We start from the raw sequence: 71842 nt of genomic DNA, 5'->3' as shown, positions 1-71842 counted from the left end.
GTTACAGAAAAAGGAAAAAAATGTTATTTAAAATCTTGTACATTACATCAAACAACTTTCTTACATTTAAAATAGCATAAATAACATAAACAGCCCAAACGGCAGGATGCAGGGTTCCCAAATTTCCTTCATGAAATTTTTGTCCTGCATATATCTGGTAATAAAGTTGCAGGATCAACTGAATGGGAATGCAGACCAATAAAGCAAATCCAATGAATCTTATACATCGAATGATACTCTGAAAAAAATTAAAACACTAACAAGGTAAATTTTCTGAACTGTTAATTATGGTATATAATAGTATAAATGATTTGCACAGCATTTTTCCCCATATAAAAACAAAAAATTTGTTTCTTCAGGTATACTGCATATTAAAAGACAGTCGGGCAATCAGAAATCAAAACTAGCGATAAAACAAGAAGCATAAACTCACAAATAGGATTAATCAAACACCGCAGCCTATAGCCTGTCTGAGGCTTTTGAGCTATAAAGCAACAACTGAATTCAGCACTGAGGATTCGTTGTCACGCCCTCACAGAATCAACATCATTGATCAATGAGCACTGCTTTTTACGTTTTGTTTGCATTTTGCAACGACATCAAGTTGCGAACTGCAATGTTGTAAATAAAAAAAAATAAAACTTACTGATTCTACCGCCGTAAGCCACAAAATACTCAGAACTATCATGAATCCAGGAATAGCGATGCTCTTGTACATAAGTGGAATAATGTTGTAGGAAACTGCGGAAATTAAAGCAAGTCTTGATTTTGCAATGAATTAAATTTGTCAATGACTTTGTCATGAACATTGAATTTCCACCCAACATTTTCTATTTCTGTTTGAACTACATGTACTTTAAAAGGTCGTCAATATTACTGCATTCAAAAAAATTTTTCACTAAATTAAATTTGTGTTTGTAAGGTGTAAGTGTAAACCTTTCATAGCTCCCACAACGTATTTTATGAAGTTTTAATGCTCAATTTGTTTAGCATTGAAATGTTAAATTTAAATATAATGAGAATTTTCAAAACATTGCTCTTTATTTTTAACTTTAACAATTCAAAAGCTAAATAATTTTTAAAGCATAACTTAAACAGTTTACCAAGCAAACAAACTCTCCAAATACTTGATAAAATGCGATACTAACTTACTATATCCCAAACTGCACATGCAATCAGAAGAGAAATATATATCAACATCTTTCGTCAAATATGAGCAATCACGATCCGTATAATTTACCACTTGGACTTGAAACAAAAAGAAAATGTTGTAATCAATATAGGCCACAGCACATTGCAATATTAACTGACCTAAGCTCAGGGTTGGAAGTTGTTAGTCAAAAAGCAATGACTCTTCGCTATCGATACTTAAAAAAAGCAATGAATAACAATTACTAAAAATTTACGGCCAAAATACAAGCTCAAAAACAAGCAACCCGCAAATTAAAAAAAAATACGAAAACTCGAAAAAAAAAAACAAGCCCAAACTTGCGGGAAACCGCAAGGTTGGCAACACTGTTAACGACTCTCACTGGGATGGTTTTTCTGAACTGTGTTGCTGCAAAATTTTCTTTAATCCTTTAAAGTTTAAAAACCGGAATGGGACTAGGGCGGATAGTAATCCGAAAACTAAATCACGTAAATTCATTTTGACGACGAAGTAAGTGAACAACAAAAAATGATTCAGCAGTTCTCCTAAATGTCGATTAGTGAAAAACGAATATTGATTTCGTTGCTTGCATAAAAAAGCAGTGAATAACGCGCATTCGATATTTACTTTTAAAAGGAATGGGTATAAGCATTCGATATTGAGAAAGCGACGAATAATGCTATCGAATAGTGACAACTAGTCGTTACTTCCAACCCTGCCTAAGCTTTCTTCGCTATGGTCTACGTAGCAACGTTTAACAACAGCGAAAGTTTTTTGCAATTAGGCTACACTTTTCTGCTTCATATCATGTTCAGGATGTGACCATATTGGGAACGTATCTCAACTGATGCAAATAAAAACACGATCTCTAACATTTTTTTAAGTCTTATAGCTTGACATCTAATCGAATCAAGTAACCATGGACTCACTGTGCTCGTAAATCTATCTTTCTTCCGACAAAAAAACACACTTACACACTAAAATCTTGTGAAAGACTAGCATAAGCTATTTGCCAATGTTGTCGATTTCAGTTATGATGTTAACCAAACACTGTGGTTTATCAACATTTTTATCTAGATTTTTGTTTGGGAATTGTAACAGGAAACGGAAAAGTAGACCACCTAATCTTCATGTCCAACTTAAAGAGTGCTTTTAATTCAGTGTTTGCATCCTCTTTTTTACGGAGTAACGAACGCATTACCCTTCGAGCGACGAATATATACAATAATAGAAGCCATGTAATAACACTGCATATTCAAGAATTGCTTTTTTTAACTTTTTATAAACTTTAGGCAGCCTATGCTTACTTGTTCTGGCTTCGCAGATGCACGTGCTCAAGGCATTGGAGTCTGTGCTTTTAGTTTTGCACTCTTTCAGCAACGGCAGTGAAAGGTCTAAATTCAAAAATGATAAAAAATAGAAATATGAGATCAGAATAGTTCACATTGGTCCCGTTTTAGTAGCACAACAACAACGATTATTAAGTTTAATGATGAGTACTCAAAAGTTTGGGGTGTTTATTAGGATTATCGTTTTTATCACCAATAATGTAATGAAAAAAAGAGCATTTGTAACATGATAACTAGGATCCGTTTAATTAGAGTTCAAATATCCTCTGACGCCATTTTATTACTTTCTGCACTCTGATATGACGCCAAACTGCCCAAACATAGCTTATGCCTCCAATTTTTAGAATGCAATAGCCTATGGTAATAATTCTCTCCCCTCCCACCAAAACGGTTGTACGATAATTAATTAGTCTATTCAAACACCTCCTACGCACAATAAAGTTATCTTTATGTTTTTAGTACGTCACAAAACGCACTAATAAAAACAGAGAGAGACTGTTCACCAGGCATTTGGTAATAAAATTAATTTGCGTTCTTCTGGTGACTATGCTAGTTATCTAAGCTAGTTATCATCTTTAACATCACGAGGAAACCTAGTAAATAGTCACCAGAAGAACGCAAATTAATTTTAAAACGCACTAATATTGGTTTCGATTTCTCCGGGGTGTATTAAAAATTATTGCAGGACGAAATAGCCGATCTGAATAGTCAGAGTTATAAACCAAGGCCGCACACTCTGCAGCACTGTAAACAAGTTACTAAAAGAAAAACATCAACACTGTGCATATCATAATACATAGAGACTAGAGTTATGTCATACAGTAGTAGTAGGCCACATACAGTAGGCTATGTTCCTTCAGTCCAAAAAACAAGAAATTGTTGGGTGCTTAGTCTGCTTACCAAGCCATCTCTATCAAAGCAGTTACAATTGGTTACACAAGAATTTCGAATACCGGTCAACCATGCCGCCTGCTTCGGCAAAATTCTGTTCTCAAAGAAAACTCGTTCACCAACGAATCTGCATTTTTCAGAAAACATGAAAAACAAGCCAAGGACAGGCCTTTTCGACTTTGGGTCAGCAATGCAAGGTGGCATTTTGCTTACTTGTCTTCTTGTCAAATGGGTTATGCTAATGCTATCGTTTTCTTCAGCGAAACCAATTTGACGTGTGATCCGTAGCCTATGTAGGCAAATTTGTAGCCTACTGATAACTTGACCTAGTATATGTTACACTTCAACCTGTCGAGCTATGTTTTGGTTTCTTTGCAATTTATAAATGTTCAGCCAAAATCACCAAAAAAAACTTTCGTACCCGAATATTCTTCATTCCAACTTGGCATCTGCAATTAAGTAACAACTGTTTTATAATTTTCAAGTAACTCATTCGTTACAATAAAACGGAATGTACGAAAGTTTGATTGTACGATTTAGTTTCGTAAGCAGTAGCTAGAGTAGCGTTGACAGGGTGTTCACGGATAAGTTTGAGCCGGTCCGAGATTACTTTTGATGCCCAGGAAGTTTTCTGGGAACAAGAACTAAAAACGTCACATATGCTTTGGAGTTAAATCATAATGTTTTATTTAATGATGTCTTGTTTCAAGGGCCCCTCATTGATACCGTCCCAAATTACTCTCTCAACAACCAAGAGTAGACCACCCATGATTATAGTGCACTTTAGCTAATAGTTTCTGAGCTAATATTAAATACTTTAGTATAGGCTGTGCAAGGCTGTGTCAATGTACAGTAAATCATATTTTCTCTACAGCAGGGGTCACCAACTGGCGGCCCGCATGCGCCCGCCACTCCGTTATGTGTGGCCCGCGGAAGGTATCAACGTACAAATATAACCAAAAATACTTTACTTGAGGAGTTAAAAAACATGAAGGCAAAAAAGACTTTCCGGGAAGCATATTTTCGCTTTGTAGGCCTATACGATTCCACCGACCGACCAATCAGATTGTAGTTCTAGGTGGGGGTCGCTTAAAGTTATTCCAATGCGATGTCCAGCCACACTGTGAGCATAGGTTTGCTTATTTTAAGTTTGTAAATGTCATGTAAAGTTGTAAACACAAGTTTGCGATTCACCGTTATTGCGTTTCACGAGCAGTGCTCCCTTTATGCAAGTTTTTGTTGGCAAAATAGGTCGGCGTGCCAACTCAATTTATAGTAAATTGGCAAAATATTATATATAAATTTAAAGACTTTTTCTAGTTGTAGGCCTATTATGAAAATATATAGCTTAGTAGGCCTACTGCAAAATATTGTTAATCAACAATTCTTGCCATGCTGATAAGCACCGCAAGTGACAGTTGTTCAATAATCAAAGAAAGACGGTTTATAGACTCTCACAAAAAGGATGAAATTCCAACTCATTGCTTTTTTAGAGGGAACACTGTTCATGAGTTACGATAGAAACATTTTTTTCGGTGATTTCCACAAGCGTTTGTTGCATGGTGCCTTGTTTCTTTCTCCCTGTTATTGGAGCCTATTTTCACTGATGTTTGCAGGTCACTATTGTTGCCTGTAATGCGATGTGTCAAACATTTCTTTGTTTACTGACACTGTTAATTGCAAGATATCTTTTGTAAAGCGAAATGACAACACCACTCTTGCTTGGCGATGAATATTCGGATGAAACCGCTCGCCTCGCTACAAGTGCGCAAAACAAGTGGCCTCGTTTATTAGGCATTGTTAAAGAAGTCAAAAGTGTTGTTAAAAGAGCTTGGCCTGGCAGTAGCGTTGTTCGACTAATTGTGTTGCTGCGGTATTCTAAGACAAATATTAACAACATGTAACGCTGGACACGAAATGCGTTCTTTTCTGGCATAAGAGTCAATTTTATTAGGCCTACCTAAGATTTTATTAGTGCGGCCCGCCACAGCTCCCCTTAGTGCTAAAGTGGTCCGCATGCAAAAAAGGTTGGTGACCCCTGCTCTACAGTATAAAACCACCAACGAAATTCAATTATTAGTGATGAACATTTGTAGCTTAAGTTTAATTATGCCAGAAAAATGCCGATCCTTTACATCCCAAAGTGTGGATGGGAAAAACTATATGCTGATTATAAATTAACTCAATGTGTGACACTTTTTTGTAAGAAATTCAGTCCATAAGTTATCAGTCGTTTTCCGCGGTAATCATGAAAGAGAATACAGCTACACGAACACTTGTGTTGACTTGTAACCTCAATAAAGTTGCTACCTGCTCACTCATCTGCTGTAGCCTATTAACTTACTGTGATTTCGCCAGATCCATCAAATGAGTTTGCTGTTGCACTGAATAAAAAGTTTCATGTCAGTTGTATATTTACCGACTAAGTTAGTTCAAAACGTTTTTCTGAAACATTAAGCACTGGAATTTAGCCTACAGTGATTAAACACGCAGATATCGGAAGTAGTTTTGCATCAGGCAACATAGAGAAATCAGTGTAGCCTAGGCCAGGGGTTTTCAAACTTTTTTGGACTACGGCACACCAAAGGATTTCGGAATCTAATAAGGCACATTGACTTACTACTCCAAAGTTTTTTTTTAAATATAGCTTTCATTAAGCCTATTTCTTGACTGAAGTTGCTAACTTACTTAAAACAAACTATTCATGATAGAGGTTACTTGAAGTTAGCTTTATTATAATTAACGTATGCCAGTAACATCGTTTAGTTGTGCTGCAATGTGAAAGGTATATAGCCTACTGTATAGGCCCTATACAGTACTTTTGTGCACAAATATGTTGTCTTGATTCGGGGCTTGACCAGTGTCATTGCAAAAATGCCTATTTCCATAAGTAAGCTGCGGTAAATGATAATGGAATAAAAATGGCTTGTCGAATATCAGAAAATTCTTTGAAGCATGGTCATTCTAAAACTATCAAAGTCCATTACATCGTGTCTCGCTATAAGGAGTTATCCATGATTTATTTGCTGCCAATTTCAACTGGTGACAAACAGCAGTTAGCCTACACGAAATTTTTTACTAAGCCTACGCAGTTTAATGGTGGGAGTGAGAAGTGGTCCGAAGAACAAGCGATTTACGCAGTTAATTGTCGGCAATTTATTGTAGCCTACTGTAACACAAAAGACAATATGCTCCCTTCTAAACTACATTAACACTTTGCAGCTTTGCTGTTACGCTTGTAACATTCAAATTACCCGGCTTTCACGGCGCACTTGCAAGCCTCTTGAGGTACGCCTACACCAGTGTGCCGCAGTTTGGGAACCTCTGGCCTAGGCCTTTGTGTCCGACATTAGAATTTTCAAGAAAACACACTAATGTGGCTTCTTTTCAACAGTAAATTCATAAGATAAAGTGTCGAATACATGACGATTGAAGAACATCATGACATTGATGAAGTTTTACCTTTTCAAAACAGAAATGTGATGATCCAAGCGTTCTTCGGCTCTTGCTAAAGCAAATACCAACATGCCGACGTACAGAGAATTAAATATCTGGATGATAATGCGTTGAAGGTTAAAACAATATTGTTTCGAAATTAACGCAGGCCGAAAAAAAAACATCAACCTACGAAATATTATGGCATTCAGAGGTTAAAGGCTGAAGGCAGCAAATGCAATTCGTAAGCTGAAGATTCCAATTAGTTGGACAGTTGGACACATCCACAGGCATAGGGAATTTGCAAAAGGAAACAGTGTGAAAAAATGGGCGATAAACACAACTTTCAAAATCAATGACTCTACAGTAGCCTAGCCTATAGCCTACGTCGGCTATATGAAATGACAGAGAGGTTTGGAAGGCTATCGTAACCAATGTTCATCAATCCCGGTACGCAATCCATTAATTCGTCATTACTGTTCAATACTGTAGGCTACATAATAATAGCCAACGTAAATACATTCTTATAAAGATCTGTGTAAACCTCTATGGTTTCTTAGTTTTCATGATTCGACACTTTGCAAAACAGTTTTTAAAGAATTGCGTCAGCAGTGACAAACTATGGGAGATAAATAGCTTATTTTGCCAGCACAATCCTGAAAAACGTTTGCTGGTCTTTGCAGGTGTGATTACTGGAAAACAGAACATTGAACAAAAAGGTAAAGTAGTTGAATTCTAAAAGTAGGGTGATGTTGAAACTTACAAAGTTAAACCAACCAATCATCGATGCTCCTGTTCTAATGGTGAAGCAGAAACAAAACGAACTTTCACATTTCATCCATGCAACTTTGAAAATGCTCCTGGCAGGTATTCTTGCTCCTCTTGAAAACGTCGACATTATTTTACAGTGTGCTTAGCAAATTAAATAAAAAAAATCTGTGAAAACAATAAACGCAGAAGAATTGCAACTTTTGGTTGACTTCGTGTTGAACGTAGCCCAGACAACAAAATTCATCATTTTAATATTGATTTAATGTTGAATCAATGTAAAAATGATAATTTTAAACAGAAAGGCGTCGATTCGACACCTCTCGAAACAACGTGACTGTATTTTAGCAAGACACTCAATGAAAAATGGGAGCATTTGACCATTTGCTTTCGCTGCTGTTGCATCTGTTAATTCCTGTATGATATGTTTCATAATGAGTGTAAAATGAAATGATTGTTATTTTCACAACGGAAGTCTAAACACGAAATACGTTGATTAGGTTACATTTTCATTTGAGTCTTTAGTCGAATTGGTCATTTGAAACCAACATGGTTTGCCTACCAACTGCGTGTAGTTCATACAGCGATGCGCTGACGCAAGCTGTCATCGTTATTGTCAAACTGCTTGGTCAGCTTTAGCAAACAGAAACTTTTTTCATGTAGATAGGTGGCAACATTGTACACTGTACAGTTCCAAAAACCAATTTCGATACACGCTTGGCAGATCTTGCGTAACTTTCCAGACAACAAATCAGTCGTTTTTCACATTGACTCAACGTCGTCTGTTGACAATGAATAAATGTTTTGAACATCTAATTTGTTGTCTGGGCTGCTCAAACGTGTTCTGATTTCGTCATTTATCGATTGGATAAACACAAGTTGTGGAGTTGCTCCTTACAATTCTAATTGACATAATACAAAGGTTTTGTTACTTTGATTTTTATTAGAAACTCAATAACTTTTTCAGTAACTCTTTTGTGAGGAAAGCCAAACTTAACATTGAAATTAAATGGTGATGAAATCTAAAGGACTATCGTTTAGCTTTCATTCAGAAGGTCCTAGAGAGGACTGGTGATTACTTGATTAAAGCAAGTGCTTAACCTTCAGCAGTAGCGTACTTAGCCTACGATATAAACTGAAGTAAAACCAAAGATTTCTGTGGTTTGTTCTACAGTAGGCTACAGTAGGCTACATTGTGTTAATAGCCTACCTACTAAGTTTCATGCCCACGTGAGTTGACGGAAGCTGCTGCACTAATTTCAAAACTTTCTCTATTTGATAACTTATGATTTGCCTGAACTCATAAAAAACAAACTATGCTTTGAAGTTACATACAAGATGGTTACAACAACACAAAATCAGTTCAACTTTCATACCTGTGTAATGTGTATACAGAATCGGAATTCTTATTACTGGTCAAAGCAGCGAATCGCACGAATCGCTAGCCACCAAAAACTGTTAAATACTTCTATCTCGTGATAAAAACGCCCGGGGCATCGTAATCACATCAGATGTGAAAATTCCTCATTGTGACCATGCAAAGGCTTTGTATTGATAGAAGTAGGCTATTAGAAAATTGCAAAAGGTACATCACCAGATTAAAACTGGACTACGGTACTACTGCTACTGCATCTGATTCTTAGAACAAGCATATTGGGCTTGCATATCCAATTTAAACGCAAACGCAGAAAGCTTGTATTAGAAGTTTTATGAAACTTAAAAAACAGGTTTTGTTCTTGTTTCAAACTTATTTTTTGTTACAAGACAGCTACGCTGGTAACGGGTATGGTCGCAATTATCCTACATTTTACTTGAAATTGACAAAAAATGCTTATATGCATTTGCAATGCTTAATTTAGCTTTTCACATGATTGGTGAAGCACTACCATTTCAGCTCATCGAATTATTAAAACTTTTGAGCCAGAAGTTTATTGCAATGCTTGACTTCATGACGTACTTTTATACCTGTCCGCCTATATGTTCAAGGCTTAGCCTCTGCAAGCATGATGATTCTGTAACCTGTAGTGTACAACCTCAATGTACAGTAGGCTATATGCTACACTCTAACCTCCACTACTAACTGCTATTTTGTTGTTCTCTTTCTGTAACTTTTTGAGTTGATGAGTCAAGCAGACAACTTTATGCTTGCGGTTGATTCTTGGTATATTGTATAGCTGACTCCTTTCTTTGAACCTCAGTAAGCTTCACTCAGGCGTGAAGTTCAAAGATCACATTCCAACTACCTCAGAACAACGTAATACATGCGGTTAGTACACACCGTGAAACAAATTTAGTTCTGATTTCAGTTTTTTAAAAAAATTGCCTGACAAGAATATAGCCTATTACGCTATCTTGCAAACAAAATTATGATGATTCTATACATGCGTTATGTTATCTGCTATATAACCATGCGGACTAATGTTTATATATGTTTAATTAGTGAAGATAGTTTACCCAAAAGCAGCAATAAACTTGACTTGTGGTATTTCATTATCTTTAAAACATCAAGGATATCATCAACGAACATCAAGGATATTCTACTGTATTTCCTAGCAGTGCTCTGAGGCTACATTTGGCTATATAAATTTCCCAAGTTTGATTTATTTTGATACATGGCTGATGTGCATCAAATAAACTGTTTTAAATAATGATGTTCGTTGGGTTTAGGTGCTACAGTGTCATCACTTATTTTTTTACAAGATTTAGTAAAGATTATAAGCTGGAAAACTGCTTTCAAATTATGTAGCCATGCTCATGGAAAGGCAAAGCAAAACGGTGCCTGCCGCGAGCTGTGATCAATTGCCCCAAGTTCTACGTCGGATTGGAGATAAAGCTTTTTTAACAGTGGGTTCTCCGTTGCTGAACTTTTTAAATGGGGCAAAAACTTGCCCATCTTTGACCAAAAACCCTGGTTTAATCGAAGTTTTGAATCGATGGCCTAATAAGTAAACTAATTTGGTCCATTGTAGATTTCACTTGCTTATCAAATTTATTAATCTTGTCCGCAAAAGTAAAAGACGTGTCACATAATGTTATATAATTATTTTAACATTGTCAAATTCGTCAGCGTGGGTTCTTAGATGGCCACACAGCATCACAGATGAATCCACACAACGCAGCGACGACTAAAGCTTGTGCATCACCTAACGCTTTGAATCATTCTGAAATATCGCCACTAACTCACTTTCGATTCTAGCTATTTTGTCTTTGGTAGCACGCACAAAATCATATTTTTCTGTTAAAAATTGCTTATTGTTTGTTGCCACGTAAAAACTGTTATGACGCTAAAGAGCCATTTCGCTGACACTCGTGTCGGTAATTTAGTGGTAAGACGCTGTATTATATCCGCCTCTGAATCGGTAGACGTGTGTTTGAAAGCCTGTCAGCAATCAAAATCCTGTTATGAAAACCCAAAAGTCCGTAGACTTCAGAAATTGCTTAAATTTTACTCCTGCTCGGCACTTAAATGTACTTGACAACACGTTTTTTCAGTTTTTTTGTAATACAATGAACGAAAAAGTTTATCTCCACTTTCAATATTTTTCATGTAGCAGCTAAAATTCAAAAATTTGTCTAAAGTGTCTCAACCTTTCCTATTTAAGCTGGTATAGCCTAATGCCTTATTAGGCATTATCTTTGAAACCATGAAAAAGAGTTTTTAAAGTCATGTAATTTTGCTTCATAAAGAGCTAAATGTGCTTGAGAGGTTGCTGATTTTTTAACTTGTTAAAATCTGCTATAGTTATATAGCCTTAATCAATCTGTATCCTTATGAGTCTTTCTCTTGGTTCATGGGCCAATCTGACAGATGTTTGAGGGGGTACAACTCCATGTTTTTCTTTCGATTTTTATTCGTTGACATATTCGTACCTCTAACATCTAATTTTATCCAATCTAATTTCTTGAGTGACTATGTCTCGTCAAAGACACTTAAAGGCATGCCAAAACAAGGGGATCAGCTGCTGACTCGAAGACTAATATGTCCCTTCGATAGTGCTTTCTGTCGTGTGTTGTATCGAATCTGTGATCGCAGTGTACCGTATGATGTTGCAATGGGACTAAAATAAAACATGATTATAATAATTACAATCATGTTTTACTATTATTTGTATTTTCGATCCATCTTGGTTGATTGTATTGTCCTATAGTCTAGTAACAAATTTTTGCCTTGTTTATGCATTTTTTATTTTCGACATAGCGTATTCCAATCATTTCTTGGCACGATTTTTCTAAAAAAAAAAACAACTTTCACTAATTGACAAAAAAATTACTCTTTGCCAGCGTTTGAATTTTAAAGTTAAGCTCGTTTCATTTGTTTGTCATGTTGATCAATTACGTCACCAAACAACTAACCAATCCGAAGAATTCAAAAACAAAAATTGAAGCCAAGTCAGTCTGAAAAATGAAAAACTAAAGCAATCAAAATCAACTTTAATTGGTTGGTTTTGAATCTTTATCTTCGGACTAACAAAGCCTTTTATAGGTTATTCCTGGTATTTTCCCATACTTGTAGAAACTTTTGAGTTTTAACGCAGGGCTTGTTACCGAGTTTGGCAGAGTGAAGTATCCGATTGTTGCTGAAATATTGTTGCCGGGAATCATTCTATTCACCAGTTGCTGCTGAATGGAGAGCAGTCCTGAATTGCGTTGCTCAAGCGCACACCCCAAGAGCCGAACAAGCATGTCGTGATCATGAATCCAGCGCTTAAACCACTGAGCTAATGGGGAGGACTTAAATGTTTTTCTTTCACTGAGTAGTAATGCTTTAGGCCCTATTTGGCATATCTTTGAAATCGCAAAAAGAAAGTTTTAAAAGTCATGTAATTTTCGCTTTGTGTGGAGCTCAATGTTCTTGAGAGGTTGCTGATTTTTCTGTTTCCACTTATAATTATGTGTGCTTGTGGTTTTCACAAGGAATGCTGGACAATGTGGGCATATTCAAAAGGCATGTTTAACACAATCTTTACATTTATTAGTAAAGTAAATTTTTAAACTATCAAATACAGGCTACTTAAAAAAACCTCAGGTACTCGATAAATTCAGGCGTCAAGAAATGGCAATTGATATAATTTGCTGTAGAAAACTTGTTGCCACTAAATTGCAAGGGTAGGCTGGGCAGAGTAGAAGTATGAAAGCTAAAAAAACTGATGTACAAAAAGCATGTAAAAGAGGCAAGAACTGCACGAGTTTAATATTCTGTAGAATGTTTGCCCAAATTCTACGTCAGAGAATGTCTTTCTCAGTGGCACCAAAAAGTGGATCGGATTAAAGAGGCGTCACTTGGGTATACACAGTATATTGTATTGGGGCCTCCAACAGGACAGAGAACACAAGCTAGGCCGATTGAACTGAACACGGTATTGAATTCTGTAAGTTTATTTTGCCAGAATTTTCAAGTGGTACAAGGTTACAAAGTCGTTTACCTAATTTAGTGCGCAGATATACTTCAATTTAAAGCAGAGTTGGCGTAGGAAACAGTTCAGTCGGCTCACCGAAGCCAGCAGTGCTTGAAGCGATAAATCCGTAGGCCACAAACAATAATCTGAATGAATGAAGTTGTGACATTCATATAACAAATGATTCTACTAGTGCATCTTATCTATATAGAATGCAAACTTTCAAGTAGCAAATGGTCAAGAAACATTTAATATAACCTTTCTCAATTTATGATTAAGAATTAACGGTTATAGGCAAATTGTTCGTCAAACAATTGTTCGTAAGCAATTGTTCGTAAAGCAATTGTTCGTAAACTGTTTTTCGTAAAATGAAATCCGTAAAACAATTCTTCGTAAAGCATTGCTTCGTATACATCAAATTTTAACTGCATGCATGAAAAAATGCTTTAGGAAGAATTGTTTTACGAAGAATTAATTTTACGAACAATTGTTTTACGAACAATTGCTTACGAACAATTGCTTTACGAACAATTTGTCGGACACCAGAATTAACATTAAACAGCTCACTTTAGTAATGCAGTTAATATAAACATACTAGAATCTTGTTTACTATACTTTAAAAAGCAAATAAACGTTCACTTCGCTGAACTATTACACTGATGTAGCAAGCACAAAGAAATTGTGTTATTTAAAGAACATGGTAAATGATAACTCCAAATGATATACTTAAGTTGAAACAAGCAAGCGGATAACAACCGTTTGCTAAAGGAGCTGGATCTACAGTAGGCTATGTATAGCTTTTATGAAGCAAGCAAAGCGTATTTGTGTTTCCCTATCATGCGTCAATCCGCTGTAGACCTAATTTCGAATCTGAAAACTGACAGAAATTCATTTAATAAGCATGTTTGTCTGGATAGAATAATAAACTGCAAAAAAATGCAATTATTTTTGTACAATCTGATGGAAAACCAGCTTTGTGGAGAGATTTAATTTTTGGTTAAATGCAAGCTTTATGTCAGTAAAGGCAACGTAATAATATGTTAACACAAAGACAGAGTTTGCCTTTTAGAGGTATTCTAAAGACAACAAACACCGATTTAGCTAGCTAGTAGCCTACTTGACACGACATAGCCTACTATACGGTTATAAAATTAACACGTTCGTATGAGAATAAATCACGAGATCAACAACTGGGTGAGAAAAATTCTGAAAGAAATAGCAAGTAGGCATGTGAGGAAGATATCTGATTAAGCTGCTGTTAGTAGACAAAAAAAAACAGTAGACAACTGTTCAGTTGATTAACTTGTGACCATCGCCACGAAAACAAAACAAGTCAACAAAGCAAAGGGTTAAGAAAACTTAGAAGCTACACAACGCGAAAGAAAAGAAAACGTGCTGGCAGAAAGACGGAAAGAAGACTTGGTGGTGGAAGAATGGTGTAGTAAAGAAAACCGTAAAAAAGCAACAGAGCCATAATAACACAAAAACGGAAAATTGACATTGTCAAGCACACATGATCTTTGTTCATAAAATGCAGAAAGGAAGCAATGAGACAAATTGCAAAGGCAATGAAGATGAAAAAGAGATAAAAGAAACACATAAAATTGAAGAAATAGGTGTAGAAGACAATGCTATACTATAGGTCTATATAGGCATATCATACAACACGTTTGGTTTTAACAGATTTAATGAGTGATTCTCAAACTGTTTGCACAGTGGCATTCTTAATTTTAAGGAATTATCATCACTGCACATTTTTTTAGCAAACAGTTAGGCCTACATAATGCCATATGGCATGAAAACTATAAAATTGCAAACTTAACCCTCTGTCTACCGAAAAAAAATGTATATGTATAAGTTTTACCGTTGGGGTCCATTGGACCCCAAATTTCCCAGTACTTGTTTTGGACAAAAAAAAAATCAGCTTTGATGATGAAATTAAAGCTCAATAGGAAAGGACGTAACACACTTAAAAAATCATAACTTATAAACCATGTAGAAAAACCAAAAATACTCGAAATTTAACAAACAAGTCATACAGTAGCCCATGCACAAACCAAACTGATAAGGAATTGGTCTATTCTTGAGCAATGGTCAAAGCATTGAGAGATTTGGCTTTTGGATTTGGATAAAAAACGCATATTAGGCCTGCATATTAGTTCACAAGAAATATTGTGAGTTTATATATTATTATCGCATTCATTGCAAATGAATTACGAATGTTCCTGGCAAACGTTGAGTTTGCAAGTAGTACAGAATTGTCTGCATTTTTAGCTTTGTATCTTTCCCAAAAATGGCATCTAGCCTTCTTTGATTTTGGCGTGTGATCTTCAACAGCTGTTTCTTTTATTTTGTTGCGGAGTTAGATTTATTGATGATATTGAAGTCAAAGCTGGTAATCCAGCAAGCTCTTTTCCTAGTTGGATCTAAAATTTTCTTCTCATTCATGCATGCAGGCTTCAATGCTGTGCTGCTATTTTGGCCTTACAATTGATGCCATATCACAAAAGCATTGACAGCAGTGACATCGATTATATTGTAAAATAGAGCTATCGGCCATCTTCTCGTCATTCTTTTGGAACTGTATTTCCTAAAAATTCTGTCAATAGTGTCGACTACTCTTTTAGTGCTGTTGTGATACAAGATTACTTCGAATGCAGCAGGCTTGGAGTCCGTTGGACCCCACGGTACAAAATGCTATTAGTTTTTTCTATGCTACCAAATTTTGTTTGAGATCAATAATTATTATATCGTCCTAAAGATCAAGCAAAGCTGTGAAAATTCAAGGTATATCAATATCGCATATGTCCTGAGAAATCGCAGAGCGAAATTTGTTTTGGGGTCCATTGAACCCCACGGTAGACAGAGGGTTAAGCAAAAGCGGTTTTTCAGGTTACCTCGCACTTCGTTTTGCTTGCTATGCATCACAGCTTCATTTAGGCTACTCTGTAAAATCCAATTATTTTTTGTGAAAATGAGAAAAGGTGATTCCCAATCAAGTTGTATTTTTTAAGTAAAAGTAAAACAGATGAAAAACATGAAAAAATACTTTTAAAACATGTCTTTTGAGCCAGTCGAAGCGCTTGATTGGTTTAATTAAAACCGTTTTAATGTGATGTCACATCACGAACAACTTTTAAAAAACACAAAAGAGGTTTTCAGGTTAGTTTAAATCAAGAAACCGATGTCATGTCAATATACAATTGTACATTGAGTAGTATCTTACTCAGGAATGAGGAAGTTAAGTTCTCAAAAATTTGCGTTGAATTGTTTCTGTTTTCTCTGAAATCGCACCTTTATCATCTTTACGAAAAATTGAAACTGACGACATAAAAGACATTGGTTTGTGTTTTGTATGTACCGTTTATTATTCTTCCAAAAACACCTTGTTTTATCACTGCGCATTTTGCAGTTTATCGCTGCACAAAATGGTTATCATTGCATCTTAGAATTAACTATGTCAGTGGAGTTTTAATGGATTCCTGGTTTTGCTATGGCTTATTTCATCCATTTTTGTGAGATCAAAAATCTAATCAGTGTTATTCGGCACCCAAGCACGCTAGTTAATATGTTACATTTCAAATTGTTTGTTTTGTGCTGTGAAACGTGTGACCGCAAACATGATACATGGTGTTTGTAGGTAGCTGCATTGTGAAGTTACCATGTAACTTAAGTATGGGAAAGCAGAAGGTAAATGAAAACAAAACTGCATGAGAAACACTTTGAAAAAAACAGAAAAAAAACAACAGTGATTAAAAGGTTGGATAACAATTCAGGTATTGCTTAACGTGTGTCTAGCATTGTTAGGGAATGTCGAGCATTTTGAGAGATCAATGTACGTTTTAGGCTGTGCCAGGTGTTGTTGAGTCATTGCATACGGTACTAATTTTACAGCTATCTTTAGCATTATCTGGTATTTATGAGACTATATCAAGCATTTTCATACAGGCCATTTCCAAAACGTACCGGACATCATGTAGTTTAGGCATAGGAGAGATGTGCTATCGATGGGACACCATTACCTATGGGACAGTTCATTATTTCTGAATATGTGTGAACATAAGAACAGAGATTTTTTGTCATGGAATCGAGATTAACATTAGATCAGTACCGCATGGTTTACTTACTGGTGTACTGTGTACTTAAGTGGTGAGATCAGTTAATTGTTCTTTTAGCTGTCAGAGTAGATTTGAATGGTTGACTGTTGTTAATCGTTTCTATACTCGTCGTCGTCGTGTGAGAGTGAGGGGCCGAAGGTCTATCCTTTTACCACCCCAGATTCACGATGTTCCCGGACTACACTGGAAGGCTACTAGAGAGCAGCCAGTCTTTGGTTTCATCATCTATGACAAGCAGACCTTCCACTCCGTTAGGTGGCTTGAAGATGGAGCAGTCATTGATGATGTGGTCTGCGGTCTGTTCCTCGGCACCATATTCACAGGAAGAGGAAGAGGCCATTCCCCATTGGTGCATGGTTGAGCGGAAAAGCCCGACACCCGTACGGAGACGGTTGAGGCGCACCCATGCCTGTCTTGGTAGTGTTAGACCGATGGGGCGTGTGTCGGCGTCGGGGATGAACGAATAGAGTCTGGTGGCGATTGACTTCCATTCAGAACTCCATTCATGGTCCGCCCAAGCAGAGATGTCTTGTGCATCAGCTTCGTTGATAAGAAGTTGAGCAGCTGGCACGAATGGGTGTCTTGATTTCATTCGACGGGGTGCTCATTTGAGAGAGCAGAGATCTTGTGGTGGAGAAGGTGGTTAGGCTCCAGTGCCCGTCGACCGAGGGACAGAGTGGCTTCGTCGCGACGAAGCTCAGCGGGTTGGATGCCAGCGAGAATGGGGAGATTGTCCAATGGTGTGGGACGCAAGCATCCGGTCACTGTGCGCAGGGCGCTGTTTATGGCAGTGTCGATGTTGTGGCAGTGAGCACTGCGACACCAAACAAGTGCACAGTACTCTGCTGAAGAGTTGACAGGGGCCAAGGCTGCTATACGCAAAGTGTCAGCCCTCGCCCCCTAGCTAGAACCTGCCAGGCGCTTGAGTAGCGCAGCGCGGATGTGAGTTTCTTGCCCAGTAACGCCAAATGGTGACGGTATGTGAGCGATCTGTCCAGTGTCACTCCAAGATATCTTGGTTCGGGGCAGAAGGACATAGATTTTCCGTTGTTCTGGACGTGTAGCTCACGATCAGCTTCCCGATTGTGAAGGTGGAAAGCTGCTGCCACAGTTTTGGTTTCGCTGAGTTTCAGTAACCTGGTCTGGAGATACGCTGAGAGAGTTTTCATGTCCTGGCTCAAGGTGTCTTCTTGATTTTCCCACGACTTTGTGGAATGGAGAATTGCCAGGTCGTCCGCATAAGCGTATTTTGCGGAGACCGTAGTTGGCAGGTCGTGGGTGTAGATGTTGAAAAGAAGTGGAGCCAGGACCGATCCCTGTGGGACGCCGTTTTTCAGGCGTCTCAGTCTGCTTCGCCGTGAGCTACCGGTGGTGAGGGTGAAGCTTCGGTTCCTGACAAGTTCCATGATCATGTGAACCATATGTCGGTCAGGAAGCAGGCGAAGCAGCTTGCAAGTAAGTGATTTTGCTTTTTGATGGTGAGAGTTCCGTTGCAAACGCGAAAGCAAATGAGATTTTGAGATTTTGAGATGAGATCATAAGAGATTTTGCGATGACAAAAAGGTGGAAGAGTGCTGGGCTAAAGGCTGTGCAATGCAGACCCGGATTTAGGGGGGGCGGAGGGTGCAGGTGCCCCAAGCCCCCCGACATTTGAAGGGCCCCCCTACGTGGAAAAAATGTGATTTTGTGTTATTTTTTCTTTCTTTCAGCTTTTGAAGTTTCTAAAAAAATGCTGTGCAGTACTGGATTAATGCTACTGTAGACGTAGAGGTGGGCTTTCGCGCCGCAGGCGCGAAAATATTTTGCACAGAAGCCCACCGATTTAAAAGTGCCCCGGGCCCCCCATCAGCTAAATCCGGCCATGGTGCAATGTAGAATGTTTTCTGAATCACAATTTGTGACTTTGTAATAACTGTTTATTTTTTGAAACAGGTCCAAAAATTCAAATACCTTGATATTATGGTGAATTGGGATGCAAGAGACGAAACAGAGCTCAACATAAGAACAGCCCAAGCAAAAGCAAGCTTCCAACAAATGAAACCAATTCTTTGCAATAAAAATATCTCTTTCAAAACAAGATCTAGAGTTTTAAAATGCTATATTTATCCTGTTTTTCATTACAACTCTGAAACCTGGAATATTTCAACAAAAATTGCAGAAAAGATTAATGCTTTTGAAATGTGGTGCTTCCGTGGAATGCAACGCATTTCATGGCTGGCAAAGAAAACAAATAAAGAAATTCTACACCAAGTGAACCAAACCAGAACTCTGTTAAAAAGTATGAAAACCAGACAATATAAATTTCTCGGCCATGTAATAAGAAAGCAAAAACTGGAGCATTTCTCTTTAACTAGTAAAATTTTTGGAAAGCGGGCACCTGGCAGACAAAGACAAACTCATCTGGAACAATTTAACGACAAAACAGAAACAATCATCCATGCAACATATAATAGGAACATTTGGTCTAATTATTCATCTGAGGCCGTCGACGCCTGGTTCAGGCAAGGCAATTGAAGAAGAAGATTGTATTACTGTATTACGTTATTTTTTGTTATAATGTATAGCCTAACGTTATGTTTGGTTAATTCTACTGTAAAGTAAAGGTCCCATACTTAGATACTGAGCTTTGGGGAATGAGAAGATTAGGTTCTCATTATTTCAGCCTTCGGCACTAAGGAGAGTAGGGTGGCCACTGGCCAGTTCCTTTCTCTCGACCGCCTTTACTTCAGCAACTATGCCCACCCAATTTATTACACCCTGGGTAGAGGTGAGCGGTGTTTTTTCAACAACCAGCTGGAGCCGGGAGTCGAACCAGGTTTGCATAATTGGAAAGCCAACGCCTTATCCGTTGCGCCATCCCACCGACTACTGTAACCTTGTATAATTGTATAGTTACCTAGTTTCTTCCATAATGGTGTTAAACGTTGTACATTGTACACAATACTTCTGTTATTTCACTTTTAATGTAGAATTTCATGCTAGCATACGCTGAGATGCCCACCGAGGCATAATATTATTAATGCTTGCATGGTCTTGGGCACATTTGCTACTTGAAAAGTTACTTGCTATGCTAGGATTCAGTTGAGCACTGCTGCTCTGTATCGAAAGCGATTACCAATAGGGGCCCCTATGAGCCTTAATCAGGCCTTGATCGTGGTGTTGTAAAGGTTGCACTGTCAGTGAACTTTTCATTTTACATTTTACACCTTGTAGCGGATGTAGCCTACTTTATATTGTTCTAAATGGCCCATTGTCTATTTATTGTGAATCATAGACCATTTGGTGAAATAATTAGGTTGATATGGTGTGATGGTGTGATGGTGTGATGCTCAACACACCTCAAAACGAGTAAATTTTTGGTAGGTAGCCTACTAAGTGATAAGATACGACTGTGAAAAACAGTGTTGTACGTTGACGCTGAGGCTAGCGCCGTCGGTTTATTTGTTAGTTGACGGAAGTGATAGCGCCGTCAACTATTTCGCCGATTTTAAGCGTCACGCGCTATGCGCCATTTTTCGTTTTCATGGAAAATCTCGTTTCACAATAATTACAATTAAATTTTGTTTGACGTTTTGACTTTCAGACTGATAGCAATGAACAATGTTTTTCTGTGGCAGCTGTTCCTCTATCTAATTATGCAGTTTCAAGTTTGTTTATCGTATCCTGGGTTAATCTGAGTCGAGAAAAGACGAAATCGTCTTTCGCAGCTTGAAACAGTCTCAAAAACCAAACTCGTAAGAAGTCGTAGCCTATACTTTCGTTTTGTAATACCCTGGCTAACATAGCGCTAGAAATTAGCGCTGACGCTGACGCCGTCAATTTATTTCATTGACGCGTACAACACTGGTGAAAAAAGCAATTTAGGGCTTTAAGGCAAAACTGACTGGATATTTTTTTAATCTTTGAATTTAGAAAAACTTAAAGAGTGGACCTAAATGTTTTTTGGAGTAAGAAATCTTTATGGTGAAGCGATGAACACAAAACTCGAAAAGTTGTCATTGCCAGATTTCTAGAAAATAAATAGCTTTTCTTTGATTGACCATTCTATGTCCCAAATTTCACTCAATTTCCTGACTGGGATAGGCCCAGTAAAGCTTCAAACTTTAATTTATACTCTTCTGGCACTGTAAACTTATTTTTTGCTCAATAAAAAATTGCAAAAGATCAAGCTAAGTCTTTTTCATTTTCAGATCAAAACTGGAATTTAATGTTTTGACTAGTTGTTGTTATTGGATAACTACTACATCTTAAATTACGTCTGCAATAGTGATGGAAAAGATACTTCCCACATATACTCCAATTACAACCAACAGGGGTAAATTGTTGAACTTGCCTTGGTTATGCTCACAGAAGCAATTCGATGATTGGATAAATTTTGAATTATGTGAAAATGATGTTATCATTGCAACTTATCCAAAAAGCGGCACCACGTGGATGATGAACATTATATACCTTATAACGCACAAGGGAGTGGCCTCCGAAGTAACTTTGGAACAACATTTTCTTTTCGGTGAAACTGCTCATGCAGAAAATTTGTCACAACATCAAACAAGTCCGTTTAATTTTTTTCAAACTCATGTTTCATGGGAGTTTCTTCCTTTTAACAAAAAATGCAAATACGTTTGTATTTTAAGAAACCCTAAAGATGTTTGTACTTCTTTTTACCATCACACACGAAACTTCCCAAGTTATAATTTCAAAGACGGAAGTTTCAATGACTTCTTTCAATTCTTTGTTAAAGGAAAAACTGACTTTGGAAGTTACTTTGATCACGTCAATCATGCCTTAGAACATAAAGATGCCAACAATGTTTTGCTGTTGTTGTATGAAAATGTGAAGGTCAGTTTGTTTTTTTCATATTTGGATGAACTAAATCACCAAGCTGCAACGTTTACGTTTAACATATTATTGATTTATGGCAGAGGTTCCCAACCTTTTTTACACCATGGCCCCCTTTGAAAATTTTGAAAAATCAATGGCCCCCCTATTTTTTTCAACCTTTTGAAAAAATTAAGAAATGTCATTTCAATTAAAAAACTTGTTTATACAGCAACCGGAAAAGACAATTTCATGAAGATTTGGGAAAAATGTAGGCTACTAGTATTTTTATTAAATTTTAATTTATTTATTTTGTTACAGAGTGTTGGATGGACTTAGAGATGATAAATTAAAATAATTATTATATTATTTTTCAAATTTTTCCATGGCCCCTTTGAAAAAGGTTCATCGCCCACTAGTGAGGTTAACTCCTGTAAAGCATAACATAAAATATGAGACCTGAATTGTAAAACTACTTAAGTCACATTTGGTGGAAATCGAGTTATCTCTAAAAGTATAAATTGTATGATGGTCAATGCCTGCCCCGTGCAAAATGTGATTTAAAAAGCGGCTTAATTTTGCTATAACACTCACTATTGTTTGCATAATAATAAAAGATTATACAACGTTGTAAGAACTTTAACTTGCTGGATTTCAAAAGTTGTATCTTGAGCTTAAGTAGTTCTTGAACTCATGTTTTCAATTGGGCCTACAATTAAGAAATTTAATCCGTTTATGAAAATAAGATTATTCTACATTTAAACTGTAACCTGCAAACTAGGCTACTGTGTTGATTACGTTTGAAGTAAACTAGCTGCGCGCTTGCTTTAAAGATGACGTCCGCCCCATTAGCCCAGTGGCGTCCGGCTCAAGACTACGCGGCGCTTGTTCGGGTCGGAGTGTGCGCTTGAGCAACGCATTTCAGAACTGCTCTCCATTCAGCGGCACCTAGTGAATGGAAATATTTCCCGGCAACAACACTTCAACAATTGGAAAACTTCACTCTGCCAATCTCAGTAACCGGCCTTGCGTCAAAAGCCCCCTTAAGTATGGGAAACTACCAAGAATAACCTATCAAATTTTGTTAGTCTGAGAATAAAGATTCAAAACCATATCATGAGGAGCCAGTGGCATGCTTGACTTATTTGAATGGGATTGACAATTGAGTAACAGAAACTTTAACTTGACATATAAACTTTGCCTTGAACAATTTTTACTTATTAAACCGCAAAACGTTATCTACTTTTGCCTATACCAAACGCGTTTACATTTTATTATTTTTTTTATGTTATTTTTATTATTTTGTTTATTTAATACTTTATGGGGTAGGCTATGTAGACTGCAAATTGTGCAAACATAAACGACTCACAACACCCAAAATTGAGGATCTATGCAAGTCGACGACCGGCCTTGCAAGAACTAATTATTGAAAGTTTAGTTACTGAGCTCTTCTACTAATAGGAAAGAAACAAAAGACACTTTAATCTCACGTTTGCGACTTCTTTAACTAACATTCAACCTTAACATTGTTTTGTTCAGAATGACACAAAATCCGCTGTTCTTCAAATTGCACAATTTCTGGGAAAACAATACTTCGATGATGTTACTAATCCTGACGTCATGCATCAAATCTTGAAGCAGTGCAGTATTTCATCAATGATAAAAAATAAAAAGACGTTGGTGAGAAATACAGTAATTTAAACTCTTACACCGTTAACCTGTTAATATGTGCTTTCATGTCATTTAGTGATATTGGACGGCTATTTTTATATTCAGGGGATTCAGGTATTTTCAGGTGTGTAGGTGTGTCATACGTTTTTGAGTGGATTTATTGATGATTATGGTATTGAAACAAGATTCTTTAGTGAGAAATCTTTAATGTAAAACAACACAGTGAACGCATCAATAGTACAGGCTTAAACCTAAAGTTTCAAAGAAACTCGGAAGATTTATTTAAAAAAATAATATTAATATAATTTTGTTTCTCAGCAGCCGATTGCAGCAAGAATTGACAGCAATAGACATTTGTTTCGCCCATTTGACATGGTTCTTTTTTTCTTTCTTTCGCCGTCAATTCTTGTCACAATCGGCTGCTGAGAAACATAAACTTGATTGGATGGTTTTAATGGCTAGCGCTAGGATACACGGCTTTGGTTAGCGAATCGCAATCACTCCCTGTTCTGATTAAGCTACCCAGCCTTGTGCTGACTGCCAGGAAGAACACTCTTTTTTACACAATAATGATTACTGTAACTGTATGTCATTGGTTAGCTATCTCAGATAAATGCAATTTAATAGCCTGTATCCATAAGTGTCTCATTCTGGAATAAAAAGGGTGATTTATGTCATCGAGTAGGCTATTGTCATATTATTTGTCTGTTTTTTTTATAGACACGTAGTGGACTTCTAGATAACTGTCCTGTGATCAGACGTGGTATCGTTGGAGACTGGAAGAACTTATTGAGCGAGGAACAAGCAAACATTATCGACGATCTGTCTGAAAAACATGGGATCAAACATTTGTGGGAAGATATTATTTCGTATGACGCGTCGACCGAAGCGTGAGAGAAACTAAGAACAAGTAAATTAATCCTATATACTGCTATATACCAGGGGTTCTTAACCGGGGGTGATTTATTGAATCATAAATTAAAGCAAACTTCATTTTTTCAGTTAAAACTGGTAGTGTTGCACTCGATTTTGATTCAAATTTATGCTTAATGTAGGCTAAGTTTTCGTCTTTTTCTTTTATCTCCACACAAGTAGACTACCAGTTTCATTTCAGCAGCGTATGCGTGCTGCATTTTTACTGTACACAACCTAATTAGGACTTCGACCACAAAGTGGATTGCAACTCTGCTAAGATTGCAACTTCCTTTATTTGCATTTTTTCGCATGGTTGACTGGATACGATGACATCACAAGGAGCCACCAAAACGGTGGGGGTAAATTTTACTTTTTCATTGGGCAAGGGGAAACGAGACAAAAAAGGTTAAGAACCCTTGCTATATACAGTATTACAGTATGGATACAGTGCAATTGTCACAGTGGCACGTGAATGAGTAGATTACATTTATTATGTTGTGTGATAGGCTCTGTGCCGTCAAATCTGGTGTCTGCTTTACAATCTAAAAATTTTTTCATAAAGCCTGCGTAAATTTAAGTGCCACTGTGCATCGGTGGGCAGGCTGCGCGTCCCAAAGTCTCGAGAAAATAATTAATGTCATGTATTTACTGAACTCCTTTAAGGTGTTGCCACCCACCATGCTATATTTTAAATTGATTGTTTTGTTTTGGTATTTAGGCGCGATATAAAGACCGTGTTTTGTCGCTTCTACCTTTTTCTAAACCTCTGCTGTGATGGTCGATGGACATACATTGATTTTCTTTGTGATGGTCAGAAATAAAAAGCAAACGTAACTGATTTGGATTTAAATTTTCGTTCTACGAATTGGTTAGTTGTTTGTGACGCAAGTGATCAAAATCCCGAATGGGCCGGGTTTTAATTTTGAATTTTAAGCACTAGCGAAATATAGGCTAATTTTTTCGCTAAATTTTTTTAATAATTTTTTAAATCTAAAAACGCGCAGTAGTATCTGCTGATACCTTCTGCAACGTATCATTTTTCATTTGTCTAAAAGACTCTAAGTCTAAATGCACGACCAATAGCCTATCAGGGTGGTCCAAACCCTGGCACGCGGGCCGCATGCCGCCCGCGTGAAGCTATTGTGCGGCCCGCGAACACTTTGTGCATGCCGGAATTATCAGTGCTAAATCCAAGGTTTAAAAATACATCTACGTTTTATATAAATGCATTACATTCGCCACACCCTAAATAAGCCGCGCATAATCGGGTCAATAGGTAACTATGAGGGAACAATGTCGGTTTGTGACGACACAAACGTGCGTTGATATTTTGCTTTTGTTGCTAGCACTTTCTCCGTTATGAAGCGATTAAAAAGCGACACACGGAACAGAATGACTGATGAAACCGTGGATGCCTGCTTACGTCTGTCGACCACTGAATTTAAACCAAAGATCGACACTACATGCAAAAGCAAAAAACAATAAATTGTTTTGGTTTGCTAATTTGTTGACGTGTTATGTATCGTATCTTTTTTTACTAGCTGAAAATCACTTTTTGATTCGCAAGCAGAGATTAAAAAGTGAGTTTGGCGTGCAGCAAAACATTAGGTCGATCAGAACAGTAAACTCAGTCCTTTCATCAGTGGCGTAGCCAAGGGGGGGTTTTGGGGGTTACAACCCCCCCTTTGGCACGCGTGTGACGTCACGATATTGAGAATGATGCTTTCAGTCTAAAAAAAAATTGCCTAATTTAAACAAAATTGCATTAAAAGAGCGATTTTGCCAATACCAAACATTAAAACATCTCAGCCAGGAATTAACAACAAGAAAACACAGAGACTTAGCTTTATTTCCGAAAAATGCCGAAGAAAACATGATCTTATCCTTTTTCTATGCTACCAGACAGCACCATTTTACAGGAATATTCGTACCCACATTTTTGTTGAAAATGCTCTCAGAATGCACAAAATTCAAAGTAAATTTTCAAAATTTTCTGGGGGAGGCTCCCAGAACCCCCGCCGCTGGGTGGTCAAAACCCTCCTTTTTAAATTCCTGGCTACGCTACTGCCTTTTATTGCAACTGCATTTTGTCAGCGACAAGTAAGCGATTAGTAAGAATATAGCTAAAACAGATCGAAATTAATAGAAAAGAAGTTCAAAATCGCAACCTAGTTAAGTTTTTATTTAACAACGTTTCTACTTTCAGCAACGCGTTATCATTTCTCACTATGAGGCCTGTGAAGTTTTTCTCAGACCCCAATGTGGTTTTTCATGTTCGCAGTCTTGGACCACCCTGCGCTAGCGTATGCGCTGACGCCGCCAACTTTTTTTACAAGTTACATTGACGCATGCGGAGTATGGTTTTTCGAACGTTTGCGTTTACGCTGACGGCGTCAATATTTTTTGTATACGTGTGCATCATTGGTATCAACGTGGCTTGATATTTCCTGCAATAGTTGAATGATTTCTGCCTTGATTTTTTTGTTAAACAAACGAGTCTTGGTGAAAGCAATGTGACGCAATAAAATTACTAGCCTACTGCAAGAAGCTATCTAGGAGTTCTGTGCAGTTGCTTCTTGCTTATGAATGAAGACTGCATGCATATTCGGAAAGAAACAAGACAAATCAATGACAAAATGAAAACATTGTTTGTAAGTATTGTGACTTGTGAGTAATAAGAATACCATATCGCTTGGAGTGTTAGTAACAATACAAAAAGTAAGTAACACAGTATATAAAACGCTTTAGTTAAAACATTCAATTCCAGAAAACAATTAGCAACAGCAAACAATATAGTTTTTTAAGCTGCATATTATTAGGCTATATCTTAGCTTTTTTGCGTATACTGAAGATATTGGTCATAATAATACTCTTGGGAGACCTATTCTGCTAAAAAATTCCGAATATTTTCATCGACAACATCAGGCCTGTCTTGTTGAAGCCAGTGGCTAGCTCCCGATACAAATATGAGTCTACTTGTCGGTTGCCCATCTACTGGATGAGGAAGATATTCTTTTGTGAGCATGGCTAAATGTTTGCTCAAAAATTTGTCCTCAGCTCCCCACAAAAGCAAGATGGGAAACTTCGCGTTTGCAGACTTGTATTTTACATGACCGTTGCTAGCTGGTTGATAAAATGGTAATCCCTTGGCTCTGTAGTAATTGATCCCACATTCAGTTGACATTCCTTCCATAGATAATATCATGAGATCCAGTTCTTCCGGCTTTAATTGCTTCGAAGACGATTGAATTCCTCCTTTGCTTTTATCTGATATGATAGACTTGAGAAACTTGTAGTCATCAAAGCGGAAAAATATTTCAGGAAACTTTGGAAGCTATTTAAGACAAAAAAATAGATCAAAACAAAATCGGATTAGCCTACTCGCATTTAACTACCTAATCATGTGATACTGACAGTTATCATTAGACAGTTTATCACCCAGACGCACGGTAGCCTTGGAAACTGTAAGCAGTTCTCCAATTCAACAAAAAGGCAGAGGTGGGCAGCATAGGCGTAGCCAGGGGGGGGGGCGAAAGGGGCCATGCCCCCCCCCAAATTTTCCAACTTTGGATTCCGAAGTTGAGCTCTTTGTTGAAAATGTAATAAAATTTGTCGAAATTTATGACGTTTTCCAAGACATCTGGTTATTAACACCCCCCAGGACTTGTTTTAGACACACAGATAGACACCAATAAATTTTGCAAATTGTAAATCGCGCAAAATTTACGCGATTTACGTTTCTTTGAACTAATTTGTGGAAGCAATTTTACAATGGTTTACTCTGTTGGGTTTTTATGTACTGTAGGCTAGTTATTGAGTTTTTGTGTAGCTGAGTTTTTGGTGTTCTCTAATTTTAGCCGCAGTTTTTGCCGTTCGTGTGTAAGAGCTACCTTTAATAAGTTAATAGCTGTTTATCTGCTAATAAACTTCATACAAATATTACCTAAAGTGTTTCCAGAAAGCGCTACAATCCATTATTTGAGTGTAAATTTTCAAAAATTTTCCGGGGGAGCATGCCCCCGGACCCCTCTAGAAAACGCGTGCCTCCGGCACGCTCTAACCCCCCACCACTTTCATTGTTTCCCTTGCTCAGCCCACCAGGATACGCCACTGCACATCAACTGGCGATGGCTTAAATCAAACACTTTGTTACTCTCTTCAATTCATCAAATATTTGGCCCCCCCCAAATTTTTTTTCTGGCTACGCCACTGGGCAGTAGTGTGCTACTTTTGTGGCGCCGCTAGTAGTGCGCTACTTTTTGGTAGCGGTAGCAGCGCTAAATTTTGTTAGATTAGCTGCTACAATAGCGACGCTACTTTTCCCAAAGTAGCGAATAGGCACTACATTTGCTTCAGTTGTACTTTTGCTACGTACTACTTTTCAATTTAAAGTGGAAAATACAAATCGTTTTTAGAGATTTTTCATGGAAACACTGAAACATAAGAATAAAAATTGCACTTTGAATTTGTTTTCCATAACGACGTTGAAATGACAGTGTAAACGAATGTTGTATTGATAGGCTAGGTGACACCACTCGTTTTCAAGGTTGCTTGAATGGAGTTTCACAAGGTACTTGAATAGAGCTTTCCAGTGTCATTTTAACAAAATTAGCGAGTAAAATTAACCGTAGCGCGTTTTTTTTGTCCACGTTGCAGTAGCAGTAATGCGCTACTGTTCATCGGCTGGTAGCGAATAGCGGCAGCACCGCTCTTTGGCTTGTTGTAACGATAGCGCGCTACTTCAAAGTAAGGGATGCCCACCTCTACAGGAAAAAGAAGCCTATATACTGTACAAGAACGTTATAGCCATTGAGCAATAATTTCTAGATATACAGATACTGTACTGTAGTTAACTAGCAGCTTGTGACAAAGTTTTATCGGTGATTAGGCCTACTTATCCTATGATAAGTAAGTTACATGAGCCTAAATGCCACCGAGCCATTAAATCACAATAAAATACAATTATTTGTCTGGATGGATTACGTTACATTAAGAACTCCTCATTTATCATAAAAACAAAACTTTTGGGCCAAGATTGCAATAGGCGTACTCAAACTTACCAACCAGAGTTAAGCTGGTTTAACATCAAATTCATTTTTACGGACCATCAGCAGAAATGCTTGCGCACAGGCCAACAATTTCGTCAAGTAAATTAAGCTAAGGTTCGACTTTCGGGGTGTGCACTTGAGCAACGCATTTCAGGACTGCTTTCGATTCAGCGGCACCTAGTGAATGGAATAATTTCCCGGCAATAACACTTTAACATTCGGAAAACTCCACTCTGCCAATCTCGGTAACCGGGCCTGCGTCTAGAGCCTCTACAAGTATGCGAAACTACCAGGAATAGTCTGTCAAAGCTTTGTCAGTCCGAGGATAAAAATTCAAAACTAACCAACCAAGCTCAATTTTGTCAAGCACCGCTCAATAATTATACTTACCATAAAGAGGTAAACATACCAACTCTTGAACAACAGTTGCGAAAGATTCGCCTTCAATGCAGCGTCTAAGTGGGGACAATTGAGTATAATTACACGCTCTAAGACTTCTGGGTAAGATTCCACCACTTCCCACGTCACGCCCGCACCCCAGTCATGTCCAATTAGAACGCAAGTTTCATATCCCAGTGCGTTGACTATACCTTTGACGTCAGCAGCTAACTCAGTTAGGTGGTAGGAAGATATTCCAGGAGGGTGATCGGATTCACCGAAGCCACGCATGTCTACAGCTACCACGAAGTATTCTGTTTCGTCTGAAATGAGATTTCTGTGAAGAGTTGTTGCAACGACAAAGACTGTTACTTCATGGAGTTCAATATTACATTTTTCACAATAATTATTTTTTTACTTTTATTGTCAATAACAAAATGCCTCGAAAAACATATTTCACAAATCCTATCTCCTCCAATACACGGCAGTTTAAATGTGTAGGGCCTACACTGTAGGCCATTGGTTTATTATCAAATCATTAAGATGTTAGCATAACCAACTATAGCAGGCCACGGTTCTATAGAGATTTAGAGAAGCGCACTGTAGAATAATTTGAAATTTTAAGATCTGCTGCATTGGATCATGATTGGGTTCATTTATTAATGACGATTACCTAATAATCCATGTTGTCACGACAGGAACAGCAGCTGAGTTCGATACTCAAAGTTAAGTTTTCAAAAAATAACAATCGTAGCACTAAAGAACACTACTTTTTTGGAACTTACCTCCATCAGCATTCTTCACTGTTGGGCTCTCGTCAAACGACTTGAGGATGAACCTCCAGCTGAACCAGCTTTCAGGAAAACCATGCAAGCAAAGCATGAGCTTCGGCTGACGTTGTAAGCCTGAAAGAAAACGACAGTTATTTTTCTGTTTGGAAGTACAAATCAACTTGGGCTTGTTTTGAAATTAATGCCATCTAACACCAAAGCAGCAAGAGTAAGAGCTCGATGGTATTTTGATGTTGTAATTGAATTGGCATGTTGAAACAAAAATTATACGTTACGTTAAATTTGTTACGTGACAAACGCTATGCACCGATGCCCCTAGGCTTGCTCCTATTGGGCATTCATTTATTCAGAGAAGTAACCGATACAAGTGGTTGAATGCAATAACATATCTATTTTCTTACATTCTGTATATGAAATGCTTCCTCCTTGTAGCGCCAACAATACTGAATGCAATTTTTACACAGACAATTATTGTTGTATTGTGGTTAAATAAGCAGGAAATACTTTCTCCAAAAAAAGTGAACGTTACACTGAAATAGCCTACAAAGTAGGCTAAATAAACACACATGTACAATATATGTAGCTAATAGCAAGCTTACTTTTATTAGTATGTTCTCCAATCATAGTTTCGCCATCAATGTCCCTCACTTTCAAGTGTTCTGGAAATTTCCCAGTCGTGACGTAATGAAATCGTATGTTTCTTGCGGTGACGTAAAGATGTTTCCATTCAATTTTTGAAGATTCGCCTTCATTGGGACTCCACGATTTATAACAAGCTGGCCATTTTTGCCGTTTACGGTTTTTTGTTGACCAAACCTCAGTACCTCGTTTCATAAATTCCCACAGCATTCCACAAGAACACATAAAAGCATGAATAAGTCCGATTCCGCGTAGAAGGCAAGTCAGAATGACAGCCAGCACAAAATTCATTGTGTTTCAGATTCAAATCTGTAGCTTTGACAAACACAGGTTAGAAAGAAACATATAATTGAATAAGAACTTTATGATTATCCCCCTTTTAGGGTGAAACAGGCTGTAGAGGTTTTAGAAAGTACCGGTATGTTAATAGCTATATTTGACGTAATTTATTCTGCTTGGCTTTTTTGCTTGGCGTTGAGCACTTTTTGTAGTATTAATACTAGGCTACCGTAAACTATTTATTATCTAAATTGAAAAAAACATTCTTCAGACTTGGCTTGCCCTTAAAAATCCGACAAAGGTTATTTCAATCTCATACCATCAACAGCAGTGGTGCCGAAGTAGGGGAGATGGGGGGGATATATCCCACCCAATATTTTGGCACCATCCCCCCCAATAATTCAGAAAAAATTATTTGTTATGAAGTTGTAGTCTACTTCGATTTAGTTGTTTGCAAGCATCTCGAATTTGTTTCTCTTTTATTGATATTTGATCACAGTTCTAAATTGTCTTGGATTTGACGCTAAACAATGAAGGATTTTCAGTGAAGGTATTAAGGACGAGTTGGACCAGGCCACTGGCCACGGCACTGCAGTAATGAAGAAACTGCAGAAAAATATTTGAGACTTGTGCTGATTTTGAAGCCTTTGGCACATATAGAGCAATTTGGTATCACGATGTAAGAAAAGCTTGACATTTACTTTTGTGAAGAGCTGTTTCAGACCCTGAAAATTACTCGAGAGAAATATCGTGATTTGGAGTTTGAGAACATTATTACAAAAATGCAGTTTCACTTCCAGAAAAATGTGCTGCTAATTTTATCACGCTTTTGCAAGCTCCGCGGCAAAGAAGATTGGGTGGAGGCTCGATGGCAGCTACTCCAGACACTCAACTGTATTATAAAATACTTTAAGCTGCAATCAGTTCATGGACAGAGTTATCTCTGAACTGACCGAACGGTTTAAAAGTAGCCTGAATTGCGATTCGGAAAAGTATAAAGAAGTGGCACAAATTTTCAAGATCGGCTTAGTTCCTGAAATGGTTAAAAATTATCCAGAGCTGAATAGACAATCGATGAGCTATCAAATTGATTCATTCAGCAAGGCAACAGGAGCAAAATCTCTATACGATGCTAAAAAAGCTTACTAGGCATTGTTCGAGTTGGAAAAACCTTTCTATTCTCAAATACTCCAGCTGATTAAGATCCTCTTTTTGTCCGGTAAGCTCTGCTGCTTGTGAGAGGTCGTTTTCCAATCTTCGTAGATTGAAAACCTGGCTGAGAATTACTTTGGGACAGGAAAGGTTGAATACTAGCATTGTTTACAACATTTTCCAAAATATTCTTCATGACATCAGCATAAATGACATTGTTAATGACTTTTCAATGCGCATTACCGTAAGACGCAATATGTTCGGTTGTATAACAAGTTCTTGTGATGTGTTTGAAAGTTATTATTTTTGTCAAAAATTTGCAGATGTTCTTCTGCAGCTTCGATTCTTTTCAGTCTCCTGACTAGTGACTTTGTCCTACAGTGCACTAAGTGTAGTGATTCTAATGAAGGAAAGAGCAAGAAGAAAAGTATAGGCTAACTTCTGTTGTTTTTTTTTGAATAACTAAGTAAGCTACCGTATTCATTGGAAGGTCATAGGTTCGAATCCCGCTGGAGGTACCAATTTTTCTTTGCTTGTTTCTTAATCTTGCAGCAATCATTCACAAGAGCACTTGTAGCGCTTTTTTCTCCATGATTTCTTGTCTGTAAGTTATATTATGCTGTTAGCAGCTAATTTACCGAGGTCCGGTGATTAATAAACTTAACACCGGTACCACGAAAATTGTGTATAAAAGTATGTATCCCCTCAATGTTCAAAATCGTCTAAAATTTGATAAAATTTTGATTTATCCCCCCAATCCTCAACTAACTTCGGCACCACTGATCAACAGTTGATAAACATCTACGTAGCTTTTTTTCAACATAACGCTATCTTTCTATTTGGGCAGTCAAAATAAAATTCCTTAATTTTATTGCTATTGTGATTGATTGATTGAATCTTTATCCTCGCTCGGACTAGGAAAGCTTCTTGCAGAGCTTTATCCTGGTGGTCTCGCATACTTGTAGAGGCTTTGAATCACTGAGGCAGGCCCGGCCGCGAAATTTTTTTCCCACGAGCTTTCTGTCTCATTGATTCTAGTCACTCTACGATTTTCCGAAAGTGTTTTGAGAGATTGGTTGATTCAGATTGCGAAATAACCATTTGCCAATGGAATTCTGCAATCATAATAAAATATAAGCTTTCCCTAACCCTACTTTCTTTGAAAAGCTCTTGTGTACAGCAAAAATTAATTTAAAGAAAAAAAAAAGTTTGACTTAGACGGGCGTCGAACCCTCGTTCTTACGAACACTAGGCAGAGGATGAAACCACTGAACCAACCGTGGCAACGAGAAACGGTTGCATTCACACGGTTTTAATACAAATTTTACTAAAGTATGTAAATGAGACAGAAAGTACGTGGGAAAACAAATTTCGCGGCTCGGTCGCGACAATTTTTTTCCCACAAACTTTCTGTCTCATTTGCATGTTTCTGTTAGTGTTACCATGACTGGTTAAACCGCGCGGCGCGCGTAACTGTTTTTACCGATTCATTTTTTTCGCGCGGTTTTCAAAGTCAGCAGCCAATTCTCGGTCTCCAGGCAGGGGCGCCGGAACGATTTTTGACTGGGGGGGCAAGATTACGAAAAAAGGGCACTTTTGTTTACTAAAAGGCCACATTTTTTTTCAAGTTTTAAGATAAGATATAGCGACAAAGCTAATCTATCAGCTCACTATGTATTGAGTAATGATAGCGTACAAGTGTCCGGTATAAAAAAGAAGGGCATCATGCTATGTTATAATGATCAATCAATCATTTTATTTTTCGTCATTAACGCGTCCGGGACGAAAAAGATACTAACTACAAAAATCGATATAAACCTAACAGCACGTTAACGAACGGAAAAAGGTGGCAAAACCTTGAAAAGTTTAAAACGTGGCTGAATGAAAAATTATGTAGTAGGCTATATATTAGTAGTTAGAACGGCCACAAAACCCCCCCCAAAAACAAATAGCAAAAAATAAAACAAAAACAGAGAGAAGCACACATGTAGTAATGAATGACAGCCTAATGAAAAGTGAAAAGTGTAACCTTCCTGTCAAGCCTTAAAGCAGCCTGCGGCCATGGCCGCTAAGTAGTGCTTGAATGACCGCCGGTACTACCTCCTCAATCGGCCAAGTTTGGCCGCCGGTCTCTTCTAGCCAATTATTTAATTTCGCAATAGAATGATCGTGGATTAACTGTCGAAAATATGTACTGTAGTATCAAAGAGTGACGCAGAATTAGGTCAGCGCGTCATAATCGCCACTGTTGCATTGTGCAGGAATATTTGTTATTGATGGAATATATCCATCTGCGATCACCAGCGCTGGAAGTCTTGTTTGTAATTCCCGACGTTTATTTTAACAAAGTCTTAATCCGAAGTGCTAATTTACATCGGCTGGCAATATTGTCGTTTTTATGTCGATTCGATGTTGTCAGACATTAAAAAGGAGAACTAGGTTAGTTAGGAAGGAGAACTAGGTTAGGTGACATCCGAGGGGAAAACATTTTTTGATCACATTTTGCAAAAATTATGCTTCTTTTAGTAATGTCCTTCACATCATTGAAATACTTATTTTATTCAGGGAGTCGAACCGTTTGATTTTTCCGGTTCGGGTCCGGTTCTGGTTCAAAGATTGTTTCAAAATTTGGTTCAGTTCCGGTTCAGGTTCGAAGAAACTTAAAACCGGTTTTATAAGTTCCGGTTCGGGTCCGATAAAATTAGCCCTAGGCCTACTATTGCCCAACTACTAACTAGCCCAATTGGGCGTGAAAACCGCAAGGTTGGCAACACTTGGTGATCTCAACAATGAGATTCTCAACACTGCTTTGCTCAATTACTGTAACTTGCCTTTGTTGTTTGTTGCACAAGTTACAATCAAACTATATTGTCTATGATGTCACAGAACAGAAGTTGTTTACCTCAAAAAATTCCTCTCCAAAGCATCGATGATAGTAGATCGTGTGTTAAGGAATAGGCTATAATTCATCCGTACAATGTGGCCTCCAAGATAACAACATGCTACGTACAACTTCACTTACCACAATGCGAACAATGACGTAATGCTGGAGTGAACCGCTTTTTTCAACCGGTTCGGGTTCGGTTAGGGTTTAAGCTAACTCAAATTTTCGGTTCAGTTCCGGTTAAGGTTCAGACAAAATTGCACCAAAACCGGTTTACAAAAATCCGGTTCGGGTTCGGTTCGACTCCCTGATTTTATTACCTTGCCATCACCGTCAACACATGTCGAACGTTATTTTTCGTTGCAAAAGAGAATTCTAGGGGAGTGGCGAACTTCTTTAAAATCAGCCACATTGGAGACACTCGTGCGAGTGTCGTTAGATGGTCCCTCAGTACTGGATTACAATCCCGATAAAGCAGTTATTGCGTGGTGCAACGATTCTATTGGACGTCACTGGACGTCACCATTGGACGTGACAAGGACGTCACCCAGGCCCAGACTTCAACAACGCTAAGTGATCATTTTTGCATTGTTTCAAGTTTAATTCTATTTACTTGTGCTATCGTTATTTTTATTTTGGCCTCCAAGCACGCAGATTTCGCCGCCGAGAAGGAGCTCCCGGTAGGCCACGATGGCTGCCGAAAAAAAAACGAGTTTTAAGGCCTGTAGGTTACTATGTTGCAAAATTTTGTGCCGTAGGCTATATATTATTTTGAGGCAAAAATGAATGATTATAATTAGGCTAAAAGCGAATAGCAGAAATTGTTATATTGCAAAATGTGCAGTAGCTTACATGAATTTAAAAGGGCACCATTGCCCCCCCTGCCCCCCCGCTTCCGGCGCCCCTGTCTCCAGGTTAAAATCTAAACATTGAACTTGAAAAAAACGTAGCCTGGAGAGTGGAGTTGGAGACACACCTAATCTAGTCAGGTTTTGAAAAGTTGAGAGAAGAAATTGATTCTGGTCACTCTAAAAGTAAGATTCAGGGATTCTTAGACTGAAAGCATCATTTTCAATATCGTGACGTCACACGCGTGCCAAGGGGGGGGGGGGTTGTAATCCCCAACCCCCCTCTTGGCTACGCCACTGCATCACCCGTTATGTCTCTGTTAGGCTAAGTGACCTGGAAACGAAACAAAAACTTAAAAGCGAAACTCAATCAATTGCAAAGACAAGTTTGATTAACAAAAGGCTATAAATATCTGTTTTATTCGCTGCGGTCTTTTGTTGTGGATTTGCAAATATGTTTTATATTTTTTATTTCTCTTCCCTTCCACCTTATCCCATCCCCTGCTTTCAGGTGTCACGAGAGGCGACTTCTATTGTATTTCAATTTCATACTATCAACAGTTTAATTAACGTCGATACAGCTTTTTCTTATTTTACGCTATCTTTCCATGTAGGCTGCTTAAATAAATTTTTCAAATACTTTTTGCTGCATTATTGCTAATGTTTAGGGTAACTCACAGTGGCCCCAACTTTTTATCAAATGCAGCAAAGGAGTTTCCCAAAGACAATCACGATATGGCAATACTTCCTTTTCCTTTGTCTTTTCTGTAAGACTAGTCTCCTAAGATATTATAACTGCATGATGCTGCATGTAACGACTTCACTTTTGTAATATCATATACTGTACTCTGGGCTTGATTCAGGAAATTGTCTCGTTTGTGTTCGTTCTTGTGTGAATTTGTGAGGACTTGGAAAATAATTCGATCACATCATGTACAATTTGTACATGATGTGATCGAATTATTTTCCAAGTCCTCACAAATTCACACAAGAACGAACACAAACGAGACAATTTCCTGAATCAAGCCCAGAGTACAGTAGAGCCAATGCAACGTCGCACCAGCATGACGGTCAAACAACTTTTGCGGCGGAGGGTAGGGATTGATTTTCAGGCGCTTTCTTTCTTGTTTTTCTCGCAAGGTTCATTTTCAAGTTTGTGTTTGAACCATAAATATAAAAAACTGAGACTCACCGCTTCCTATTACATCAGCGAAATTTGTTGTCCAGCAGCTGCATCTTCTTTAATAATGTTTCACTCCGTGACGAGTCGAACGCCAAAAGAATCTCAATCTTTCTTACTTTCAACTTGATCTACATCTTTACCTTGCTTGGATACGACAAGACAAAACAGACTTGTATGTTTTCTTCCAGAGCATGGACATTGTTTCAAGCAAGGTAGCTATAGCAAAATTAACTTCATTCAATTTCGATTCTAAAGTCACAGGCTAAGCTATTCTATTCGTAGGTTATTTTATTCAAAGGCTTTTCTATAGGCTAAGTATTCACAAGTCCGATTTCGATTGCCCTTCGGGAGGGAGGGAAAGATACAATTTTAGTGAATGATTGCTTCCCCAAGCCCACTCCCCACTAAAGTGGTTTCCAATGCTATGACAACGTTTTAATGATATTGCATTATGTGCAATGACGTTTCATAAATGTTTGGCTGCATTCAGTAGCTGTATTTTTAAACAAACTCTTCATTTCAGATATTAACATGTTTGCTTTTTTCTTTCTAATATTTTCTTTCTAGCCATGTCACTAACCTATTTTATAAGAACTTTTTTTTATATAAAGTTTCCTTACACGCTCGATTTTATCACACGACTCATCGCGATGCTGCGCTGGCTATTTTGTTTTCGAAAAATGTTGAACATTTTCTTGCAAAGAGATGCCGACCCTTGTCCACGGCAGATTAGACACAGCCAAGCAAGCGTGAAGCAACCTGAAAGATTGTTCTCTTCTAATTAGTCGTGACTTAGTATTCTTGTTTGTAAACATGGCGATTTAAAAAGAGAATGCCCGAAAAGCAAACTTTGACTAGCTGCAAGACTTAGTAAAAAAATTAGCGATTATTTTCTTGGCTAATTTCATGCTTCAGAAGTCTGCATCAAAGAACTTTGAATTTTCTGTGATCTTCTTTTTGTTGCACTGCAATGCATCTTTTGTTCGAATAGAAAAGAATAACTTCGTCGCAACTAATTCCAACGGTATAAACTAATCATCATCATCATTTTCAGCCTGTGAGAGCCCACTGCAGAGCGTAAGCCTTCCTCTTTTCATGCCAATTTACATGATTATGTGCTAGTTAGTACCAATTGGTTGTATTGCATTGTTTGTCAATGTCGTCCCTCCATCTTACTTTTGGTTTTCCTTTCTTTCTTTTGGTTTCTCGTGGTGTTCATGATGTTAATTTTTTAGTCCAATAAACTAATAGCAGTTACGTAAAGTCTGATTTATTTACTGGCCTGAGGCCAACGTGGCCAATAAAGGAATTTATTTGCCCACCCGTAAAGATAAAAGTCACAATATAAAACCAAAGTTAATACATTTTTTATGAAAATAAAAACACACTACTATTCCATGAAACTATCGTTTTTAAAGGTTTAAAATAGAAAAATTACCTTGTGATGTTTTATATTTTTGAAAATCGAAACAAAATTAGCTTTTAAAAATTCGGCGTGGAAGTCTAAGATTGCATAGCAAATTTGAAACATATTTCAACATGGACAGTTATAGCCAGAGATGGGCATGATCTTGATCTTGAAGATCACTCACTTTTATTTTGGTGATCTTGATTTTAAAAATCAATAAGATCAAGATCACTTTGGAATTTAAGTTGACTTAGCCCTTCTTCGTCGTATGAGCTGTTCTTCCGGACTATATGTTTGGGTATGATGTCATCAGCCACTCGACAGTCTCGTCATCCAGGGCCTTCAGTCCAAGCGTTCCATGTGGTGGTTGATGGATTGGGCAGTCGTGGACGACATGATCTACTGTCTGGTCTGTGGCGCCACACTCGCATCCCGGTGAGGGAGCCAGGCCCCATCTGCACATGTCTGAACGAAAGCGACCGACGCCGGTTCGTAGGCGGTTAAGCCGGACCCACGCAAGTCTTGCGAGGGACATTCCCGGAGGGTGCAGATCGACATCGGGTAGGAAATCACGGAGTCGGGAGGTGTTGTTTTGCCACTCCATGTTCCATGTGTAGTTCGTCCAGTGTGCCGCACTTATTCCAAGATCTTCAACGTTGTTCAGAAGCTGTCGTGCGGCGGGCACAAATGGGCGTCTTGATTTCAGTCGCTGCTGTTCTCCAGGTAGGCGCTGGAGTGCACTGTGGAGGAGGTGGTCGGGGTCCAGTGCGCGACGAGCAAGGGAAATCATGGCTCCTTTACGGCGAAGCTCAGCAGGTTGGATGCCTGCAAGGATGGGAAGGCAGTCCGTTGGAGTGGGACGCAGGCATCCAGTCACAGTGCGTAGTGCGTTATTGATGGCGGTGTCAATGTGGCGGGTGTGAGAGTTACGGCACCACACCGGTGCGCAGTACTCAGCGGTGGAATGGACGAGGGCCAAGGTAGCTGTGCGAAGGGTTTTCGCATCAGCTCCCCAGCCGGAACCCGCCAGCCGCCTCAAAAGTGCAACGCGCGCAGGTAGTTTTTTGCGCAGTGACTCCAGGTGTCGTCGGTACGTGAGTGACCTGTCCAGGGTTACGCCGAGGTAGGTAGGTTCGGCGCAGTAGGGGAGGTGTTCGTCATCGGTGGTAATGTTGATCTCACGTTTTGCTTCCTTGTTGTAGATGGAAGGCCGCCGACACTGTCTTTGCCTTGCTGAGCTGTAGTTTCCATTTCTGGAGATATGTTGATATAGTTGACATGTCCTGGCTTAGGTTCCTCTCCATTGACTGCCAATCTCCGGCTGGATGCAGGAGAGCCAGATCGTCTGCGTAAGCATACTTCCTGGAGATGGTGTCAGGCAGGTCATAGATGTAAGTGTTAAAGAGGAGAGGAACCAGGATAGAGCCCTGTGGGACGCCGTTCCTGAGTCGACGTAGTCTACTTCGTCGGCCGCTACCGGTGGAAAGGGTAAAGCTGCGGTTTTGCACAAGTTCCATAATCATATGGACCATGTGCCTGTCAGGAAGGAGACGAAGTAGTTTGCAGGTAAGGCCGCTGTGCCATACAGTGTCGTAGGCAGCCGTGAGGTCGACAAACACGGCGCCAGCCTTCTTTTTTGCCGAGAAGCTGTCCTCGATGTCTTGGGTCATTAGAGTGACCTGGTCTACGGTTGATCTTCCGTGGCGAAAGCCGGCTTGTTCCCGAGGGAGCTGAGGGTCTATTATCGGTTCGACACGGGCGTAGATAAGTCTCTCGAGTTAGCCTTAGCCTTGACTTAGCCTAACAGATAGAGGCATTTTTTAAAACTTTTCCTGTGCAAAGGAATTAGTGGCAATTAAGCTTACTATCATTAAAGGTACTGTCATAACGTGATATGTGCAACGAAAGTCGACTTGAAGTCTCAATCTTGTTTAGTCAGTGTGGCCATTTCAAAATTCCTTTAAGCAGCCTAAACCTTCGCATATGCTTTATGCATGGCACAAAATGATTCTAAAAAATGTTTGTTCTCGCACGGCAGCCCTTGCATTTGTCTACTCAACCATTGAGCAATGTGTATCTGCATGAGGTTAAAGTGGACATATTCGTCTCATTGACAGCACCATTAGCAACCTCTTGGTGATGGTGAGTAGATGCTTTCCTCACACCCCAACGAAACATCTTTCCATTTTTTCAGGAATCCAACCATGTGAGGTTTGCCATAGGGCTGCCACTCTGTACCTTGTTTGACGTAACGTGGGGACATTTAATTTGCTTTACAAAAAAATAAATCCAAAGAAAGGAAAAAGGCAAAGACGCAAATCAAGACAACCATTCATTAGTGTTAGACCGATGCATAGACTACCCATACATCTAAGCTGGATATCGCAACAAACTTACGATCCTTTTGCGGCACACTATAGGGATCCGCGACGCACATTTTGAGAAGGTCTGGGCTACGCAACAAAGGTGTTCAAAAAATAACGCTCGGCCTTGCGCGTGCCGTTGCCATCCTACTCAAACTACAACAACGATTGATAATGCAAACAGTCACTAACTTACTACAGCCTACCTGTATTTGTTTGCTATAGCTTGTTAACTTGCTATGGCCTAGGCCTAGTGTAGGCCTACAGTCGGTGAAATCGTCGCAAGATAAAATAATGCGTAATTATCTAACCGTAGTTAATCTTAACCCAACTTCATTCGTTTTATTAAATTATGCAAGGTTTCATTAAACCGTATCAAACCCCTTATAAAACTAGTTCACAAACTCGCAATGGGATCAAGCATCCTGGTTGTGTTAGTGTTAAGACGAGCGGATGTTTGGCAGCTACATGTGACGTAGGCCTTGATACGTAGAACCCTAAAGGTGTGGACTGGAGGCTAGGCAAACACTGTGATAGTTTAGCGAATCGTCATTGCTCTCTGTTCTAGCGAGTAGGTTACTCAGTCTTGCGTTGACTGCCACGACAAACGTTCCTTTCTACTGTAGGCTACATGATATATACCTTGACACTTGCTGATTTAGTTGTGTATTTTTCACAACGGTAAGAATTCGACGGACTGGTAAGGGCGACGATGGAGATTCTGTGTTATGCCTAGTAGTGGTGCGTGACTGATGGGATAAGCAATGCCTCATTGACGAAACACGTAGGCCTATCTAGCGCTGTCAATTCATGCTACCATCGGCTGCGGAAAAACATATAGGTTACCGTAGTTGATCGGATAGTTAATGGCTAGCGTGGAGTTTACATAGTGATGGTTAGCGAATCTCAATTGCTCGCTGTTCTAATGAGTTGGCCACTCAGCCTTGTGTTGACTGCCAACGCTCCTTTCTAGATAATAGTTAGGAACCCACTGTAGTTTATAAAAAATAATTGAGGGTGCTTTAATAATTAATGTTTAAATTACTGTCCATTTTAATAGTTTATAAATATTTTATAAAAAAAATGTGTATATAGATTAACTTGCAATTTTTTCCATCATTATATAAACATCACATTTTTGTCATCGACAGTGATTTTTCCAAATAGCTTAGTAGGCTACAATAGAGATCAACCTATGTTGCTACTCTATTTTCGCCAGCTTGGCACTCCTATTGCTGAATCACATGCCTTCACAAATCAACCAACATACGCTATTGGCCAATAATGGATATTCATTGGAGCTTTCTCAATGCCGGCTTCCAACTAGCCTACCTCGTTGAAGTGCAACACGAGATCCTTCACAAACCACTCCATTTAATAGCTGCCAAAACTACCGTGCTTCTTCTGATGTAATCTGCACCGCAACTAAATGCCTGTAGGTCTACGCATGCTGGTCAGTTTTTTTTGCTCTAGAGGTCCACAAAACAGTTTGAATAAAATAAATGCGCTGCATTTGTATAGATAGAAAAACTGGCAACCTGCGTTCACTGCGACATGAGCACTAAACTGGTCGTCGTCGTCATACAAAGAAAAACATGGACGATTAATAACAATGGCGAAGAAAAAAAATCTCCTGCCTTTATAAATAGATTCAAAGATATGACATGACCAGGTGTTAAGCCTATTATTTGCCTATTCGACCTAGACTAAGCTTATAACGATTGGCCTTGTTGGTCAATTGATGCACTAGTGGTTTCTTGTGTGACCTTGTTCAACAGACTAGAATTAGCTTACATCCAAATTTTCGATAAGTCTATCGAAATCTAATAAAAACAAAATCAAATAAGTCTAAAAAAAATAAGCTATTTGAAAGTTAGGTTATCGGTACCTTCCCCCAACCGAGAGACACCAGCACATGCATGTAGCCAGGAGGAGAGGCTTGGGAACAGGCGCGGATTTAGGAGTTTTTTTCGGGGGGGGCCAGAAAATTTGAAAATCAATTAAAAAGAAAGAAAAAGATAGAACACATATGAACAATGATACTACGACATATAGCCTAGATATGATATAAAATAGACATTAAAACAGCCATTTTCATCAATTGTGAATGTTTAAAAAATAAATTTTGCTTCAATAAAAATTGCTAAGCATGCAAAGTAAACTTGAAATCTGGTTTAAAACCCTGCATGCCTATCCATGACCAATTGGATATAAGTTATTTTATGTTTGCAGGCATATACGGTAATTGATTGAAATTATAATGAAGACTAAAAACTAGAAAACAGCCATTCCAGTGGCGTAGCCAGAAATTTTGAAAGGGTTTTTTTTTTTTGACGTCAGGCTGGCGAAGCCACCGGAGTGTTCGCTTAAGACGACACCCAGCAGCGGGGGTCTGGGGGCCTCCCCCAGAAAATTTTGAAAATTTACTTTGAATTTGGTGCATTCTGAGAGCATATTCAACAAAAATGTGGGTATGAAAATTCCTATAAAATGGTGCTGTCAGGTGGCATAGCAAAAAGATGAGATCATGTTTTCTTCAGCATTTTTCGGAAATAAAGCTAAGTCTCTATGTTTTCTTGTTGCTAATTCCTGGCTGAGATATTTGAATATTTGGTATTGGCAAAACTCGCTCTTTTAATGCAGTTTCGTTTAAAGTTAAGTAAACTTTGTTTTAGAGACATAAAGAGACTGAAAGCATCATTCTCAATATCGTGACGTCACATGCGTGCCAAGGGGGAGGGTTGTAACCCCCAAACCCCCCTGGCTACGCCACTGAGCCATTCAATGTTTCAGATTGTTTCAACTGACGCCATTTGGTTCAGCGTTGGTTTCAGCCCCAACAAATGTTGCTATTAAAGTGTATTTGAAGTTGTATGAAAGAAAATAACGGAGTCTGATCGATGGGTAATTTCAACCATAACAACAAAAATCTATTCCCCCCCCCCCCGGGATAAGTTAAGTCCGCCGTGGGACTAACATCAGCTGTATAGAAGCATATCAAACCATTTGATGCGGAAACATACAATTTCAACAATTCCTCACAAAATTTTTCGGGGGGGGGCCCGGGCCCCCCCCATAAATCCGCGCCTGCTTGGGAAGACAATCGCCCCTCCCCCAAATTGATATTGTCCCCTCCAAAAATATGTTTTAATAGTTAATAGTACAGTATTAGGAGGGTACAACGTTTTAGGCTTAATATTGTTGTAATTTATGTTGAATGACGTTTTCCCCCCCAACAGTTGCTTTTTCCATCTAAAATTTTATTTTTATCCACGTCACAGCAATAGCCCCTTAGCTTTGGCCCAATAGGCCCACAATGATTCGGAATACAGCAATACTTCTACAAAAATAAAAGCTCTAGCCTTTAAGTTACCAAAAGTAAGCTACTATTCATATTGCACCATGCGATTTTCCGATTGTAGAATCCAATATGAAAAAATATGTCAAATACGCCGACCGTGAACTTGCAGCAACAAATCCTTTACAAACTCGCACCACTTTACCTGAGTCTTATGCGAAAACAGTTTCTATAATCCATTAAGCAATGTCAGAGCCACATTCAGCGAGAAATACGACGCAGCCTCCAACTAATTTACAAAAATGTTTCTGTTTTAGAACCCGAGCAAGACCCGAAAAGCTCAGTGCAGAATAACAACTGTGTACAAAAGCTAGCCTGTAAGTGGCCTATTAAATGACCAAAACTATTAAAAGCACTGTTAAAGTCAACGATCCTTGTTTAGGCGCTATGTTTAGGCTGATGCTGGAGTTTAATCATTTTTTTAACAACTTTTGCGAAGAACGACTAAGCCTTGAATTGGATCATTTGTTGTAGTTGTTTACACAATCACCCAAGCATTCGGAACCGCTCTTTGCATGAGCGACTATCTTAGCTCTATTTACTTTTGAGGCGTGGTAGCCTGTGTCCAAAAAGTGGTGGAATCAAAAGCTGCTATCGTTATGGCACCAGAGTAGGGAACCTATCAATTCATGCGTTGGCAACTCAAATATGAAATACAAAACACGTTTGGAGTCAAACTTTTAAATAAGCCGTTTTTTTCTTCCACCCCATGATTGGTGACATTAGGGTTAATAAGTATGGGACCCAAAACCGCTCGAAAATACATGAGATCAAGAACCTAATGTTTCGATCATTTTCTCTCTGTTGAAAAGCAACGTCAATCAACGTTGCTGTTCTTCGAATTTCCAAGATTATGGTAGCACTCTTGTGACAAAAGAATGCTTTACTCGGTTCACCTAGGTGGCAAAGCATAGGCTACATTAGTGGCTCAAAATCTATACAAGCATGCAAAACTTTCAACATTAAGGTTTTCTCAAGTAGGCCTTCGATTAACCAAAACCTATATATTTTTCTCGGAGATTATGTTCGCATTGTTATATCAATAAATAACCAGCAACCCAACGTGGGTTTGTGGCTGGCAAACTGCGATGTGGCCACCTTAAAAATGAATAACATTCTTCTGACCTGCTGTGAGTGTTTTAGACTAAAATGCACTTAAAAAAAAACTTGTATTTCTGACAAAGCAGGAAGTTCAAACCAGCACGTTTGCGTAAAGGGGACGCAAAATACGTAAGAATGACGCAAAAGCAGAAGTTCACAGAAAGTTAAGACTTCTGCATTATATCCAACAAAACAAACAACATTTTTTGTCGTCGTAAGATTACGTGTTGAAATGAAACAACGAAACTAAACGGGAGGTTTCGTTTTTCATGACAAAATTTGCAAAGCAGCAAGAGTAAACACTTTAGGTAGAACCTAGTCCGTAAATCACACCCCTTCTTGGGTTTACTTCATATCATAAAACGTTGAATCAATATTAGTGTGATTTCGGAAGAAAACGTAACATCACTGAGGCAGATAGAATGGGCAATTACTTCTACATTCAAAATAGCGCACGGAAATATCTACGAATGGTTTGGGTTAAAAAATACTAGTACGAGAGGCTGAATGAGCCTTTGTCTCCACACAGGTAATTTAATACATGATCCAGGTTTCTAGTGAGCATACGTCAGATCGTGAAACAATTTTGTAGCCTGCGGGGATTATCGCTTCTTACGCTAACGTTTCATCAAGCGCACTTGGCGAACTTCTTCAGTAGGCGTAGCTTTGTACAAGGATGTCTCAGCCAGTGGATAAGTCATTTTTATATCGATTCAACAGCTGAAGGAGTTGAATAAATGTAAAGGAGATTGGCTTGCTGGGTGGGGTACGAAATATTTTACATTTTCCAAGGTAGGGGAGTTAGTCGAAAAAAAGTGCTGTTGAGAATTTTTGGTTCTATTACACAGCTTTAGTTTTTATAATGCCACAGACCACGTGATGTGATTCTCCCATAAGGCCAGCCCATCAACCACAGGAAAGCAACAGTGCCAAATAGGTTACATGCTTTTTTTCGTTTTATGAATTATATCATTTATACAAAACGATTGATACATCGAATCGTTTGAATAATGGACACAAAATCTTGATCAAGGTGCATCGCTGCGAGACCAAGTGACGTCGTCGATGACGTGATCCTTTGTACGAGGTCATTTTTAAACATGATTTTCAGATTGATATGACGCTTTTAAAGCTTTCTTCGAGATGTTTGCTTCAAATGAATTTGCTTCAATAAAACCTCCAGGTGTTTATTGCAAACTTCCCTTCTTTTTGTCATTGGGGTGGATTGTTTCTACATGATGTGGTTCATTGAAGAAGTCGATCATATCAGATTGATGAAACGTTCGAATAAAAACAGGTTTAGCACTTAAAAAATTGTGCAGTCTGGTATATGCTCACCGAAAAATGAAACATGTACTGAAACAATGGTACGTGGTTCAGGTTACTGCATTTGAGGCAGGCCGTTGAAAAGTAAAAGCCACACGTCATAAAACGTTGCATTGACATAAAATCGACGCTAATGGATTGTCTAAAGGCAATGTACTACTAACTGCACTGTGTGGATATGCAAGGCAAAACATGATTTGGTAACAAAAATCTCATCAGTATTATCCAGACAGCAAATCACTGGTTCAACGTCTGCAGACGTTGAATCAATTTAAAAATGACAGATTTTGCTGTCTGGGTAGAAGTGTTTTCCAGATACAAATGTACGCCTTTCGTTGTACTGCAACGTCACAAGAAAACAAAAATAAAACGCAGAAAAGGCGCAAAAACAAAGCAAAATAACAGAAATCAGCAACGACACTGTCACTGCATGCCACAATGAACTTTAAAACACCGGAAAAAAAACAAAAAAAAACAGAGTATCCACAAAAAAACTTACAAATGTACCACTGCTTGAAACGCTACTGGGTTTTCACCTAAAACAATGAAAGGAGATGTTAGATTGACGCAATTATGACGCCACGCTTAAAAATTGCGTCGTTGACGAGTAATTGTCCCATGACACAACTGGCAGACTTGATCGAATTAAGAAAAAAAAAAAGATTGCAGTACGAAGTAAGTAGCCTATAGTACGTAGATACAAAGGTAACAAAAGAGCAAAGATTGCAAGGGGATTGAGCATAATTTGATGGAAAATAAGCAAATGCAGTTTTAAAAGAAACGCAACTGCTCAGGTGTTTGGCCTGAGTTGCTTTCGGAATGGAAAAACGTGAGTTTTTCAAATGCGACTTTTGCACTGGATTGACGCAAAAACGACGTGAAAGCCCGTTTTAAACTGGGCAAAACCAAACCCAACAACCGTGAAGCATGGCAAAGGACCGTAATAACTGGCAAATCCCCGTTGGCGAGGTGCAAACGGTGCTTCTCACCTACGCAAAATGAAATTAACGGGTGATGATCAAAGCCACTTTAACTTTTTACGAATTATAATTGCCGATTGAGCAGTTCATTTACATCGATGTTCGTTGAAAAACAGTCAAGATTCTCATCGTATTCCATTCCCGAGCTCATCTCTGCCGGCTGCTGGAAGTTGTTGACATTTTGATTCATCTCCGACCTGGCAAAGAAACAATGAAACAAATCACTTGGACGCTTTCGACAAGTGGCATCGATGAAACTTTAAAATGGTTCAGATCTTCTTGAAAGGACGTCACGATTAGAACTGGGCAGTCCTTTAGACCAGGGCCTCCCAAACTATGGGTGGCGACCCCTAAAGCAGTCGTAAATCGTAACTTCAGGGTCGCCCAACAGATTAAAAGTGGTCCCACAAAGGGGTCGCATGAAAAATAATTTTCTGAACTAGGGTCACACAATAACAAAGTTTGAGAGGCCATGCAATAGACAATTTTGCATTGCTCCCAGACAGCAAAATACATCATTTTTAACTTGATTTAACCTTGAAATCAATGTCGGCAGACGTTGAATCAATGTAAAAATGACGGGTTTTGCTGTCTGGGTTGTGCCCAAATTATAAGCAAGACGACAATCATTTTAAAACTAGTAAAACGACGTCGGTAGAAGTTAAATTATCGTAAAAAGCACTGATTGGCAGGCTGAAACCACAGCCTCAGACAGCAAAATCTGTCATTTTTACATTGATTTAACGTTTGCAGACGTTGAATCAATGTAAAAATGACAGATTTTGCTGTATGGAGGGTATCACTTACACGTCATATTGCAAGTTGCTGTGATGGGACACGGAAGTGGGGCTGTGTATGGAGAGCTGTTGGTCGTAGCTACTTGCTGGTGTGTTTGGTGCACTGTGGTCGCCCATCAGAGCAAAGGTTGGAGGCCTGTCGGCAAAGACAAGATTGATTTTAAATCTATTCCCAGCAAACAAAGATTTTTTTAATTGATTCAACGTCTGCAAACGTTGAATCGACGTAAAAAAGATCTACTTTGCTGGCAGAGTTGTTCCTAGATTAGTAATATATCTAGTCCTCAATGTTAATCAACCTAGAGTTCATTTCACAATGTAAATTCTCAATCAATTGCATAACCTAGAGTTGTTGTAGCAATGCCAGCGAATAAATAACCGTGTTGTACTTATCTATTCGCGAATACCTGATTTTGCATAATACAGATGAACGTTTTTTTTTTACTCTCGCTTGCACAAAATAGGCGACTTACCAAAGATAAACACCAACTAACTTGGAATAAGAATGTAGAGATTAAATTAGCTTTCAGGTGGAAAATTCAAACATAGTTGAGAAATGTTGGCCAGCAACTGTACCAAAAACCCGTAGTAACTACGATTTTTTTCGGTTAGATTTTGATATTCTCATCATGTTTGCGTTAATTTAACGTTAAAACAAAGGATGTTATTACAAATGATCAAGCAAAAATTCTCCCTAATTGAAGTCAAGCACCAAAAAATTTCATCTCACCCTGGTGCTGGTATGTTGATGGTCTGACGTATCTCTGTTCGTACATAGCCGTCACCTTGAGCTGAAAGAGGAAAGGTTTGCTTTTAGGGACGATATGGGTTAAATAAAACATCCCAAAAAATTAATCTAACGAGGCATAACGGCGACTCAGACCCTCGACCTCAGAAGCTCAAACAATGATTTACAGTAAGGCACAACGAAGGAACATTTCTTTCGGAACACCAAAAACATTGAATTGACTTTGGTTCAAAATGTGAATAAATATTATGGTCAGAAATAATTGTGTTGAAGAATTGAAATAAAATTCAAAGTTTGGATTAAAATTTACTAACGTACAACGTAAGACAGTGTCTTTTTTAAATCGCAACCCAACCGGTGCAATGTCGGAAAACGTTGAAACGATGTAAAAACTCGACTTTTGCTTGCTAGAGAAAGTTGATGAAATGAAAACATACGTGAGCCGCTAATTGGCTTGCTGTAGTATTGACCGAAAACTTCGTTCTTTGTTTGTGAGGTGTCGTCGATTTTGCAAATGTACATGAGCTCGTTCAAGTCCTTGATGCGGTCAGCTAATGAACGGATCCCATAATCGCGCAAGGTCTGCGGCTGTAGATTCCAGACCTTTGGTATGCCTGGAAAACATAACACTGGTCATTTAGTTATTCCACACATAGTAATACATTTAAATAATTGCGCACAAGAAAATCCTACATTCTGGCTTATTGCGTATAAAATCTCAAGGGATGCAAGTAATCGAATCATCCAGTGAAAAAAGCTTGCAACCATAAGCGTCGATTTTTTCTTAGAAAAGAGGAATTCTGGGTGGGCGAGAGTTTTCAAACAGATTTCATTGAATGTGTTTTGTATATGTTTGCAAATTCGTAATGGTTCAGTCTTCAAAATTAGCATATTTTTACTTCAGCAAAAACGTTGCCGAGGCCAAAAGTTGAAAATTGCCTCGGCAATTGCTGTGAACACTTAGTAGGAAAAGATTGTACTAAAACATGTAAAACGAGAAGCGAAAAATATACTAGAGTAGTCTATCATGAACGCATTGTTTGATTTGTCGTGATGTAATAATACCAAAAGTAGTGATAAACCGAGCAACGCGATACGCACGCTGATACGGTGAGTGTGCTACTATTCGGTGAGTCCGATTCGGTGAGTTCCTAACCTCTAACCCTTAACCCTAAAACGGCAATGATAATTAGGCTACGGTACCCAATAATTTAAAAAAAAGATTGAAAAAATCCCCCGTTAAGGGATCGGACTCATCGAATCGGACTCACCGAAACGGGCCATTCTGTGATACGGTAATTCACGTTAAAAAACTCACCGGGAGGGGGAAAGTGTTAATTTTGGGTTGATTCAACGTTCGAGTCAGCACAAATCGATTTAATTTTCCCGGCGGGTTATATTGCGTAACAATGCCCAATAAGAAATTTACGTTTGTTTTACATTAATTCGACATTTACCGACGTCGAATTATCATAAAATAACGTTAATTGCTCAACCAGGTACAGGTAACACATCATGAGCTCCCTGCGAGAAGATTGCCTCGATTTACGTTAGCTTATAAGCCAACATAATTTCGGCACAATTGGGACACTGCGAGCAACACAAAGTCTGTTTGATGAACTAGTCAGAATCGGTATCATCAGATGCTGTATCAGCTGGACGAGATAACGGAAAGCGAGGCGCAACAAGGAGTACTGTAGAGTGTAGATGCTTACAATAATTTGACGTCTACTGGAGTTAAATCAATGCAAATAGGGTGATATTTCTATAAAAGATTCTCCCAGCTGGGCACGTGTCTAAGCGCCGGCGAAGTAACCGAAATAAAACATCCAGCAATAGTAAGATTGAATCAACATCCTAGTCTGGTGTAGTCTAAGAAAATTAGTATTTTTCTTGTAATCTTGTGGTCCTTACAATCACTTCGGCAATTGCCGACGGTAATTTCGAAGAGTGTGGTTAGTCTTTCTCACAAAGACTGCGTTTAGCGTCGCTGCAGCAATTAAGCTTTAATAGGTTGGATGTTCTCTTTCTTGCGCCTTGCGATCTTATGAGCGCTGCTAAACTATACAAACTTCTTTTATGTTTTCCTTTGCAACCTAAAAAGCGCGTGGCTCGTGACCTGTTATCTTTAAAGTGGCGCCTTCGGATTTGCCGCATTTTGATTTGTAAAAGCGATTGTTTCAGTACCTCTTTAGTTTGTATTGGTTATTTTATTGTCATGTTCATTATGATGTCATATTCACATCCCCTTACGCTGACCGGCAACTGAAGTTTGATTGTGACGTAAAGAAAGTGAGACCATTTGGAGAAAAGATCAAACGTGGCTTTATTGCCAGCTGTGACAGTTGCCGTAACAACAACAGTGCAGTGAGTACCCCTTTTTTTCCACGCAGCGTTGTTGCGGAATTGCTTTGTTCTGTCGGATACTTAGGTGATGTCATATTCACATCCCCTTACGCTGACCGAGAACTGAAGTTTGATTGTGACGTAAAGAAAGTGAGACCATTCGGAGAAAACATCAAACGTGGCTTTCTCTCACCAGGAATTGCCAGCTGTGGCAGTTGCCGTGAGTACCCCTTTTTTTCCACGCAGCGTTGTTGCGGAATTGCTTTGTTCTGTCGGATACTTAGCGAGAGACATAGCGTAAAACAAGAAGTTGCGCTGCAGTTGGTTGGATAATCCAGCGTTTAAGAAAAACGGAAATAATTGTAACGAACACTTCATAAGTGTCATGAAAACAGGGTGGGCGAAACATACTTTGCCCACCCTGCCCACCCTATTTCGACGCCTATGCTTGCAACTGATCATGAAATAAACAGAAGATGGTCTGTGCAAGCTCAGGTGGCAAAAACGCAACCGGTTCATTCCAGTTTCAAACCAACCTTCACTGAATCCGAGTTCACGGATCAACGACATAAGTTGCAACGGAATTGGTTGGGACATGAGTAAGATGAATAACAAGACGTCACAATGGGCGCAAAATAAAAGACGATTAGTGTGCAGAAATGCGGTCATTCACCTGCTTCTGACTCAGCAACCCACGCTATGGTCAAGCCAGCAATCTCCGAGTCTGAATAACGGAGTAGAAATGTCGCCAGAGACTTGGACAGCAACTTATCTTGTGACTCAGCTTTTCCAATAAAACCGATAATCGCCCTGTGGAGGAACATGATTTGCATATTAACGCCAAAGATTGTTAGTGGTAAAGCTTGATAAGAGTTGCATTTCGCCAAAACGTTTTTTGCATTGAAAGTAAGCAAATGTTGACCAAGTAAAGGTGGTACGCGTGCGGCTTTCAGCGAAAAGCTTTACTTGTGTTTACCGTTAAAACAAATTAAACCATTGTTGTCAAACGGAATTTGACATGTCAATAAAAATCTAATCATACTGCACTATAAATTAACTAATCTTCGATTTGTGGTTGACAGTAGTGAATTTGATTACCAGTTGTTCAACAAGCACATCAACAATCACAGCAAAATATCCGCCCAAAATTTCCATGTAACGGTAAACAATGACGCACTTCTGACGTCACCACATTTGCTGAAACTTCTTCAAAAAGTGACGCAATATTTTCACGCCAAAAAACTTCCGCAGAGATTACTCATTCGAAAGTAGGTTGCAACACAAACAAAACTCACACATCTTAAAGCTCACATTAGCCAGCAACAAAACCTCCCTATTGGCATATACTGTACTGTAGTTTTTCTAGTTGTTGGTAGAAACAGTGAAAACGCACCATAAAAAAACGACACGAAACAAGCAACAAGAAAAACTGCTAAAACATCCATCTCACAAGAACATTAAATATCATGATAGGCTATAAAGAAAGGGGATTAATTGCAGGTAAGCAGAACACTCATGCAGAGCCCAGAAAGTTGAAACTAAACTCATAGCTAAAATAACATGTTTGAAAAAGCTAAACTATTTGCATATTCAGTGCCAAAATATAACAGTCTTGATTTGCACTACAGATTCTTTTATATGTCCAATAATAATGACATATTATTGCACGATAAGAATTCATCACCAGCATTGAATTGTAATAATAGCGTAGGTTGAACGAGAATATCAATAACGTTATTGAATTTTGGTGCAAAAGATGAAAAGAGTAGAGATTTTGAAGCATTTTTTTCTTCAGAAAAACAACGCTGTTCATACAAATTGCACACGTCACATAACCTACCAAAATATATTCAAACACACTGGCAATTAAGGATAACTCCGCCAGAAAATTAGTCCATTTTGACATTTACAGACGTTCAATCAATGCAAAAAAGCATATCGATTGACACTCAAGTTGTCAACCCCTAGTGAGCCCTGGTAAATGATTCTTGCAATCAAGCTAATGACAATAAACCCAGACAGCAATTATAGCTCAAAGAGCTCTATGCAACTCCATCCAGTACAGAGAGAAGCAACCCAGAGCATGCGCCCTTCATGTTAAATAACTGTTCCGGGCGGGCGACTTCGGTTGTCGTATGGAAGGCATCACCTTGCTACAGTTAAATGTGAAAGGCTTCACCAATTCTAAAATCCACAGCACATCGACTGGCTAAGAAGCTTTGTCTAGCAAAAGAAACTTAATTTGAGCACAACTTTACTTCCACTCACCCGTCATTCCAATGTTGTTGAAGGTGCTTGCTTTTGGTCAGTTCCATGACCCCATTGAACCATTGCCAGAATGTAAAGTTACGATTCGTCAGTGGCTCTCTGTTGAACTGTGCCCACGAGATCTGCTTGTCCGAGTTGCTTGGAACATTTTGTTCTGAAGATTTTTTATCGACATTACTGGGGATAGTGGATGGACTAACTTCACAAATTGTAAGTTGAAACAATTGATCAAAGAAATTGAGTAAAAGAGACACTCGATTGTCAAATGGTTTATGTCTTGAGTTCTAGTCCGAGTCAGTTGAGGTTCGATTCAAGGTCGGGTCATATTAAAGATTTTAAGATACGGTATTGGCTAGTGGTTGTGGTTGCCGATAACTGGTTCAGAGAAGATGAGCGGTTATCCTAACTTAATATTAATTGTTTGCAGCATCACAACAAAACGAACAAAACATGTGGTCAAAATAATGAACCACATAGATTTTTCTACTGGGTTTGCCAATAAGAGACTTTGGGTTTTGACAAAGAAGTTTGAATGGTCCTGTGACCCTGTCTCTCATCGTTTTTTGTTGTTGTTGTTATTTTATTGGAGTGAAGTTAAAACCCGAACAATATGCATTTTCTTTCTGATCAGCACACAGTCAAACTTCTCATACTCTTTAACTTAGAATTTGGAATAAGGTTTTAGTCTTACAAATTACTAAAGTTGTTTCATCCGGAATGGAGTAAGTGCAGAACAAAACAACAAGTGTCCAGAAAATCCAGAAAGTATAGAAAATAACAAAAAACGAAGAAACTAATATGCAAATAATGCCTCGCAGTGAACAAATATAAACATCCGATTTGGGAGAAAACACTAGAAACGTCAAAATTGTGCAGCTTCGACGTAGAAAAGATGCGTGGGACAGTGTCTTTATCAGCTCATGCCCAGAAAGCAAAATCTGCATGGATTGAACGTCTGCAGATGTAAAAATGTCGGATTTTGCTGTCTGGGTGGTCTGATACACATTTGACTCGTGCACTGTACACATTGTGGGCAACTCCACACAAGGGAGTATGTCTGCAAGTAGCTGCCATACATGCCCTCCTACGTGTTTCATGTGAAATCGATGTTTGATACTTCACTACGTCAATTGTGTTTTAAAATTCTCGATTCACACTGATGGTTGCAATGCGAGAACGTTGTAAATCAGTCTTTTTTACACTGACTAAACGTTTGTAGACGTTGAATCAATGTAAAGTAGTATACATTTCTTAGGTAAAGCAATTATCACTAATATGGCAAGTCAAAGTTGATAGAAAGTCTAACGTAAAGTCGCAGAAACGGAAGTGAAAATAGGCTTGAAGTTTACGCGATTCTGAACCTTCCTTCAAAGCCTGTTAGTTATACGTCAAATAACGTTGTGAGATGTAAAGACATTTACTCACTGAATACTTTGTAGGCGAGATATTGTTTCGCTTGAGGTGTCAAACCGCGCTGACTGTGGCATTCGTGTTTCCATTTGTAATCCAAGGTTTCTATCAATTTACTCCAAGGAACTTTATCGGGAATTTGAAAAGGAATCCGACCCTGGAGAGACAAAGCGTTTTAATAAGAAACAAATCTACGTTTCAATGCAAAATGATGCTAAATAACGTTAAGATTACTTTACAAAGATGTACGTTGCAATGAGATCGAGCACAAACAAATTTTAATACAAATGGGGTTGAAATACAATTACAGTCCTTCAGATAGGAAAAAATGACGTGATGTCAGAAGACGTTTGATCAACGTAAAAAAGAGGGATTATGCTAGCAGAGGTTTGTGGTAATATTCATCACATTCCATCACGTCCGGGTGACGTCACTATTTTCGTTTTCTAAGCAGCTTGAAAAAGACATATTCGATGTAAACCGACGTTAAATCTATGTAAAAAACGACTGCGCTGTCAGGGAAATTACAGATATTGCACAAGACTAAAAGCGAAAGATTCAAGACATGCAAAGAGCAATATTTGCGTCTGACCAAACATCACACATCGCGACAACTAGTACATACACAAAAAAACTACATTCAGACTTAGACAGGGATATATGTAAATGTTTTTCTTGCACAATTTGTTTGATGAGTAAAATCAAAATCAAAAATATGTGTCTGTAAAATTGTGCAAAACGAATTAACAAGGAAGAAAAAAAACATAGAACGACTCCAGAGTTGGCGACTTCTTTGGCCCGCTGATTGCACGTTGAACACCCCTAAAATCGAATATCTGGCAAAAGCAAGTATATCTTACCCTGCCCAGTTCTCAGTAGAGTTCAGAAAAACAAAATTAAACATTGCAACATGCAACAGAATTACAACTTGCTTATCAACAACTGCAACAACAAATTACTTGGAATGATTGGTGTGGTCTGGCTTTACAGTCTCCATTGGTAACAACAACACTTTAATTACGATAGTTAACGTTTATTAAACGCTAAAAGCGTTAAAAAAAACGATTAAAAGTCGTAATTTCTTTGTCGGAGAGAAGCTTGAATTACCAAACCGCTGTTACCGAGTCATAATACCTTATAAGAAAACGCGTTATCCCACAGTACGGTTCCCCTAGCGTTACAGTCTTGGCTAACATTGACAATCACCACCACTGGAAGTGAAGTGACATAGGGCTGAAAGGTAAGAAAATAAAGTAACTGTACCTGTTCGGCGAAGGCATTATCCCACAGTATGCTTGCAGCTGCGTTTGCTTCTTGATTACCGTGCACGATTACAACGACAGGTAAGGATAAGGTCTAGCAGCGGAAAATGATAGATTATTTTTTTTTCAAACTTGCAACTTTCCGCTATTTCCTAACGGATTTTAAGCAGGAAAATATCAAAACTAACCACGAAACTTTAAACTTTCAGCGTTTCTTTAACAATTTCCAAAGAATTTTTTTAACACTATTTATAAAAATTTAATTTTTCCATCTTCTTCTTTCGTTTGAGACTAGATCAAATTTCAGGGCAGGTGGTGGAGAGCCAGGTGAGTGTAGCTTCGTCCAGCGTTGCTATACCATGCGTTCCATTTGGTGCCTTGTGGATGGGACATTCGAGAACGACATGGTCAGCAGTTTGTTCCTCCGCGCCGCATTCGCAGGCCGATGAGGGAGCCAGACCCCATTTTTCCATGTTTTGCACAGACGGAAAATAAAAAGCCAAGAAAAAGTAGGTTTACAAAACCAACCTAACCTACTTTAAGGAAGCGGATTTAATAAAAGCAGCAGCTATCACATATCATAGGCAATAGGCATAGTACAATTCACATGCCAAATGAAGACGAGAATTAAAGTTAACTTAAAACATAAAACGCTTCTTCTTTAGCGTCTTTTGGATGTTATGGGACACATGGCTGATGCAGCACTTATTAGGGTTCGTATCGTAGCCCAACTTCGGGTCTAACTTATTATTTACCATAATTACTTACAAGGGTGAAACTTGAAATGTCCTACCTTCACTAATAAAAAGGATGATTGCAACACATTTGTCACGAGCACAGACCTAACAAAGTTTAACAAAAAAGGTTTACTCCTAGTGGATAAAAGATTACGTTTTCGATTAAACTTAAAATTGTAAACCTAAAATAAACTTCGATCGACAGATTTGGTTGAGCTTCAGGAATACAATATCAGCTGAACCAGCAGAACTGAAAAGATTTTTCGGCCAAATCTCACCCGAACTTGAAAAACCAGCTCGTTTCCTCCAACGCTGAAGCGAGATTGAAACAAGATGGTAAATTTCTCTTCCGTGACGGACTCTGCACCTCTTTTATCGGATCGCTTGATCCTCTTGAGTGACTGAAAAGAATCGAGCAACATAATGAAAAAGTGAAACACCAATCACAACATGTGGTGAGCCTGATCAAGGAGTTGCACAATCTTTATCATTGCTGTAAATGTATGATACGTGAAATGATGCAGCTTAGCTGCAATAGCCGTTATACTGCAAATATTGATGCAAACAATTTAATGACATTGGAAGAATCTAATAATAATAAAGAGCCGAAAATGTAGATACTAAACTCATTTTCAGCAAACATTTTGAAAACTATACTGTCTTCATCTTCAGTACTATTGAATGGCTCGCTATTTTTTGACTGTATTGACCAGTCGTTTAAACCATTTTGCTACCATTTGAAGAATTTCGTTAACAATCGTCGTCTTATGATTTCCAATCTCTTCAGCGTGATTTGAATGATAGAACACTGTACTGATGACAGAGACACTGATTATAACCCACTTAGTGCTGGGGAGTGCAATGACATGAAATTGAGATGAGGCTAGATGAAGATTTAACTCGTCTTACCATATTCCTAAAGTTAACACTGAGAATGCCAGACTGGGGGTGGTATTCCATGACACTTTCAGGATTTAAGATTTCTCCACTCATTTCAGTGATGCTGCAACAAAAATGAGTGTATTTTACGTTTGTTTGCGCACGCACGTAGCGAAATATCCATGCATGTAAATATGTACGAACTTACGCATATCGTCAGAAGTTGTGAGAGCTGTTATTCAAATATAATTGACAAACGAAAACAAGTTTAACGACTTCGATTTAAGCTGACTTGTTAAATTCTGTAAGTCTTGATAAACGAACGTTAATACCGACATGCAAAGTTACAAACATACTTATATCAAAAGGTAATAATCGTCAGCGGTCTTGCACTAAAACGTAGTTGTATTGATAATCACAATTCACAATACCAATAAAACACACATATCAGCGAAAAGGAATCAACTGCTGACACGTGGCTACAAACCTCCTGCCAGAATCATTCTTCAGCAAGGCTTTTGCTTGGTTTTCGCTAATAATGCTGGCTTTGACTGTGGGTGGGTTCATGTGAACGTTCAATTTTCCGCCAACTAACAACCGTATGGTGGCGCCAAATCTTGTTTGTGTTTTTAAAACTTGCGGGGGCTGTTTTTCGATGATGAATGTGCTATAGTGAGGAAACATATAAAGTAAAAAAGATGTGAATTATTGCCACGCAATGTAAAGATATGGCAAGAGACGATACTAAAACTTGACAGGCAAAAATAAATGTTTCCAAGATAGAGTTAACAATCTTTCGCAAAATTTCTTCGAGCTGCTGTTATATTTTTGCAAATTTCTACTTGATGTGTGCTAAGGCTGAAACTAAAAATTCATGTAAAAATCGCCAAATTTTAGACACTAATCTTGGCATTTTAACAAAAAACAACTTGAAATTAAACCGAAGCAACTTACTTTGTGACTAGAGTTGAAAGAAGAGAGGTAATAGTGGCGTTGAGATCGGGAAGAATATCGTGGCCCGAGTTATCGATGGGGAGCTGCTGACGCTGAAGCTCAACCCTTTTTATTTGCTGCCTGTTCTGCCAGATTATCTCAGCTAACTGCTCACACCTGTGTCGGGAAAACAAGTTGAAACTGGATACAACTGGAAACTGGATATACTTTGTTCAAGGTTTGGATACGAAAGCATAACCAGCATGATTCCTAATAAATATTAGGTCAACAATTTCATGAATCAAAAATGTTGCAGTTTTATCAATTTAACGACATTGGACGTAAGACTGAACAATGAACATTGCTAGCTTACTACTTAGCTCACCATAATCAATATGTAATGGCTTACCACTGCTGTAGTTGATCGAGGTTATTTTCGTGTTGCACGCCGTTGTAGGCAAGCGCCTGTGAGCGCTTCCACTTTAACAGTTCCTCGTCTAAAATCTGACTTTGCAATTGACTGAGTTCAGCAAATGTAGCTTCATGCTTTTGTGAGAGAGCCTGAAAAAAAAAAGAAATAAAATTTCGCTAAAAAAGTGAAAACGAGTTTGAAGCAACCTGAAGAACGAGTGAAGATGTTACTGCTATGGCAAAATCGAATGTCACTTGACGTGCAATATTAAAAGATTAGATTGTTGTGCCAATGACTACACATAGGCGAATGCTTGTCCTAGCCCAAGAAGGCTCAGTTGCTGAAGGTGGGTGTAATCCACGTGAACGACCAAAGAAGAGGTGTCATGCGGAGCGATCTTCGAAAGGGGGACCTTTGGGGCAGTCAAGGTGCAAAATAGGAGTGCCTGGAAAGTTAGGTCAGATCGAAGTTTGCTGACGGCCAATCCTCGCAATCCGGGAAACGAAGGAAGGAAACCCGTGAACTAACTAACTAACAATCCGCTGATCCATCGTTTACTGTCGATCAATAACTTCACCAATTTTGTTGATTGAACATTTTTCTAGGTATGTTGCACAAAAGTTTGTCTGCACAAATTTGCTTACGTTTTCTTACGAACATAATTTTAGGTGGAAATGACAATATAAATTTATGGAGCAAAAGCTCTATAATTCAGTTTTAAAACGTAAAAAAGACATCTTCGTCATTTCAAGTGTTTGTTCAAAAACCGGTATACCAGCCACATGGACGCTACAGTACTTTACAGCGAAACAAGTAAAAGTTGTTAGTTTTAACTTTTATGTGATTTTAACGTAGCTGACGTTTAAACAATGTAAAAACGGTAACTTTCACTCGTTAAGAAAATGTACATCAAACAAAGCGTCATGAGATGGCACAGTTGACTTCCGCTTGAAGCAGAAGTTTCAATTCGTTCATTTGACGAAAAAATATAAAATAGAGCTTTAGAATGAAATGAAGATGTTATGGAGCTAAGAAATCTAATGCGTTTGTTTGGAAATTTAAATGACTGGTGGAGAACAAAAAAGACTCAAAGAAACAATATTGATTCTACGTGTGGCAGCAATCAATCAGAAACTTTTTACGCGATCGTGTGTGGTCCTGGTCTACAGTATTGCTGACCGAGCTTTATTAGTCATTGGACGTTAACATAGAAAAAAGAGAGGCACCAATGGTATTTTTAGAAAGGCAATACTGATGTGTTAAACTAACAACAGTAACGTTAGTTTAACAAAAAATTGTGTGTATAAACGTCAATTGTTTAATATCAAATAAAGATTAAAGAAAAGCGAAATATTTGATTCTGAAATCCAAAGAAAAATCAACCAATTTCAGTTGATTCGACTTCCCTTAGTGCTGTCTCAACGACTTGAATTTATAGCTTATTACTGCCATGAGTTTTAAAGCAATCCAAAGAGAAGTTGTTAATTTTATAACGTTTCAACGTTGCTAAATGTCATATTTCTCACCACTCTCAGTTGCTGCAACTTCTGTGCTTCTGCGCGAAGAACCTTGTCCACCTTTTGCTGGTCCCTGGTCAGTTGGGGCTCCAGCTGGATACGAGTGGCATCGTTGGTGCTCAGCTGTTGAATTTGCTGAAGATTGGCTAAAAGAAAAGTCGAAACAAAACCTAAGACAAATCTCTTCGATATTTTTGATCGTTTGTTTTCAAACCGTTGAATCTGTTTCTTCATAAAAGACAACAAGTGAGTGCTCATGCAGTGCATTCAGTGTGAGACCGCATCGCTTTGTAACATGTACCATGTTTTTAAGTACCAAATTTAAATTATGAGAACTGCAATTTGCAAATGTACTTCAACTCTGCAAATTCAAAACCTAAATTCTACTCTCACTGTGCACTTGATGAACATTCAGAGAAAGTGTCGAAGACAAAACGAGTAATGTTGCGCAATGTGCAAGGAACCCAACGCCCGTCAATTCGATTCGGACACCGATGAGCTGTCATTGCGCCACGCCAAGAAGCACTCAGGCCTCGAAATTCGTTTAATTGTTGACGGCGGACAAACGTGTCCGGTCTGAGCAGCTATCTCGGCGGACAAATTAAGTCTCACGGCGGACACACAAGTTTTAGCGTCAATCGTTGTGCTTAATCACTTTATCTTGTAAATTCTTCGCCATTTGAAAGTTATAGCTACGGTTTAGAAGGCTTTTGAAATTTCAGTGAAGTCACTGACTCTGAAAAGCTTTCATCAGAACAACGACTTGCTCTTGAAGAGTCAAAGCGCCGCGTAACTGCTTAATATACGCTGCATAACTGATTTACTTCCACCGAAAGAGGTCGTGTGGCTTCTTGCGTCACAATGCTCTGGGCACGAGTCAGAGAACTTCTACACTAACGCTACTATTTTCTTCTGTGCAAAGTTTCACTAGGCTTTTTTCTTTAGGTTTATTTTTGCGTGTCATGTGAGCGAAAGTGAATTTTCTATGGGCCTTTTCTTTCTTACTGAAATACCAAAACTACACAAATTTTGCGGCATCTTGCTGTAATAGCCTACTCGTATGATCTAATTTTGTAACAAACCTTGTCTTATCAATATTACTCGGAGATGAAAGCCAGACATTGTGACGTAAGACTTGTACTAAGTTGCGCGTAATTAGTGTAAAAGTAGCGGTACTCCCATCGATTCTTAGAGAACAATTCACCTTTGTTAAGCTGATTCAATGTCACCAATGGTTGAAGCAACGTAAAAATCGAAAGTTTTCCCGCTTGAATGGAAGCTAAGAGATACAGTATTCACATTTTCTAGATGCGCGCTAGAATGCGAGGAAATTATATATTCGCAACAATTGTTCGTGCTATGCAATGACGATTTGTATCGCTATTTTTCGGCGGACAAATATGACCGATCTAGATGGTACTTCCCGCGGACATCACATGCTGTGACGGCGGACATGACCGCCGTGTCCGCCGTGAATTTCGAGGCCTGAGCACTGATACTATTTGAAAACTATTGAACTTAAGAGTGCATAAACAAGCCTAGTTCGAGAACATCGTGAACCTGGGGTGGTAAAAGGATAGAACCTCAGCCTTAGAAGCTTAAACGAAGAAAAATCCTTGAAAGATGAAATGGTAAATTACTATTAGTGGTCTTTCTAGTTGTCAGATAAAGATCCGCTGCTAACCATACTTTCGAGAAAGAAGTGTAGGGTCCCGTGAGTAAGCAGTGAGCTGGTGCGCAACTACACATGAATTATGTTGACTCAATGCAATGTTAATTGATTTCTTAGGTGGACACTTACTTTGAATTTTAATGCTCTCTTGATAATTGATAACAAAATACTCCTGGTTCGATTGGAGCTTCCTGAGGTCCGCTTCGCTGCTCTTGGTCATCCCAGCCAACCTCTGCAGCTCCCGATTGATGAGAATAATCTTCTGCGAGTGTTGGTTGTTGTGGACAGGCACGCCGCCGTCTACCATCTATATGGTCGAGTAGTTAAAATCCAATCACTTTACATTGGTCGGACGTTGAATTACGAAAAATCAGTGATTAGAAAGTGCAACTAAACGCATTTTTAAAGACGAGAAAAGTTAAAAAAAATGTTCCCGATAGTTTTAATTCATGAGTATTTGGTGGGATCGACTCATTATTACTCTTGAACGGGGGCAAGACCCAGATTTTTATAATGCTAATAAAATCATCTATTTACGCTCAATCCAAATAATTGTTCTATGACGGAATACAGTGAAAGACTTTTTTGCACCAACTACAAATCCATTGATTAAAATTAATAAGTATCGGTAAAACGTGCTGCATCATTTTGCTCACAGAATTGGCATGTTGGACTAGACGAGTCTCGATCGATAGGATTTTCTTCACTGTTCGTACAAGTTCTAAAGGTTGTGGCCCATACACGTTCTGGAATGACATGATAACCAGTCAATTTCATTCATTATTTGACGAAAGTCATCACTGGCATTTACCAACAAAGCTCAAACAGTTTAGTTTTCTCAACTGGAAACCAGTAGCTGGGACATAAAAAAAAAAAAAAAACTTGAACAAATACTGAAAAAAATCACACTTATCCACTCCCAGCTACACTTTCTGTATTATAACGTTTTTATTTTTTGAAAAGATATCTTTAAATAAGGCCGATTTGCCCATTACTGTAAAAGGAGAACCCGGTTCTCAGAATCCAACATGATAGTTCTCAGAAATAAGGAGATTCTTTCGGATGAGAAGCAAATTCACACAAAAAAGTTGCTAGAATTGCTTAATCTCACGTGGTTCGTGAAAACTTGTCAAGCACAGGTTGACGTGCAGAGTAGCTTACCTTGAAATGTGACGCAATTTCACTGAAATGGAGCCGTTGTAAAAAATCTTTTCCTTCAGTTAATTGCTCGCATTGCTTTTGTATCTCTCCCAGAAACAAGTCAAGTATGTACTTAGCGTGTGGCTCGTCGTTAGAAGTGTTGTCTGGGTCTAGTTGATCCCTAAAAACAAAACAAAAGATATTTTACAGCTTAACCTTAGATTGCATACACGGAAAAATTTACACCAATGCATGGCATGAGTACTTGAGTAACACTGTTCGGGACGTTTTGACCTAAGTTATGCATGCTAGGATTACGACGTGTCAGATTACAATATCAAAATCAAAAGAAATTTTACAGCTAAAAACACACAACAGCAGATTCTAGATATCACATATTATTTCACACATCCCTACCATGATTGCCGTTCGATGATATCGGCAAAATAATGGCGAAACTCAATCGGAAAGTTAGGTCCGTAAAGGTTTTGAATCTGACGGAGCGAATCGCCTTCAAGTTCACGAACTTTCGCCCACAGTGACATTCTCTGTGGTGAGCCACTTGACGATGAAGCGTGGAGTTGATCTGAAAAACAAAACAACAGTGAACCAACATCTCTTTTTTCCTTTCTCTGGTAGATATACGTCTTAACAGGATTAACAGATTGATGTCTTCTGTCCAGTTTGAGATATTTAACGTTAAACGGACATGATCGGTAGAAATGTTATATTTGGCATTTTTCAATATTTATTTTTATTTAAGGTAAAAGTAGTCCCATACTTGATTCAAGTGTTGGGTATGAGAAGATGATGTTCTTATAGTACTAAGCCTTCGGCACAAAGGAGAGTAGGGTGGCCAGTTCCTTTCTCTCGGCCGCCTTTCCTGCAACAATTATGCCCTCCCAACTTATTACACCCTAGGTAGAGGTGAGCGGTGTTTTTAACCGGAATGGCCCGTTTCGGTGAGTCCGATCCCTTAAGGGGGTATTTTTTCATTTTTTTTTCTTAATTATCGGGTACCGCAGCCTAATTATCATTGCCGTTTTAGGGTTAGGGGTTTGGGGTTAGGGTTAGGTGTTAGAGGTTAGGAACTCACCGAATCGGACTCACCGAATAGTAGCAGACCCGTTTTTAACAACGAGCTGAAGCCGGGAGTCGAACCAGGTTTGCATAGTTGGAAAGCCAATGCCTTATCCGTTGCGCCATCCCACCGTATTTTTATTTATCCCTGGCAATTCTCGATGCAGAACTTGCAGCACTTTCAAGTGAGAGCAAAAGATCAAGCAATGTTCGTGCTCCTTTGAGCAAATTGGTCTACAAATGCCTTAGTCAAGTGTGGTCAAGTGTGCCAATACATACTATGTCGGCGAGTTCCAAACCAGTTAGAGTCTTTTGATACCAACATACCAAACGGTGAAGGCCTGCGACCAGAGAGGTGTTAACAAGGCCCAATCGGCCGAAACAGGTGTTCGCTGTCTACCGTAGTGCCAACATAAACGTAGAAGCGTATTCAATGTTTATCCTTAAAAGAAATTCAGAATTTGCGATACTAACCAATGGCGGAGTCTTGCAGTTCTTGCTTTACATTTACATTTCCGTAGTAATGGCCCACTTGGCCGGCAGACATTTGATTATGATACTGTAACATTACTACATGTAGCACTAATTAATTTGAAAATGCAAGGTCACTAAAACAAGTCAATACAGCTCAACATGAGCCTCAGGTATAAACGTAAAGCTAGAGCTGTTTTGTTAATAACTCAATAAATATAAAGTAAACTACCACAAAGTGTTCAAGGTGATAATTTGCATTTATCCTGGTGTTTCGTCAATCAGACACGACTGACTAGCCATTACCAGATCTAATATCCTGAAGAAGTGTCTGATTGACGAAAAGTCGGAAAGACGAAGCTTATTAATTACAACACCTTGTGATAGTTAAGTTTAACTTACACCAAAAGAACGTATATGTATATCATGTTATTGAACTAAATGCCTGGTGAACAGTCTTATTCAATTTTTAAGTTAATAACTGTTGAAATGAGCAACAAAGAATCTCATGATATCCACGTTTGAACAAGCCTAAAAATAATCAGTTTCCATCTTGAAAAGAACTGCTTGCTGCGATATGCCTTACGATTAACATTACAATATGAGCTGTAAGTGTAAGGCCAGACTTAGCACCGCAGTTCGACATCTTAGAGTAAAATACGTTGTGAGATGGATGTTAGTGGTAAATTAAAGCTAAAAACAGCCAAAAAAAGTTTGAAACAACAACGGCCAAAAAAGAGATAGCCTATCCAACTTTTTGTGTAATCATCGACCTCCCTCAATATCTTCAAAAGAAAACCTTGAGTGAAAAATTTACACGACTGCTTCTAAACATGTAAGGTGAAGTTTAGTGCTTACAATTACATTTTAGTTCTTTTTTTAAGTCATTGCTTTCACGGACAACCACAGACCGCAAGGGATCCGCGGATCCCAGGTTGGGAACAATTGAACCAAATTGTACTTAATGCAACGTATACAAACCAAACGTTACAACAGCAAAGAAGGAAAACAAACAATCCAACAGGTCATATGAGGTGCTCTACTGTTGATTGTTGAAGCAACAAATATATACACAAGAACTGTAAGATAAATTGTTCGCTCATTCACCGATCAAAGCTAAATGCACAGTTGCACACTCGTTCAGTTCATGCACAGATTGCGCTTGTGAGTACATATATTCACATGGCAGTACTTCGGAACGAAGACAGCAGTTTAAGAGAAGATTACGCTTATGGTTACAAACAAAACCTCCAAAAGGCACCCAAAGTTACCACCACATAACGCACTAAGACATCGAAAAATACAAAGAATCAAACAGCTTGAAAGTGTATTAGAGTTGCTGGCCACAATTGAAATATGAACACAGTACGATTTACGGATAATGGTTCAGTATTAGTATGGATTGCAATTTAACGCACACGAGTCTTCAAACTCAACACAGTTTGTAACGACGGAGGGTGGCAGATAAAAATTGCTACCTCTTTCATTGATTATGTACAGAATAAACACAAAAATTTAGTTTTTAAGTTCATTTAAATCTAAACGATATCAAATTAGACATGGTAGCTTTCAAGATAATTTTATGCTCATCTAAACCTGCTGCGGAGTCCTAAATACATAATTTACAACTATTACCATCAGACTTGCTTTTCTAGGCAAAAGTCTATCCATCTGGTAGAGAATCTTTTAAAAAAGGTTACACTTTGCGCGATAGAAATGTGTATTTGCTGTTGACATAACCTCCTTGACATGTTTCTATGAAAAGCAATTTGCAAGCTGCTGCAGTGCTGCATACCACAAGGTATGCTATGCGGTCTTGTCTCGAGTCTAGACATCACAATTCAGTTTCACACGTCTTCGGCAAAGCGACGAATTACTGCGGCCACTTCAATGCGTTTTCTCTCCATCGCCTACACTACTCACAAGATACTTTGTTAATCATTGATTTGAGTCTATTTTCCCAGAAAAACTCAGTGATCGGTAACTAGTATGCTAAAGGAGTACAAATCATAAAAAATACTGTACCAGTTTATTCAATCAAAATGAAATCTAAATTCTAAGTTATTTAAAAAAAAAAACTGAACGAAGCAACGAAATCTGGTGCACTTAACTACGAAGCTATCTGCAAACTAAACCGAACACGCCAAACCCGTATACAGGCAGAGACAAATAGAATTCAGCAGTATAACATTTACTGAAATCGGGCTGTAAAGATAACATCATGTCGTGGTTATGTCATGATATCCTTTCTTGTGTTTTAACCGGTATGCAGCGTGACATAGTATGACTGCACAGACGCAGGTCAGAAACGTAGACTACTAATCGCAACAATTCTAGCTATCAGTTTTACTCAGCACAATATTCCCACAAACTGAATGCAGGTTTCGTGATTACAAGTTTCAAAAGCCCTCGTAAATCCTTTTTTCTTTCCAAGTTGAGCTGCACCACCAAAGTAAAATAATTGAAATTTGGGTAAAGCATGATGATACGTTTTCCTATTCGGTGAGTCCGATTCGGTTAGTCCGATTCGGTGAGTTCCTAACCTCTAACCCCTAACCCTAAAACGGCAATGATAATTAGGCTACGATACCCAATAATTTAAAAAATAAATTGCAAAAATCACCGAATAGGGATCGAACTCACCTAATCGGACTCACCGAATCGGACTCAACGAAACGGGCCATTCCGCGTTTTCACAGTACCTGACTTTGAACAAACTCGTGTCACTTAGTCTAGCAATAAGATTTTCAATGGTTGTCAATGCTGATTGCTGGTCAGTTCACAGCACAAGGGTTAACAACTGCCAAGCAGTGGGCCAGGGCCGCAAAAATTTTGCTATAATCCAAACATAAAAAAAAAAAACTTTTGGACAGTTCAAAAGTTTTTTTTTATGTTTGGATCATAGCGATTTTTCTTCTTCAAATTTTCAAACAATCCATTTTTCTAACATGAGTGCGGTTTGCTTTCAAGTGTAGAATTATTTTGTCTTTAGTAACTATTAAAACTTCGTAAGTGAAAAGCAACAAGTCTGAAATCCAGCCATAAAACTAACTTTTATTACAGTAATTCAACGTTTGCAAACGTAAAAAAACCTACAAGAACTAATTTGCTGTCCGAGCTCATTAACAAAAAATGTTGCATGGACTCGGTGTTTTGTAACACAAAACCACCGCTAAGCAGACAATAAAACATTGATGAACATGAAATTCAGTGACATTTATCGAATACAAATAAAAGGTGATCACATATTTTCCATGATTGTTTCCTGTTACTTGTCATGATTACGCCATAAACATTGTGTTTGAAATATGCAATGTGGAAAGTACAAAAAATAGAAGTACTAGTACGCCCACGCTTAAAAATTTTAAAGCGCGAAAGTAAATTTTAATTTGGTGACCATATCATACATCCTTAGTCTGTAAAATCCTATTTTTTCTTAGACATTTTTTGCTGACTGTGGCAATATCCACAGCTTTGAATTATCTATAACTTTTAGCACTGTCATGGTTTATTCTGAGTGCAATTCTACTTTCTTCAGATCTTGGTGCAAGGTGCATGACCAAAGGCTGTTTGATCGACCTCTTGCCACCTACATCTATGATGTATTTGGATACAGTGGCATCAGTGGGATCGCTGGCTTGCAGCACTTAGTCGTACTCTAAATGTGCACCAGCTGGATAGGCAGAATTTAAAAAGCGTTGGCCAAAGAAGTAAAAACGACGTAAAAAAAGGTTTCTTAATCCGTACCAAGGCTTTTCTTATCAAAGAAATCCTGTTTCTACAAAAACAATGAGTTGCTGAGATGGCAATTAAACAAAACAAGGCTATACTGTTGTTATTGAAACATTCAAAGCGCGTTAACAACGTCACGTAAGTGAGGTCATACTTTTCCGCAGGCAATGTAAGAGAAATGTATAACCTTGTGGTGAGAAATATTATTCAGCAAGTCATCAAAACCGTCAGGTTTATTAAACTTGCGGTGCAAATGTTGATCAAAACAGTGCCCTGTACCTGTGTGTGCTTGAACAAGAATAATTTAAAGGTATCAAACTGTCTAAAGTTCTTAACTCCAAACTTTATTTGATTTACAGCAACATGTTCCCGTGTTTTGCCAATTGCCATGCTGGACAGGTAGTCATTACCTAATCTTGTCCCAGCTGATTGACGAAACGTTGAAATAAAAGCAGATTACCACCTTACACATTTTAGATAGTACCGGAAGCAAGTATTTTTTTAATTTAACTAAATGGCTGGTGAACAGCCTTATTCAATTTTTACTAAATAACTCTTTTAACTTAACTAATTCAGTGCTAATAGCCTCCCCCATTAGCAAAGTATTTTTTATTGAAATGTCATGTATTCAGTGCACAATATTATTATTTATTTGTATCAGACAAGGTTGTCCATATTAAAACCAAAAACACAAAAAGACAAGATGTAAGGAGTCACTTGGATGACATGTGCAACAAATCATTGTAGTGCTTAAAAATGTCGTTTTATAGAAAGCGTCTGAGGACATTAATGCTATGATAAGAGAATTGAGAGATTTGTAACAACGTTGCACAAAGGCATAAACTGTTTTCCGCAATAGAGCATCAAAAGTTATAACATTTGCATTAACTTGACATTCACGTGCACCAGTAAAACGAGGCATATTGTGTAAAATTCGAAGTGAGTCATTATAGGCAATTCTAATCCGATTGATCGAAGAACGGCGATAATTGTGCCAAAGTTGACAAACATAAAGAGATGTACAGTAAGAGCCAAACAACACATTTTTTACTCTTCGTGAACATTTGCTAAATTTATTTTTTAATTTGTTTACAGTACAATGAAGATATTTAACTTGTCGCAGTATGTCCTTGTCATCTGATAATGAGGACGTGATATACACACCTAAAAACTTAATATTTTCAACAAACTCGATCGGTTCTTGGTCAACAATAATCTTTGGGGAAGCAGACAGATCGAAATGTTTGGGCTTAAATAACACCTCAAAGGATTTTCTACAGTTAAATGTAATGTCATGTTGCTTAGCAAAGTCTTGGCAGATTTCAATCAATTCACGTAAACCAACAAGGCTGGGACAAAAGCAGCAAAGGTCATCAGCAAACATAATGTGATTTACCAATGCATTCATACATAGCAACCCACTTTAGACATGTTAAGGTTTTTGGATAGATCATCAACATAGAAGGCAAAGAGGTATGGACTCAAAACCCCACCCTGCCTCACCCCATTTGAAACATGAAAAGGCTGAGGTGGCCACCCCATTTTACACGCATAGTTTGATGACTGTACCAATACTGTAACAAACGGACAAATTGCATAGGCACTCTTCTTTCAATCATTTTTTTAAACAAAGCGTGATGATTAATTTTATCAAAAACTTTGCAGGCAATATAAGCAATATGCAGGCAATTTCAAGATCATCACTAGCCTTCCGATCTTAGATCACACTAAGCCTGCCGGTAAATTAATTGGTATCCATTCGATGTTTTCTAGGCTAACTTGAGCAAGTACAGCCAGAAATTTGTCAATACAAAAATGCATAGGCTATAATACCACGTGTACGAAAGTACAAATTTCCTCTTCTAAAACGGGACATTTCAAATCACGCTGTTTTTATAATACTGAAATATAGTACAAAACTCTTTCTTATGGTAAATTTTATTCCACTGCACTAAATACTGCTTCTTAAGAAACGAGTTAATCCACTGCTATTCAAAAACTCATCCTATCCTTCGCTTGTCTTCAATCGCTCGAATTCACTTTCCGAGCTAAACTTTCGTAGAGTATGTGAAGTTTTTCAAGCTTTGAGCAATGACCGCAGACGACGCATTTTTACATTTATGTATGACGTTACTCCCAATCTGGTGATCAACTCGTTCGACAAGAGGCTCTATGACACGTAACACTGA

The 71842-nt window shown here is 38.5% G+C and overlaps 4 protein-coding genes across 6 annotated transcripts in view; 1 reads left to right on the top strand and 3 right to left on the bottom strand.

Annotated features, from left to right (window-relative positions):
* LOC145767407 (uncharacterized) overlaps positions 1–7755 on the bottom strand; it is a 9688-nt gene extending 1933 nt beyond the window's left edge. Inside the window, exons 1-8 of the mRNA XM_082579225.1 lie at positions 7589–7755; positions 6853–6941; positions 5735–5774; positions 3812–3839; positions 2458–2544; positions 1153–1248; positions 647–741; positions 65–238 (exon numbers count right to left, since the gene is read on the bottom strand). Of these exons, the coding sequence (XP_082435351.1) occupies positions 65–238; positions 647–741; positions 1153–1248; positions 2458–2544; positions 3812–3839; positions 5735–5774; positions 6853–6941; positions 7589–7723 (744 nt within the window). The 5' untranslated portion in view covers positions 7724–7755. The remainder of the gene's footprint in view (positions 1–64; positions 239–646; positions 742–1152; positions 1249–2457; positions 2545–3811; positions 3840–5734; positions 5775–6852; positions 6942–7588) is intronic.
* A 13621-nt stretch (positions 7756–21376) lies between these two features.
* On the top strand, positions 21377–25332 carry LOC145766728 (sulfotransferase 2A1-like). The gene is made up of 4 exons (XM_082578434.1): positions 21377–21946; positions 23465–23605; positions 24317–24486; positions 25230–25332. Exons 1-4 carry the CDS (start codon positions 21377–21379, stop codon positions 25330–25332), a joined length of 984 nt encoding a protein of 327 aa, XP_082434560.1.
* A 1244-nt stretch (positions 25333–26576) lies between these two features.
* LOC145767032 (epoxide hydrolase 4-like) lies at positions 26577–31778 on the bottom strand. Its single transcript, XM_082578763.1, has 4 exons — positions 31328–31778; positions 30723–30842; positions 29950–30260; positions 26577–27845 (listed from the first exon to the last, which is right to left on the bottom strand). Exons 1-4 carry the CDS (start codon positions 31656–31658, stop codon positions 27393–27395), a joined length of 1215 nt encoding a protein of 404 aa, XP_082434889.1. The 5' UTR covers positions 31659–31778; the 3' UTR covers positions 26577–27392.
* Positions 31779–45992: 14214 nt separating this feature from the next.
* LOC145766957 (signal transducer and activator of transcription 5B-like) lies at positions 45993–66060 on the bottom strand. 3 transcript variants are annotated; one of them, XM_082578678.1, is made up of 20 exons: positions 65925–66060; positions 64788–64956; positions 64392–64551; positions 63887–63976; positions 63360–63537; positions 61568–61704; positions 60039–60190; positions 59651–59806; positions 59184–59363; positions 58727–58820; positions 58096–58218; positions 57082–57174; positions 55834–55975; positions 54409–54562; positions 52814–52950; positions 50232–50408; positions 49777–49837; positions 49057–49182; positions 48344–48446; positions 45993–47805 (listed from the first exon to the last, which is right to left on the bottom strand). In XM_082578678.1, exons 1-20 carry the CDS (start codon positions 66016–66018, stop codon positions 47791–47793), a joined length of 2541 nt encoding a protein of 846 aa, XP_082434804.1. In that variant the 5' UTR covers positions 66019–66060; the 3' UTR covers positions 45993–47790. The 3 variants fall into 3 exon arrangements, with proteins under 3 accessions (XP_082434804.1, XP_082434802.1, XP_082434803.1); XM_082578676.1 differs by having other exon boundaries at positions 45993–48446; XM_082578677.1 differs by lacking the exon at positions 57082–57174 and adding an exon at positions 56953–57051 and having other exon boundaries at positions 45993–48446.
* Between the last annotated feature and the right edge of the window lie 5782 nt (positions 66061–71842).

This window comes from Aplidium turbinatum, chromosome 3 (genome assembly GCF_918807975.1).
Source record: "Aplidium turbinatum chromosome 3, kaAplTurb1.1, whole genome shotgun sequence".
In the NCBI taxonomy this organism is placed as follows: Eukaryota; Metazoa; Chordata; class Ascidiacea; order Aplousobranchia; family Polyclinidae; genus Aplidium; species Aplidium turbinatum.
The sequence above is the reverse complement of the archived record's forward strand: the minus strand, read 5'-3'. Positions and strand labels throughout refer to the sequence as shown.

Excerpts from the sequence above, each read along its gene's own strand:
- LOC145766728 (XM_082578434.1), top strand. The coding sequence starts at position 21,377 with ATGGAAAAGATACTTCCCACATATACTCCAATTACAACCAACAGGGGT. Across the intron at positions 23,606-24,316 it reads TAAAAAATAAAAAGACGTTG|ACACGTAGTGGACTTCTAGA; the intron begins GTGAGAAATACA and ends TTTTTTTTATAG. Across the intron at positions 24,487-25,229 it reads TATGACGCGTCGACCGAAGC|GCGCGATATAAAGACCGTGT; the intron begins GTGAGAGAAACT and ends TTTGGTATTTAG.
- LOC145767032 (XM_082578763.1), bottom strand. The coding sequence starts at position 31,658 with ATGAATTTTGTGCTGGCTGTCATTCTGACTTGCCTTCTACGCGGAATC. Across the intron at positions 30,843-31,327 it reads TGGAGAACATACTAATAAAA|GCTTACAACGTCAGCCGAAG; the intron begins GTAAGCTTGCTA and ends GTTTTCTTTCAG. Across the intron at positions 27,846-29,949 it reads GGTATGTTTACCTCTTTATG|CTTCCAAAGTTTCCTGAAAT; the intron begins GTAAGTATAATT and ends TGTCTTAAATAG.
- LOC145766957 (XM_082578677.1), bottom strand. The coding sequence starts at position 66,018 with ATGTTACAGTATCATAATCAAATGTCTGCCGGCCAAGTGGGCCATTAC. Across the intron at positions 63,538-63,886 it reads TAGTCCAACATGCCAATTCT|ATGGTAGACGGCGGCGTGCC; the intron begins GTGAGCAAAATG and ends TCGACCATATAG. Across the intron at positions 50,409-52,813 it reads GGTTGCTGAGTCAGAAGCAG|GCATACCAAAGGTCTGGAAT; the intron begins GTGAATGACCGC and ends TATGTTTTCCAG.